The 59,195-nt window shown below is 39.2% G+C and overlaps 1 protein-coding gene across 7 annotated transcripts; it reads right to left on the bottom strand.

The window, feature by feature from the left end:
- Nucleotides 1–372: 372 nt before the first annotated feature.
- acap2 (ArfGAP with coiled-coil, ankyrin repeat and PH domains 2) lies at nt 373–58,612 on the bottom strand. Of its 7 annotated transcripts, none has more exons than XM_023954215.1 (26): nt 58,216–58,612; nt 44,682–44,739; nt 41,830–41,949; nt 41,495–41,548; nt 39,097–39,155; nt 36,244–36,427; nt 33,390–33,434; nt 33,200–33,295; nt 20,868–20,942; nt 19,736–19,747; nt 17,854–17,916; nt 14,210–14,322; nt 13,080–13,131; nt 12,344–12,444; nt 11,752–11,857; nt 11,332–11,540; nt 10,255–10,324; nt 9,939–10,033; nt 9,590–9,792; nt 9,022–9,123; nt 7,933–8,025; nt 6,537–6,760; nt 6,285–6,394; nt 6,099–6,209; nt 5,431–5,492; nt 373–2,572 (listed from the first exon to the last, which is right to left on the bottom strand). In XM_023954215.1, the coding sequence occupies exons 1-26, from the start codon at nt 58,266–58,268 to the stop codon at nt 2,472–2,474; spliced, it is 2,571 nt and encodes an 856-aa protein (XP_023809983.1). In that variant the 5' UTR covers nt 58,269–58,612; the 3' UTR covers nt 373–2,471. The 7 variants fall into 7 exon arrangements, with proteins under 7 accessions (XP_023809983.1, XP_023809982.1, XP_023809984.1 ...); XM_023954214.1 differs by having other exon boundaries at nt 6,537–6,763; nt 58,216–58,611; XM_023954216.1 differs by having other exon boundaries at nt 6,537–6,763; nt 11,332–11,537; nt 58,216–58,611.
- Nucleotides 58,613–59,195: the final 583 nt, after the last annotated feature.

Genomic DNA, 59,195 nt, shown 5'->3' with positions numbered 1-59,195 from the left:
CCACAGTAACGGCTGCTGGAGCTGCTGGAGCCGTTACTGTGGGACGAAGGCGGGGCGCACCGTGAGCAGGGCCGCACAATCACCTTAGGGCATTTTAAAGACACCAAATAACTTAGGAAGCATGTTTTTGGACTGTGGGAGGAAGCCGGCGTGCCGGGAGAAAACCCACAAATGCATGAAGAGAACATGCAAACTCCACCCAGCCAGGATTTGAACCAGGGCCTTCTCGCTGTGAAGAAAGTGTGCTAACCGCTGTGAGACATTGGTTTGATGGCAGGTGAGGGGGTTCATTGTGCTCCCTCCAGCTCACTTTGAGTGAATTAACTCTATATTTTTGTTCTGCCGCTTCACAAAAAGCAAATAAAAAACCAGTAAAAGGCAAAATGCTTGTATTGAAATCTTTGACGTAATACAGGTGTATTATACAGTACATTGGCATTAAGGCAGGCAGTATAAAATGAGTTGTCGCATTGGAAGCATACAAAGAACAGCATATAAAAAAGCTTATTTAATGATTCAAGTACCACTAACTTCAGTTCTTTAAGACTTTTCTACAAAATGTACAAGAACTGGATCCCATTGGCTGAATAAAAAGGTTGCCTCCAAACCTACATGTGAAGAATGTTAGGAGGATTCAACACCAAAAAGTTCCTGTCAGTGAATTTGCTTTTACAGACGGAAATGTTTTACACACCTCACCCCCAAAGCATTAAAACCCACAAACAACTGAAACTAACAAACCAGTTTGATTAGGTGCAGCTTTTACTGTCTAAAAGTTCATTTATATATATATATAAATAAAAAGGTGCAAGGCAGAAACAAAGCACTGTGGGTAATAAGCTGTTTAATGCTGCAAACCTACCTCCAGGTGAGGAATAGTGTTGCCTCCCAAACAAACGTTTAAAGCCTCTTTCTACAGCATGATGTTGATGCACGATGATGAAGATGAGCCTGCAGTGGTTTTTTGTTGTCTTGGGGGCTTTTTCACCCAAAAAGATGCTTTAAGAATCTTAAACATATTCTGGATTCAATTTCGGATCAACAGCTGACATCATACTTTTTATAAGCGACGATTATTCTACTAAAAATGCGACTGAAGCAGAGGAGGGTTTACTATTCTCACGTCTGATGGGCTGCCACAAGGCCATCAGGAGTTTAACTGTTATAAAGTCTTTTAGACTCAAGTCTGAGTCTTTTCCTTTCTAGTTCCAGGCTAGAGGAGGAAGCATGAGGTTTTTAAGGTTTACCTGCAGCAGCAAATGTTTTCTTCAGTCTCATCACTTCTAGGATTCACAACAAGCCAAGCTCAGGCGGAAAAAGTAGTGACTAAAACTGTTTCACTGTAGCACCAAATATGTTGTGTCCTTTAACATATGAAGGATGTAGTCATCAGCTGGCAGGATGATACACAACTGCTCACAAAACCTCTAAACCACCTCACAAGACTGCAGAGGTTGAACAGAGAAGTCCAGTTCTGATCTGTGGATCCCACAGTCAGCAGGGAGGAGGGGCCTTTCAGATCCTCAGACTGACAGGTAAAGTTTGTTCTGCTAAGCGCTGCAGGCTTTGAGGGTCAAGCCGAAAATTACTTTTAGGTTTATTTCAGTTCACTTCTCTGCATCGATGTAAATACTGAGCTCGTAAACAAAAAGACCAAAATATCCGTCTCCCCGTGTTGCAGCATGACTTTCAGATTAATGAGCTTTAAAATGTTGTCATATCGCTGAATGGCTATTTTTTCCTCAGTTTAAACAGAAATAGAGCGTATTGCAAGCATCGTGCAAGACCAGATTTGTTTTAAATTACAGTCAGACAAACAGTTTCATCCCAGAAATGATTAAAATTCACATAAAGCATTTTTTTTCTAAAAAAGAACCACTAACTGTTCTTTCAGACTGAATTTAAAAGCAAAGAATCACTTTCCCTTAAACAACACAAACTCAAACGTTTAAAACTCAAGTGATTTAGACATTTCTAAAAAAATAAAAAGCACAGAACATTTAAATCAGTATTTTAAAGCCACGGTACAGCTCAACTGTTTGGTTCCGTAACTTCTGTACAAAGAAAATTGATTGGATCTGCAGGAAAATTCTCAAAAGCAGAAAGACATTCAAATCTTTCATGCGATTTTTTTTTTTTTTTCTACAGCAACATTTAAAAAAGTTATCAGGTAAAGAGATTAAATATTTCAACTGCCAAATGGAATGATGATTTTAAGATTCGGGATTTTTTGGCCCTTAAGACTAAATATACTGTACCTTTAACATTTTAAAGAATTAATATACAAAGGTTTTTTTTTTTCCCATTCGCATAAGTTTGACTAAGTGCCTATAATTTTCAACAAAAGCCACAGTGGGGATTGGGATGTTTGATGCAGAGCCTTGGAATCAGTCTTTTGTGAATGAAGCAGGAGGTTCAGTGAACGTCTCTGCTCTTTTTGGAAAAATGCTGCTGGAGGGCGTTTCTGCCCGTCAGGGTCTCTGCGTGTCGTACTGGTAGCGGTTCAGCTTGTCCGGGTCGTTCGATGCCATCTGAGTGAAATCCTGGAAGATGTCCTGGTAGGTTTCATCTCCTTTAAAAAACAAAGGGGGAGAGAACACGGATGAGAAACTAAATAAGCAGCTTTTACAACCTGTTGTATAATATATTTTTCCTGACTCCGTCTGAAGTTTAGATATTTAATATATGAGCTTAAAGTCCATTAAAATTAAAAATGTCTTAAGATTCATAGCAAAGAAAAACAAAGAGAATCCACATTGAAGTGACGACACACAGTATTTCCCACCAAACCACTTTTTTCTTTTTAAATTACTTCTGTCAGGCAGAAATTTGACCTCACAATGGCATTTCAAGCCCCTAAAGTCACTAATAAATGTTCAGATCAAATATAAAGAAATATACGAATAACTGACATGTTGCCACGTTTCGGTGAGACTGTTATGGGAAATTATCACCCGAGTTACTGAAGTAAGAAGAGATGAAAAAGAAAAAGTTGCTCATACCTGTCAGAGAATCTGTGTGGCTACAAACATGACAACACATAGACAAGAAAAAAACAGAAAGAAAAGAGGAAAAAATACAAGAAAACAGAGCAGAGCTCCTTTAACTCAGAACAAAAAGAAAGCCCACAAACAGCAGGTTTGTCAACAACTGTATTGTGTTTAAAGTGCAGAGTTTATGTACAAAAGTACAGTTGTGCTGGCCTCACCGCCCCCAAAGCAAAAGAAAACCAACAAAGGAAAGGCACAAACTCTGGGGAGGAGAGCAATGAAAGCAAAGCGAGAATATTCAGAATGAGGAGAGGATGTGAGCCATGAGGAAGAAGAGAGTTTCAGAGAAGAAAGAGTCTCAACGTGGACCAAAGCAGCCCTTTTGATTAACTGTTAGAAGAACACAGAACTATGGAGTCAAATCCAGTTGTCAATAAAGTTATTTAAGAAATGCCAATAAAAATGGGGAGTAGCTTTGAGGTTAAAACAGCTGCTGCTCTGTCTCTCTCTTTTATTGTGAAGGTAAGAACAGCTGGCAGTCACTTCTCCCTCACATCCTCAACATCTGATCATTCCTCATCAGCTGATAGGTAAATGACAAACACTTTACTCTTTTAAGGAAACAACCCTCTTGTATTTAAAGTAAAGAAATACATGAACATAAATACTGAAAACACATTTTTATCTAGTCTCTTCGTTCATATACTCTTATTTCTAAAAAAAAAAACAAAAAAAAACATTTTCTACACTTTGATAAAGCAACGTTCAGGCTAAAAACAGTCCAGCTTCTTGCAGCAGCATCAACACCCAAAATATTACAATCTCTGACAGTGGGGAGCTCAGACGTCCCTCAACTCGCATAAATGCTAAAAAACCATTCATTAAGAAAATAAAAGCCTCATTTGTGAGTGATTAGATTCTTAAAATGTTCACAAACAGGCTCCATGCTCAAAATAAGACATTTTGTTCAGCAGGGGGCGCTCTTCTCCCTTTAACCACAGCATCAAAGCGCTTTGGAGCACTCTGAGGAGTTTTTGGGATGGGGCCTGCACCATGATGAGAGGAAAAATGAAACTGGGGCACCAAAAATCTGCACTAATTTCACAACCTTCGTTTATGAAAACTCCAGTAAAATTTTTCCCCCCCAGATTCTGATAAATAAAAGCAGGGAGTATCTACTACTGTGTTCTAAATGATTACATGTCCTTCAGAGTTATTGCACCACCTTTACAATTTATACATGATTGGTCTATATTTGAATAGACACCAACATTCCAGTTCATCAATGGATTTGCAGTAAAATGCTGTTCATAATACAATATTTAGGATTTTTCATATTAACAGACATCAAACGATCACTCCTAACTAACAATAAAAATATTTTTCTTAAATAGGAAAAATGTAACAGTCATGTGAACAGAGTCCTTCCTGTGCAGACGCTCCTCTTCTGTCCCATGCAGATCAGTAAACAGATGTACATCATCATTTACAAGACTTACAGTTAGGGTATCTGCATACGGATCAGAAAGTTTTCCCCAATAAAAGAAAAGCTTTATGAAAAATATCTAAATGTGTTCTTTCTGCTCGGGCATGTAAAGGAAAAGACGCACAGTATTTATACAGCAGGTAAACAAACTTTGAAAGCAGGCATAACCTCCAACAGATTTTAAATAAAACGCCATCAGAAATGTTGATTTGATAATCGTAGTTATTGCCGGATGATGGAAATGGCGTTTGCTTTGCAATGTTAGTGTCAAAAAACACTCAATAACAGAATAGAACAAAGATACTAAGACGAGCAGAAATGTTTTAACAACTGCTATGGATCAATGACCTAAACAAATCCCCTAAACAGAGGAAAAATATGTCAAATCTAACCAAAAAAAATAGACCCACAATAAAGTCAAATTAACTTTTAGTTTGCTTATAATCAATTTCTGACATGAGCAACAGTAGAAAAAGAAAAGTTCAATGTTCCACTTTGGAACAAAGCTCTTCAGCATAGTTGGGGGTGCATGGTATTCACCACGCCCCCCCGGACAAAGCTGGACCTATGAGCTGGAAGGAAACCTCCCATTGAATCAAGTTACTTAAAAACAACAACATTATTTTCATTATTAAAGTGTTAAATGTTTTAGTCCTTTTGATTCTATAACGATAGAGAGTTTCACCACATTTTCTCTTTTGTCAATCTAAAATACTTTTGTGTTTTAAATACAGGTATTCACACTTAAAAGCAAACGTTTCAGGTTTGTCATTTCTTTGGAGCTTTATAAAGATAATGCTTTCATTTTTGTTTTTTGTTTCTAACTCAGAATGGGTTCAATGAATCCACTCCAGCTGGAACGTCTCTACTGAGACTCGTCTAACTGCAGGTTAATGAACTCCTCCATGCACTTCCTGTACTGCATTTCGGTGGGGCTGTTGGAGTGATATTGACCTGACTGGCTGTAGGGCCCCTCCGACTCTCGCATCTCCTCGTTCATCTTGGCCAATCGCAACCTGAGGAGTTTCAAAAGAAAAATCCAGTTACAGGTGGTCATAATAAAAGTTAGGGATGCCTCTATTATGGATTTCAAACCGATCGTATGTTACACCATTGAAACAAACCGTGGGGAAAGTGAATCATTGCATCTCTACTGCATACGTTTGCATTACGTTAGAACACGTGTTGGGCTAAATTTAATAGAGTTCATATTGTCTTATTACATGAGACCAGGCTTAGTATAAGCCAACTGAAAGCTTTTCTTCATGGTTAATTGCCTATTGGCAAATAAAAAAAAAAAAGTATTTTTCTGAATTTTTTATTTTTTGCTGTTGTTTTGTAATACACAAATCATTAATAGAACTCCAAAATCGAAGTTTTAACTGAATTGTGGTAAAAGTGATTCTTTGCATTTATACCTAAAAAAGTCAAATAAGTTTAATGACTTCTTTGTGACCTAGATCAGGTCAGAAAATAAACTAACTCAATTCTAAAGCTGAGGGTGCCTCGGCTCATTATTGAAAACTCTATGGGTTAAACCACAAAATCTCTCTTTGAAAATAAATGTTTCAAAGCTGCCAACTATATTGAAAAAAAAAAAGTTAGAAATGGGTAAAACTTACAATGTGACGATATCTGCATTAGCTGCCTCCACTGCAACGGTCAGGGGCGTTTTCTCATCGATGTCTGCTGCGTTTTGATTTGCTCCTCTTTTCAAAAACAAACAAACTTGCCTAAAACAGAAAATGGAAAGTAAATATTCCTGCAGGTTTCTCAGCATCATAGAACATCCAAATCTATTTACAGACCCCGTGTGGCCCAGCATGGTGGCATGGTGCAGCGGCCCTCGGCCCTGAGCGTCCTGCTGGTTCACATTTGCTCCATTTTGAAGTAGAAACTCGCATGTGACTAGAGAGCCCTGAAACCAGCATTTATACAGCTAAATGGAACAATTCAGATGGAAAATGATGAAATACATGTAAGGTGAGATTTTACTGGATCAGAAAACACTTCCATCAGCCGACTTTCTGACAGGAGTGAGTTTTCTTCATCACACTGACCCCTTGCACCGCCATAATGAGTGGCGTCCTCTTTTCCTCCTCCGTGTTGACCCAGTTGACCTCAGCTCCATGTGCCAGAGCTTCTGCCATGTCTCTGAGGCTGCGGGCACACGAAGCCCAGTAGAGCTGCAGACCCGGGCTGTACTCTTTGGGTTCGTAGAAAACCATGTCCTTACATGGCCTTTGAGGAGGAACCGCAGAAGGCATGGGAGGAGACTCAGCTGCTTCTGACAAAAGGGAAAAAGGATGAATTTGCGTTTTATTGATCGAATAAACTTTTGGTTTTATCATTTTGTTCATTGGTCCTGATAAAAAAAATGATCTTCTAGCCTCAGTACTGTTGAAACTGTTCACACGAGGCTTTCAGGAAGTAGAGAATCATTTGAGCTGTGGGATTAAACGCCCTGTGAATTTTTGGTGCTGACAAACAACAAAAAGGTTTGGGCCTAACTAATTTGGGCATGTCCAAAGTCCGGGCCATGGGCCTGCATTCATATTTCTACCGGCCCGCAGGCTCCTGTCATAAATTTAGGAACTGTGTGTACGATTGCTTGATTGTGATTGCCTGAATTACATTGTAAGCCATTGTTAAAACTGACTTACAGTGTTAACCTGTGACAACAGCCTAAGGGTCAAATTGTTTTGTTTCTGAGATTATTTCCTGTATATTATATTTCCTGTGTACATGGTTTAAATTTAGAAGCGTAGAGTGAGCATTTAATGAATAATTGATGAAACATTTCATATGAAGCCAGGTTTAATGTTTACAAAAGGTTTTTTTTTCCCCGGTAAACATTTATTCTATTCTTCAATTATTTATTATTCTCTTTAACTATTTTACTATTTTATTTCTGGTCTTCAAAACAGAAATTCAGTGTTTTTGAAAAAAAAGTATTCCAGTTCATTTGCATTGGTTCTGTGTGAAGAAATGAAAAGTATCTCATTGCAAAAAATTAAACAGTTTATTTGCATTTAATATTATTATCAAGGTTCAAAGAATAGTTTTCACCTCACCAAATCTGGCCCTTTTTGCCAAAAGTTTGGACACCCCTGGCCTAACTGATCAATTATTCAAAACAAATCCATCTTTACTTAGTCAACAAATCCACTTAAAAAAAGTTTAAATACATTTCCTGTTTAAAAAAAAAGATTCTGTTAGTTTGTAAAGTAAAAAAATCTAATAATTTATTGACGAACGAACAGTTTAAATTACCAGCTCTGTGAAAAAGATTTTATAATTAAAATAAATCAATATTTTATCATATCCTGATGTGGAAACAGAATCAACTTGTGAGTTGAACCTTTATGCACGTCCAAACCACATATTACATTTGAGTTGTATTTTTGACAGCTTGGGTTTGTTCATCAGACTCCAGCAGCAGACGAGCCGTCTCACCTGCATCTGCCAGGCTGTTGTTGGAAGGTGTGTTGGCCAGCATCTCCCTGCTCCCATCAGCACTGTTCTGAATGCCACTGTCTGCACTCCTCACTGGAAAACAAACAACATACATCACAACATGCAGAGGAACATCGGGATGTGAGTCACTCATATCAGAGAATAAAAATAAAAGGAACACTTCTGCTGGTTGCTCTGCAGGTCAACAGTCACCAGTGCTTTCTTTTTGTATCTTTAAAGACCCACTCCGATGAAAATTGTGCTTTTGGTGTTTTTAACATGTTCTTATGGCATTCTTACTTAGGATGGAGGAAATATTTTAAGAAAATGTGGTTAATTTCTTTATTTAAATTGTTGCAAATCACAAGAAGACAAAAAAATGCTGTTTGAAAAAGAGCTTATTTGTGATGTAGAAAATATGCTGGGAGGACCACAAGCTCCCTGCTCTGCTTTGCAACAGAGAGGAGAAGGTGGGGGGCTACTCTGTGCCAACAGTCCCGCCCACAACTTAAAGGTGAATTTCTGATGACGACTGCTGCCCTGCAGAAACTATGTCCTAGAAAGTGACTGGTTTATTGGTTTTGGCTATAATCACAATCCAAAAGGCCAATGAGAAACGCTTTGACAATAGATCAAAGATGATTGGAGTGGGTCTTTAACCCGTTTTTTGTCTTAGTAAAAAGCATTTTCATACAACTAAAAGAACCTTTACATGTTTGATTAACCAGAACCAAAGATGCCCCTAATATTTTTCCAACTTAAGGTGAAAAAAGCAACGAAAAACAAAGAGACCAGGATGAAAAATTCCCTCCAGGGTTAGGACTCGGGTCCTTAAGGTCTGAAGAATGATGACACATTAAAGTGCAGGTACCAAAGACCAAACCAAATGTGCCCTTTCCCAAAGAAAACAAAGTAGATGAGGGGCTCTGAAATTCCCCCAAACTGAGAGCATGCTCTTTCAGACGCTCTGGATGGGGAAGCAACAGGAGAGTGGAAGAAAGGTTTTAGTCTGCAGCTCCAAGATGTGAATGGAAATGAACGGGAGGGGGTGGACCGGAAGCAAGCCGACACTCAGCTTTTAGTACTTACTGCTTCTAAGTTTGGAGGAGTTGTCAAAGTAGGAGAAGAGCGAGTCAAGCTCATCGGGACAGAAGAGAGAGTCGCGGCGGGCCTCCACGCCGCCGGCGGCAGCTACGCAGGGGATGGCGGGAGTTCGGGATTTGGAAAGCGGAAGGGGGGCAAAGCAAGTGGTGATGTGGGGACATTAGGGTTGGCATTATGAGCAGAAGTTATTGTGGAGCACAAAACAGCCAGAGGAGGGAATGAAAAGAGTGGAAAACAGGAGGTTGAAAAGGAGGAAGGCAGGGTGAAAGCACAGATAGATACTGACTCAGCTAACACTGGCACAAAGACTACAGAAAGCGCAGCGAAGCTGAGAGGGCTCAGACATATGCTGTTCACAAAGAACATACAGTATGCCAGTGTGAACGAAAAAAAATCCATGATGCACCATTTCCTTCCAGAACACTAACCTTCATTTGTAGGAATATTGAAATAAACATTTTGGAGTTTGATTTTGTAGGTACTACATTATTTTTTTAAAGTTTCACATAAGCAGAGAGGAAAAAAAAAACATTTCTTTTTATGATGTACTGACCGGTCTGGCCTGGAACATTGAGAGCAGGACCAAGTTTTGGCGTGGGTGGAGGGGCTCTGGGTGGCAGATGCTCAGTACTGCTGCTTAGCCTCTTCTCCTGTTTACTGAGAGAAACCACTTTGTTTCGAAGCTCCTCGTCTGATGGTCGACGAACAAACCGCCGATCCACGTACTTGGCTTTAATATAAGCCTCCACCTCATGCCTGTTGACAAACCACGTTTTGCAGATGCATGAAGGGAAATCCCGACAGTTTTAGCAACTTGATCATAACGGTAACAGTGACAGATTCACTAGATGGATGTTGATCTTTTGGTCAGAACATATCTATCCTCTTCTTGGGGTCAATACCTGGGGTCTCCTGGCTGTGGTTTTCGGGCTCCCAGCTCTTCACGACGAGCTTCATAAATCTCGTTGATTGCTTTGTTACCCAGTTCACACATCAACTATGAAATAAAAAAATAAAAAAACACAATCACTGGAACTGCACATTAGAAGTAAGTAGGGGGATTTAATGTTCAAACATGGGCAGAACTTTGGTGTTAAGCCCGTCACACCCGAATTTATTTCCAGCAACAACAACAAAAAAGTCACTTATGTACATGCCAAAATAAGGTAAGTTTGGAGCAGAAGAAGTTTGAATGAATGAATGAATGAATTCAGTCACCTTAAGCAGCTCTGGTTCCCATGAGTCCAAAGTCAACGATCGAACCTTTGAGAAATGAACTCCCAGACTCCTGTTGTTAAAAGATTTCAAAACAATCTCAGCACCATGACATTATTATTATTTTTCTTTAGTTTCTGTATGCTTAAAAAATAGCATAATGTTGAAAAAAATCATTATATTGTACTGGATGACTTACTTGTAAATTCCAAAATTAATCTTAAAATTAATCTTTAAATATTGAACAGAAAGAGCCAAATGTCCTCTTTTAGTTTTTGCCTCTAGTTCCATTCAAATACTGGTCAGGGTTGTATTCTCAAACATTTAACATTTGAAATGTCTCTCTCAACTCGGAAATATATATATTTAGCAAAAACCATTAAATGCCATTTTTTAAATACTTTGTGAAAAATTATTAAAACTTTTAAATACTATGTGTTTAGCCCTAAATTGTAAGATAGTCATTTTTGTCTTCTGTTTGTTCTGTTAAACTTTTATCAGTTTTGACGAAATTAATGATTTATGTTGATTTTTCTGTTCAGTAAAACCTCAGTCATCTCAGGTTTAGGAATCTTTTTTTATCTAAACAAACTACTTGTCCAGGTTTGAATAGAGCCAGTAATGCTTTATTCCAAAACAGGGAATTTGTGGGAACTGAGCCGGTTAATTAGATCTTAATATTTGAATTATGGGCAGGTTTGTAAGCTTACACAACAGTGAGTTAACATTATCCTAAATCTCTGAGGAGCAATGCTCTGTACTGTCCTTTCACACCAAAGTACAGATGGAGATGTTTTTATTTCCATGGAACTTACATAAACAGAGAGAACATTTTAATTATTTCAGGCTTTCACAGATAAAATAAACTCCAAATGAACAGAAAAAATAAAAAATGAAAGCATGCCTTGCTGTACTAAATGTGTATTGTGTACATCCTTGAACAGACAATTTTTTGTATTTGGTGATTTTCCTTGTTAATTGGCAAAATCATTCTAAGCTTCTGAAGGAGATTTGGGTTCATTTAGTTTAAGCTTTTTTAAAGATGAAGTTTGAAGAAGCCAGAAAAAAAGAACAACCTACCTGTGAATGCCAGAGCACTGGATGCACAGAGTGATGCCCAGGTTGATGCTGGCCCAGCGGGGATCGGGTTGGCCGCAGTCACAGCAGCAAGAATTTCCAGGGATGGCTAGAACTTTCTGCAGGGCGCTCTCACCCTTCAGTAACCTCTCCTTTGGCTCACCTCCGGAGTCCAAGCTTCCTGTTGATGTGGATGACTTCCTGTCGAGCTTCTGACCCAAGGAGGACAACAGGAAAGTGTTTTGTCTTAAAGATTTTTAAAATGAGATACAATAAACTGAAAGAATGTTTTTTAATGTATTCGTCAAAACTATGTTGTTATAAATAACATCATGCTAAGTGTTTCAGTAAATTAATGTATGTCCTGCAAAGATGAATTCTCACCTTTTACATTACAAACTAGGAATTTAGCTCTGATTTTACCTCGCCGTCATCTCCCTTGTCGCGGAAAGCTGTGGCGATGCTGTTCTGGACGGCTGTGATCCAAGCCTGTCGCAGCTTTTCTGAGTCAGCCTGCATCATGCAGCTCCTGGGGAGAGAACACACATACCACACAGCTGCTGTCAGCTCCCATAGGGTCTGAACAAATGGCAGAACTCCATCTTCACACTCTTTTCCTTCTTTCATTCATTCATTCGTCTTCTAAACCCGTTTTGTCCCTTTCTGGGTCACTGGGCTGCCAGAGCCTAACCCGGCCACTTGTGGGTGAAGGCTAGTGTGTCACAGGGCCACAAATCACACACCGATGCACACTCACGTTCACACCTAGGAACAATTTAGAGTAACCTATGAAGCATGTTTTTGGATGTTAGGAGGAATCCCTGGGGAAAAGCCACGAATGCACGGAGAGAACATGCAAACTCCACACAGAAAGGTCCCCCATTAATGATCCGTTTCAGGTCCTCCAGCCGGGACTTGAACCTTCTTGCTGTGAGGCAAGAGTGCTAACCACTGCACAGCCCTCCTCCTTCTTTAAATTTTATTTTCACTGTTACTGATGGGAATTCAAACTCACTTGGTGGGTGAAACTACTTCAAAACAGAAGCGCCGCTCGATGTCCTCACAGTGCTTGACTGTACATAATCTCAGGTCTTCCACAACCACTGTTGGGTTGTCCTGGGGAATCAACACAAGGGCAGAACATAATTGCAAAGAAATGTCTCAGAATGTTAAAACAAAGCCAATCTTTTTGCAATCAACTTTTCCTATTCCAGTCACTCCAGAAATGACAAAAATTCCCAATCTAGATGTTGAAAAGTCGTAATCAGACATGTGTGTACCGGTAAGCTGTTTGAGTGTCTTTTTAAAAAAAAAATAGAAATCAAAGAGCGGAAAGGCTCTTCCAGCATGTTAAAATTAGGAAAGCTGTAGGAACCGGTTAACTTCATAAAGCCTAATCAACAATCACAGACTAAAATATTCCATTTTGCACTTATACATGTTGCTAATTCTCAATCAAAACTTTGGTCAATCTGTACTTGAAAATATGGCAACAAATTGGCTTAAACTACACAAACCAAACACTTGTGTACAATGCAATCCAAATGAAGTAATGTAAAGCACTTTTAGAAAAATAAAAACAATAAAATATATTTTCCTAGAGAAACCTCACACAAAGCCATTCTCATGCACAGCTATGGTTTACAAATGTTCTAGCCTTTAAGTACAGGCAGGCTAAAAATACTGTGAGCTGGAAATCATACAGAAGCATTTTTCAGTGTGGTCAGCATGGAGGGAGTCACTTGACATACCTTAAATTTCTTCTGGTAAACTAGCTGATTGTTTTGGATGGAGAACCAACGTCTAAAAAAAAAAAAAAAAGAAATCACAAGATTTTTTAGAAAACAGTCACATGCGATAAACATTTTTTTAAATAAAAATTCCCGCTGGATGTCTTTCTGTTGGGATGGGAGATGAAGAAAATCCATTCATTTAGCTTGTTTACTTAAACCTCAGTCAGACTGAGACAAATTAAGGAGAATAAAAATAAGAATGGTTGTTGGTAAAATCACATGAACTAACAAAGCAAATTAAGTGAAACTTAAAACTGTGAAATTATTCCTTTTTTATGGCCATTTCTGTGGAAAGTGGGGAACATGAAGATAAGATTTCAGGTCAGCAGACAGACTTGGCTTTTTAGGGATTTTTCATGCTATCACAAAGGTCTTGGCTTGCCCTCCTTTCACTTTCGGCTTCTCCCATCAGGGGTTGCCACAGCAAAACAACCCTCCCTGAAGGATGAGTTGCATGGTTAACTTGGTAATGTTTTAAGCCGGATGCCCTTCCTGACGCAACCCTCTCAAACAAACCAGGCTTAGGACCGGCACAGCAGCAGAGAAGGGAATAGGGAGCAGCCCGGATTCAAACCCTGGTTTGACGGACGGAAGGCGCCGCAAACCAGCACGAGCTAAACTGGCCCCTGGCTTGCCCTCCTGTTCTCCTGTTACGTCATTTGCATTAAACTAAAACTAATAGAGCAGAATTAAATCAAATAGTCTCAAGTTAGCCACCATACATTTACTCAAATCATAAATTAAAAGACCAGGGAATTAAATCTAATGGTGTTTAGACCATCTCCAGCCAAACGACCAAACCATTACTATGGTTGTCTCAGGCATATGTTTACTAATTAAGACTTTTTTAATGATGAACAGGAAATGCATTGAATTATCTCTATTATTCAAATGTCAAAACATTGTTTTTGCAAGCTACTTAATAAGACATCAGTAAACATCACCTTAAGATTTTTTGTTGTTTAAGTAGAATTTACAATGAAATATTTGTCGATCTTTTCCTAACGGTCAGTACCTTTTTCTTTAGGTTATAATCTCTATAAACCATAATCAATTTTTAAAAACTAACATTTTTAGCTGTGCCATACCTGTTCCATGTCTTGAATGCATTACTGGCCCTCTTAAAGAGATAACCCTCCATGGCAATGCCATTCTCTGCATCCACATTGTACTCCAGCTTTGTGTCATCGTTCGAGAAGTCCTGAGAAAAACAAAGGACAAGAGGCAAAAGTGGGAAGGAGACAGAAAAAGAAAACAAAAAAGGTTAAAACATCAAAAAACAATAAATCTACTGTTGGAAAATGTAATGACTCGGGTGTCCAGATAAGAGCGGAAAAAATTCAATTAATTATGATATCAGTACAGATTGACTTTTCCTGAATGTAATATGTTTTTCAATTTGCTTACATTTAAATTTCAATAAATTTGTTTTTAAAATAAAACTCTCTACAAACTCAGCAGCTTAGAGAAAAGAAGCAAGATAAAAACAAAATGTGCGATAACAAATGGAACCAAAAATCTGATAGTCCGTATTTGAGGCAAGCATTTATTACAATAACTTTTTAGGTTTTTGTAACTTTAGGTGTATAGCAGCAGAGTAAGCTGCATCCTTTCAGTCAATGACTCTGCAGCTCCAAACTAAAACATGCCTCATCTTGGGTCCATCAGCTTTCTTAGCTTCAGGTGACACTATGTGACACAATCACACACTCATACACACAATATGTGTGTCCTTGTGGTGTCCTGTTACACCAGGCATCAGCGTCTCCCCTTAAAGCTTACATAAAGATCTGTTACATCAAGATTTGTTACTGTCAGACCCTGAATCATATGCCCTGCAGTCCTAAAAAATTCAAATATAGTTTGCTGCAAACTCATGTTGAAAATGAAGAGGCAGTTGAGGTGAAAATAAAAGTTTCAAAAACTGTTTTCTAAAGGTGATTTAATTTACTGAAATCAACTGTCTTGTGATTTGGCCACAGTTATTTTTTCTATGATAAATAAGAAATGTTTTTTTAAACAACTTTAGCAATAAATTACTCATAAAAAAGATAAACCTTCACAGGACTGAGTCACCAAATGTGCCAGAGCCGATAAATTCTGTAAGCAAACAAAATATCCCCTGAAAACCAAATAGCAGTTTTTTCATTTCCTATTCAGCCTCTACAAAACCGAAACAAAATGTCTGATCCACCTTTCCCAAAGGTCCAAAACGTATAAACTTTTCAGACAACCTCACTGCAGTGATACAGAACTATGAGCCTCGTTGTCCACAGGAACTCCTACAGATCAGAAGCTTCATTAGACGCTAAAACACTTTGAGCTCTCATCACCAGGATGGAATCAGATAAGAAAAAAGCTCAACAACCTTCATTATGGCAGTAGTAAGAGTTTTGGTAAACTTTTACACAGGTCTCAGAACCACATTCACTGGTAAGTGAAGTAGTTTGGCTGCACATAAGAAACAAATCCGGTGTGTCAATTTTCTGAAGAGAAATCCGTGCACATATTTACAAAAGAAATTAATTACCGTAATTTCCGGACTACAAGCCGCTACTTTTTTCCTGCGTTTACAGCCTTGCGGCTTATTCAGTGATGCGGCTAATTTATGGATTTAATTAGCGGCCGCCATGTACGTACTTTCGAAGTCAGTGAATAGTTTGAATTCTCTATCTGACACTAAGCACGAGGCATATTTATTCAACACACCTCTTAGCAGCCAAACAGCATGGACTTGACTTCAGGTCTTAGACACTTCAGTCATGGTTCAACAAAACGAAACACGCATGCCCGGCCGCATCCCAGAATCCTTTGGGGCCATTAGACCCAACGTGCACGTGATCGCCGCTACATTATGATGAAGCTTTCAAGTTAAAAGCAATCGTTAAAAGCAGCGTAAAAAAGTCCACCGTCACCAACGGGTTTGGAAAAGCCGGTTTGCTGCGTGACGGAGAGAACAGCGCATGGAGTGAATTTACACTCCATTTACGGTTTCTAAGGAAACCGTAAAAGCGGGATTTTGCTTTGAAAAACTCACAGCCTCCGTGTGAGCTGGAGACATCTTCTCCTGCTGATTGAGCTGCGGGGCCGATGGCAGTCTGATGGCTCCCACACGTAACAACGCATCCGCCCCTCATACACAAAACGTACAGTATTAAGTCCGATTGCTTTGCACAGAAACGATTTGCTCCGTTCACCGGCGCAACGGGGACGAAGGGCTCCTACTTGAAGCCGCCCTGGCCAGAGGTGTCGGAGTAGATAGGAAGGGGAGACAAGGAGCGCGCGGGGCGGGAGCGGAGCGCAGAGGCGTCCGCGGAGTGCAGAGGCTTCTGAATTCTGACGCACGCGCCGCACTGAGGCGCGCGTATCGCGCTGAGGCGCGCGCTTTTCAGTCGCCGCTGCTGTATTTTACCGTTGTGTTTTCTAACCAGTCCTGTTACTCCCATAACGCTGCTGCGACACAAGCGGAAGGAGAGCTTTTCCCGTTCACCCCTCCATGCACTGCTGCTACTTGCTAATTCTTAAACACGTACAACAGAATGGCGAGCCGGGCGTTGGCCCCGCCTTTAGCCCCTAAGACTCATGGGAAATGTGGAATCGCGGATGTAAATTTCCTCATTATAACTGAGGGATGTAATGTTGATTATGTGGTTACTGTTTGTAATTTTATGTTAGATACCTAGATTGTCAATAAGTAAAAAAAAATGAAATAAAAACACCATAACTGAGGGACTTGTGAACAGAATATAAATTCATGCTGTTTGACAGATGTCGATACACTCAAATACGTGACTCAGAGGCAAAACTGGCACCACCCACAATGTGCTAATGAATTGCACTCACTCTGGGATGCTGGGCGTGATCTGTCAGGATGACAATACCGGCTAACACATGTGCGGCTTGTACTTTGACGCGGCTTGTGTATGTATAAAAGCAGTCAAACACGTGAATATGGGTGGGTGCGGCTTGTAATCGGGTGCGCTTTGTAGTCCGGAATTTACGGTACTCTAAAAGTAGTGACATGCAAGGGAAAAACATTGGTGTAGGGAGGATTTTACACTAAAATGACAATTCTTTTTACATGTGTGCATTTCTTTATACAACCATGAAGAGAAAATACAGCATTTTGTGTGGCAAAGAAAACTGAATCGTCTGTTTTTCTTTAAATCACTCAAGAAATTTCTGTCAGAGTGAGCTTGAATAAAAGATTACGATTTTAAATTTGATTCTTGCAGTTATATACTAGGGATAGTTTGAAAACAGATAAATCAGTCAACCTTCAAGGAAATACCTAATAATTTCCCTTTAGAGAATTGTCTTTCAACCAAAAATATATGTTGCAGATGATTTTAAAGTAAGAATTCCTGTTTTTCTACAAGAAAAAAAATTGTTTTGGAATGAAAATATACCGGTAAAAGATATGGATCCAAATGTATTTGAGTCAGCGGTTTAGCAGTATTACTGGTAGATATGAGCTAAATTGTAAGAAGAGTAAAACCATTCCGACATCAATTGCACAGCAAGCACAGCAGTCACTGTCAACACCAACAATGATGCATTAAAAAGTTGCATGCTGAATCAACACGTGTGTGCTGCCTTCAACGATGAGGAAACAGGCAAAGATGAAATTTACTGGACAAACATTTCACTGCAGTCGACAGGAAATGAAAGACTAAGGCATGTGGGGTTACAAAACAGAGGTCAGATGGAAACTGATGCATTGACTACGTACGGAGTTCGACCTCCAGGCACAAAAGATGCGGTAGTCTGGCAAAAAGTCATACTCTGTCACCTCCTAAAACATCACACACCAAGAGAACACAGAGAAGAGTGTCTGCATTTTTTCAAACTAAACATCCATGCCGGACTTGTCGACACACATAAGTGAAAAGACAAGGAAAGCAGAAAGTAAAGCTGCAAGCTGCCATAGGCAGCGATGGAAGCAAACGTTAACGGATATTCTCAGTCTCACTGATGTACTCACCAGATACCAAACATAATGAAAGCGGCTGAATATCTTCATGGTTCACAGATTTATTTGTGATCCACCGTGTAAGGGTTATTTTTCTGTAAGTCCAATCAACGGTCAGAGCCTTGCAGCCTCTCTGTGCAGCATCCGAACGACTAAAGTCTCTCTGAGCAGCATGCTGTGTCTCTTCAGCAGACTCTAACCTGACTGACCGTCGATCACAACGTCCCTTACAGATTCAGCTGTTCCTCCTTTGAGGACTTTAAGCAAAGGTCATCTGTTTTTGTGTGTCTGTGAGAGATGCTGGTGTCACTGCAGGATTAGAATAATTTAGAGCTCTGTGCAGAGTGGCTTGCACATAAAACATTTATACAAACCACTTCAGCAGACATGCACCAAGCTTTTCCCTTTAACTTGCTCAAACAAGCTGAAAATCCATAGCATCTGACCATTTAGTAGAAACTGAAATAGTTTGTTTCCTTCAGGGGACTAAACTTGGACTCAGTTGGAACTATAAATCTTTAAAAACATGGGATTTCCAATTAGTTCTTTAGAGATTTTTAAATCTTTATAGACAGTCAACCGTCCTTTTTTAAGCAACAGTAACTCAAGCGATTCGCTGGCGCCACAAATTCTGCTGAATCAGGAAAACGGGAAGAGATACAGAATACTAAACACAACCTCAGAGTCCCAATAATCTTTAGATAATGTGCAGTTTGAATGACAGAAGGCAACAGAAAAACAACTGGAGCGGCAGAGCAACCTTTATAATACACACTATGGACACTAAAACTCAGGATTTTAGTCCAGTCATCCACCAGGACCATCATTCTTTATCAAATACAGCCAGGAAAGTTTACAGATAAAAGGATCCAATTACTCTGACAAAAAAAGAGGCTCACAAAAAACAATTCACACGCTTATACTGTATAAATAAATTGACAAATTAAAAAATATACCTGTATTACTAAAGAAGATAACATTATATTAAATAAAATTTAGGAACAAAATTGCTAAATTATGCTCACTAGTATGTATTTTACTGTTATTGGTACGTCTAAACTACAACAATTTTGCCCAACAGGAAGCTGTTTTGAACATGCTAAATTAAACGTGACTCAATTCTAATGATGTAGAATATAAACGAACAATAAAGCTCTTTAAATAACATTTTAGAAGTCAATTTTTTAGACTATTTAGCCAATTAAAGAAAAAAAAAAGATGTCTGAGGTGTAAATTTAAAAAATGTAATTAAAAGAGGCTTAAATTAAATGTCAGTAATGCTTAAATTATGTCAAACTACAGACAGATACAACATACACATTTGTCAAGAACTTTCCTTTCCAGCATTAAAATCCTTTTTTTTAAGTTAGTAGGAACATTTAGAGCAGCACCTAAAAGCATAAACAAGCCGTTAAAGCTACAGGAACTCTTAGTTTCTTTAACAAAATAAGGGTTTTATTTACTTGCATTTCTAACCAAAGCCTATATAGCATCATTTTGTGCTTATTTTCCTATTTAAATATGTTCTTTGCTGGGTATGGGCAACAATGATGAATTTGATTTTAGACATGTGTGCAGCACATATCAAGTCGTGCAGAAAACACACAAGAGTGGCGTGAGAAATGATAGAAAAGGAGCTTACCTGCAGAGCAGCCTGAGAGGAGCAGAGAAAGAGAAAAAAGTAACAGTAATGAAAAAGTAGGGTCAAAATAAAGCTACCAATAAGAGCACATGAGTCTGAGGAAGGGTACAGGGGGAGAAGGAGGACCCATAAATCACAATTGGAGACAACAGAGAACAGAGGAAGAAAGGAAAAACACAGGACAACATAAACAACATCCAATAAAATATTATCTGGAATTATTCATATTTTTATGTATCCCATCGTGAAAAGGTTCTGGCAGATGTCTGTAATTACTGATGCCGTATGATGCGGCCTCTAAATTAAGAGCAAGATGAAAATGAACAACTCGCATCCGGCTGCTCCTTAGTTCTGAGGGTTTGTGAAGATCAGGGAGATTTTCTGATCTAAAATGTTTCTATTCAATAAAAGAGACTCTCCAACATGGTGTAGAAATTTGTTTTGGCACAGCCGTTGGAAGGCATAGCCTCACACTGAAACCGAACCTTGTTTGTTTGGAAATGGGTTGGGCCCAACTGTCAATAATGCACGAGTGTGTGGCTGAGATCATCCTCAGTGATCACCTTACACCTGAGGGTGGATTTTACCTCCGAATACTCAAATGACAAATATACAAATCAACCATTGATCCTCACTGATAAAACACTTCATAAAGGAATTTTTATTCTGAATAAAACAGCAGATCAGAGTAAGAGGAATTACTTATTACTTTGACTCTTTTGACATCAAACTTCAAACAATCTGCTAACAGTCACTACTGCTGTCATCTGACATAGCTAATGAGAGACTAAAAGGAATGACAGATTTTGTTTAGCATCATTCTAAGGGAACCTAAAATGCTGTGACTTTATAGGAGAAACCTGTCAAAACAAAAAAAGAAGTTTCTGGAAACAACAGGAGTTAACTGTTATAAAGTAATATTTCAGTCCAACTAAGGCATCAAAATAAATGTTCTGTATCTTTTATTTTCAAGACTTGGAGAAAAAGAACTAATTATTGATGGTTTGTTTTTTTACAAAGATGTGTTTTCAGTTCTCGTGTTTCATGTTATAAATTACATAGTTATAAATGTATAAAGGTGTTTTTGCCTGCGTCTGAACCCTGACACATGAGACATTGAGTTTTAAAGCACCTTTTGTTGGATAGTGGAGTGCTTCTGCTCCATGTCCCTCTTCTCCTTGGCAGCATCAACCACCAGCTGGTCCAACTGCAAGAAATAGAACTGGTGAATCAAGCTGATCGGACCAACTGTTTGTGAGCTTTTAAATTCACTTCAGAGACTCTTGAGGCTAAATGTGGATACTAATATTACAAAGAATCTCATAAAAACATGGAAAAACAGCTAACAAGTGAATGTAGAAGCAGTAATAAAACAGAGTTGTATCCATTTGTCCCCTTTTGACATTAAACTTGAAGGTGAACGTGTGCTCTGAACTATGTACTTCTCTTTCTAATGGACACCGTTAAAAAAATTGTTGTTTTGTAGTTTCTATTGTTGTTTTGTTGTTGTTTTCGTTTTCCCTTCTCTTTTTTTCTTTCCTTTACTCTCCCCCCCCCCTCTCCCCCCTCATTATATGTAAATCACCTGGAAGCAACTCATCCTCGGTAAGTATTTATTTATGCACGGAACGGGCGCGCGCACACACAAGCGCACACAGGGGCGTGCACATGCGATCCCGCACACACACGCCGACATACTGCAATCACCTCACACAGGCTCTCATAGGACGCACGCGACACGCAGCTCACATAGCCAGAAAACGTTCACGCGCACAGCGCTTCTCAAATGCGGGCACGCGCACACGGACTGGCACACAAGCACTACTTAGCTTTACACCTTTTCAGTCAGAGCAGTTATGAACAGTCTTAACATCGTTAGCTGGAATGTGCGTGGACTTGGCTCTGAGCCAAAGAGACTGAAAGTGTTAAATCACCTGGATGGTCTAAAAGCAGATATAGCTCTACTGCAGGAGACCCATTTATCAGATTCTTTGAATCACCTTATGTGCTGCTTACAATTTCCAGTTATATACTCTGCCAGTTACAACTCCAAACAAAGAGGAGTTGCTGTTTTAATTAATAAAAATCTTAATTTTACTCATAAGGATACAGTTACTGACCCAGAAGGCAGATTTGTAATCATTAATATATCCATTCAGAATAAGGACTATTGTATAGTGAGTATTTATGGTCCTAATGTTGACGACTCTTCCTTCTTTCACAGATTCTTCACCTCACTCTCAGTTCACTCTGACTCCACAATCATTATAGGAGGAGACTTCAACCTTGTTTTGGACCCTGAACTTGACAGACTCAGCACAGCAGCAAACCAGCGTACATGGCGGTCTGCAAGTATTCTAAAGCAGTACATGAATGATCTGGGTCTCTGCGACGCGTGGCGCTCATGTCACCCAAGCACTAAAGGGTTCACCTTTTTTTCTCCAGTTCACTATTCACACTCCCGTTTAGACTATTTATTAATCAGTAACTCTCTTTTAAAAAATATTCAAAGCTCCAATATCCATCCAATTATTATCAGTGATCATGCACCAGTCTCTGTAAACATTTCTAGGGAAAAATCCACACCCTCTGGTACAACCTGGAGGTTTAATACGTCTCTGTTAAAGGACCAGGAATTTCTTGAATTCTTTAAAAAAGAGTGGGCAACCTTCTTAGACTTCAACAATACTCCAGACATCCCACCGTGCGTTCTTTGGGAAGCAGCAAAGGCAGTCATGAGAGGGAAAATCATTTCTTATTCAACGCACAAAAAACGCAAAGAGAAAGCAGATTTATTAGAATTAGAAAATAAAATCAAAACCCTGGAGACTGCTTATGCTGCTTCTGCACAGGAACACATTCTGGGAGATCTGAAAAATTTAAAGCTGCAGTTAAATGACATCATTAATAAACAAACACAATTTCAAATACAAAGGCTACGACTTGAAAGATTTGAAAACTCTAATAAATCTGGCAAATTTCTGGCTAATCAGCTTAAAATTAACAGAGAAAAATCATCAATCACCTCTATTATGGACCAAACAGGAAATGTCACCCATGACCCGGTCAAAATTAATAACGAATTTGAAAACTTTTATAAAAACCTGTACACACCGCAGATCAATCCGTCAGAGCAAAGTATTGACTCATTTCTTAATAATGTAAACCTACCCAGGCTAAATGAGGATCAAATCACAAACTTAGATTCTCCGCTCTTGCCGTCTGAACTTCATGAAGCTCTGTTACTTATGCCTAATGGTAAAGCACCAGGGCCTGACGGCTTTCCTGCTGAGTTTTATAAAGAATTCTGGGAACAACTGGCACCAACATTTTATAAAACTGTCACATCTATTAATGAGAGCCAATCAATGCCACCTAACATGAACTCAGCCAACATAATTCTTCTTCTAAAACCAGACAAAGATCCCACTAGTCCTTCAAGCTATCGCCCCATTTCTTTAATCAATGCAGATGTAAAAATTATCTGCAAAGCACTAGCACAGAGAATAGAAAAAATCACTCCTCACATAATTCACTTCGACCAGACTGGATTCATCAAAGGCAGACACTCGGATGATAATGTCCGTAGACTAGTTAATATAATAGACTTTGCCACCATTAAAAAACAGGAAATGACGGTACTATCGCTGGATGCTGAAAAAGCCTTTGACAGAGTTAATTGGAAGTTCCTTATTGCTGCCCTCCATAAGTTTGGTTTTGGAGAAGCATTCATCAATTGGATCAAAATATTATATCACAACCCCAATGCATCAGTTAGAACTAATAAACAGACTTCAAACAGGTTTTTTCTTGGAAGAGGAACCAGACAGGGCTGCCCACTCTCTCCTTCTCTTTTTGCTATATTCATTGAGCCTTTAGCTGCAGCAATAAGACAGAATGAGAGCATTATAGGAATAAAAACCAAACACAGCCATCATAAAATTAGTCTTTATGCGGATGACATATTACTGTTTTTAAGGAATTTACATTCTGTAAATGAAACAGCAATGATCATAAATGAATTCTCCTCCATATCAGACTATTCCATTAATTGGAATAAGTCTGTTTTATTACCACTCAACAGGAATATGGAACAAAGACTCACAATTCCAGTTAAAACAGGAAATATCAAATATCTGGGTATCTACTTTTCCCCCAAACTATCAGAACTGGTGCAGCTAAACCACACCCCATTACTGAAAAGCATACAGGACGATCTAACACGCTGGACCAACCTGCCTCTGTCCCTTATGGGCAAGGTAGCCACGGTTAAAATGAAAATCTTACCCAAGGTTAATTATCTCTTCTCAATGATTCCCACACAACCGCCATTAAAATGGTTCAAAACATTAGACTCATCCATATCAAGCTTTCTATGGAACAACAAACCTGCAAGAATTAGTCTAAAAACTTTAAAATCTGCAAAAAGCTGTGGAGGATTAGAACTACCTAATTTCCACAAATACTTTCTTGCAAATAGATTACAATATATCTTAAAATGGTTAAAAAATAATCCAGAAACCAACTCATGGTTAGACTTGGAACAGGTGTTATGTGGAAAGATCAACCTGTCACAGCTACCATTTATTAGCCAAACAGTTAAAAAACAGGATTGTTTCAAAAGCATTAATATAAATGCCACCTTAACAGCCTGGTGGGAATTTCTCAAAATATCAAAATCATCAATTCAACCGTGCAAAATGACACCCATCTGGAACAACCCGGACATCCTTATTAACAAAAAAATGATTCACTTCCCAGCTTGGCAAGCAGGGGGCATAAAACAACTAGAGCACGTAATTATTGATAGAAGATTCATAACCCCCCAGGAACTTCAAGACAAACATGGAATAAATAACTTCTTGGAATATCAGCAACTTAAATCAAGTATTACTAAAAAGTATAAAATTAAAGACGACGATTTAAAGCTACCAGATGTAGTTACCACTCTGATTAATTTTTCAATGAATAGAACTCTCTCCAAAATATACAAACTTTTATGTAATTTAGATAACAATATTGCCCTTCCAACAAAAAAATGGGATGCAGATTTGAGCATCAGCACAGATGAAAGCTTCTGGTCAGAACTTTGTCTAAACACCTTTAAACTGACAAAAAGTCCAAATCTGCAGCTAATCCATCTCAAAACTCTTCACAGAATTTACTACACTGGACAGAGGATGTTCAAGATGGGTCTCAGTAACTCAGACATTTGCGAGCACTGTGATAATAATCTACCCGACAGCTACATGCACGCACTGTGGTTCTGCACTCCTGTCAGGGCTCTCTGGCAGCAGGTATGTGCCGATTTATCAGTCTGGCTTAAGGTTTCAATCACTGCCTCACCGTCACTTTGTGTGCTTGGTGACATGAGTGCCATCGATATAGAAGAAGGATTAGCATCTATCATTTTCATAACTCTTTGTATTGCCAAAAAAACTATTTTAATAAATTGGAAAAACAAGAAAAATATAAACATAAGTCAACACAGAAATCTGCTGTTTGATCATATCAGCTTGGAAAAAATGTCAGCCCAAAGCTCAAGTAACTTTGAAAGAATTCAGTCTCTCTGGTCTCCTGTGGTTGACTCCATGACTTAGGGGGTGGAGGGCCTGGTCGTCGCTGCTCCTTGCCCTTCTGCCGTGGTTTGGGGTGGGGGTCGGGGCTTCCGGTGCCTGGCGGGGGCGGTGGGGGGCTCCGTTGGTCGGGGGGTCGGGTCCGGTGCCTGGGTGGGGCGGGCTGGGGCGCTGCGTGGTCCTCTGGGCTTGGGTGTGGGGGTGCGTGGTGGGGGGGTGGGGTGGTGGTCTGGCTTGGCTTGGGGGGGTGGTCCCTTTGCCTGTGCTGGGGGGGGTTGGCGGGGGGCCCTGCTCGGGTGGGGGGGGCCCAGCGGCGCCGGAGGGGCTGCCCATCTGCACCTGGGGCTGGGATCGGCCCTTCCCTGGCTCTGGGACGGGACGGGACAACCCTCTCGGGGCCCCCGGTCGCTCTGGGTGTCACCCGCTTCGGCTGCGGGGTCTGGGGTGGGGTGGGGTGGGGGGCTTGTCGGCCCTGTCCTGTGGGGGGGCGTTCTGGGGGGGAGGGGGGGCCCATTATTAGTACGGGTCGGGGGGGCTAGCGGGTCGGGGTCTCCGCTGAGGCAATCAGTGGTTGCCTCGGCCGGTTGGCCTCCTCGGTCCCGTCGAGGCCTGACCAGAGCTCTTCTAGGGCCGGCGTCTGGGGGTGGGGGCCTGGGCTTGCTCCGGGGGGGGGCGACGCTTTCTGGCTCCTCTCTCTCTGTGTGGGGTGGGTGGTGCCGGGCCTGGGGTGTCGGCGCCTCCGGGGGTGGGCCCCTGGGCTGGGTGGCCCTGGCCCCTTTGCTGGGGGTGGGCTGGGGGACGGCTGTTTGACCACCAGGGGACAGTCTACCAGCTGTCCCCAACTTACCCCCTTCCTTATATAACCTCATATTAGGGTGAGGGGGTGGGGGGTTTAGCCTGCGATGCGCCTTGGGGGGGGGCTACTTGGGAGTGGCCCCCCTCCTATGGTTGCCGTATGGAGTGGGCCCCCCCTCTTTCGGTTTTATTTGCACCTTAGACACGTAGGGTCCTTGGTAGGGGGGGTGCTTGGACATCACTGCCAGCAAGCAGCAGATGTCCTCCTGGCACCCTACCCGCCAATTTTAACCGCACCTTAGACATTTAGGGCCCCTTGGTGTGGAGGGTGAGGGGACATCACTGTGAGTAATCAGGAGATGTCCCCTTAGTGCCCTACTCGCCAATTTTAACTGCACCCCCCTTAGTACACACACCCCTCCCCCTTCAATATATACATTCAAACATAAACACACACACATGCACACAAACACCCTCTCAAACACCCATACACGCACACACATTTTACAAGGAAGGTGGGACCTGGGTCCATCTGTCCCCTACCCCGTCCCTGGTGGGGGGTGTGGGCCCCTTGGCGATGGCGGCCGTGTCCCTTGGGTGCCGGCTCCCTGGGCCCGGCGGTGCTCTCTCCGCACGGTGGGGGGGTTCATATTACACCTGAGCCGGGGGTGTTCGTGTCCCTGGGGGGTGGGTCCTGGTCCTTGCCCCTGGGCGCTGGGCCCCGCCAAACTTCCAACATGGCCGAGCCTGGTCGGGCCATATTTATAACATCCCTTATGGGCCGCCCTTTTTTCCCCGGGGTTCCCCCCTCCTGGGCGGGGGCGGCGGGCCCCTGCCTTGCTCCTACCTGGACCAACCGTGGGCCGGGTGGGTGGCTGCCTGGAGTGCGGAGCGGGTCTCCCTTGGGGGGTCCTGGCTCGTACCTGGGGTCGGGGCGGGGGGATGCCCGGAACTCCTGGGTGGTGGTGGGGTGCTCGTCTGGGGCTGTGGGCGTCCCTCTCCGGTGGGGCCCTGCGTTGGGCTCTTCCGGCGCGGCGGGGGGCTGCTTTCCTGGCTGGGCTGGGGCGGCGCTCTCTTTCCCTCTGCGCCTCCCTGCTCTCTGGCTCTGGGGGCCTCGCGGCGGTCCTGCTGGCCCTGGCCTGGGTGGCGGTCTTGGTCGCCCGGGGGGCGGTTGTTCCCTGCCTGTTCCCGTGTGGCGCTGGGGGAATTCCGGCTGCCGCTGCTGCTGCGGCGGGGGTATGGGTGTGGGGGTGGCTGGGCGCTCCTCCTCCTTCTTTTCACATTCCACCATCCATTTTAGAAGAACATAAACACTCACCTGAGCACAGGTGTTAGCTCACCTTTGCACTAATAGTTTGCATGATTGAATGAATGAAAGATTTCACACTAGTTGGTTTAAAGGCATAAGTATGCGTTCGTGAACACTATCTGTTTTGTGTGCATGTTGACATGTGGACATTTCTGCGGCTAGCAGGTGTGTTGATAATATTTGAGTGTGTGTGAACAGGCCCCGCCCTTTTTGTACTACATTTGAACCGTACCGTAACGATAAACAACCAGTAAACCTGCCTGCTCTATGCTGCTTCATGGTCTTACCCCCCTTCCCCTCCTATTATCACCCTCCTACCCCCCCCTCTCTCTAACGTCCCTCTCTCTTGTTCCCCTCTTTCCTTTTCCGTCCGGTCCAACACCAAAGATTTTCAAACATGATTGAAATTAATAAAGTTTGGCCTCAATTACAAAAGGGGTTTATTCAGACATACCTTTGGTTTGTCTGAAGATGAATAACCCCTCTTGTTAGAATAAAATATGTCCAACACAAGAGGCCCTCAGCTCTCATCTGTTTGCCTAGCTGTTGGACAGGACAAGTTAAAAAAAAAAAAAAAAAAAAAAAAAAAAAAAAAAAAAAAAAAAATAAAAAAAAAAAATAAAAATCTATCAAGCAGATGAATGTTTCCCTCTGGCCAGATCTAGACGGAGCGAACGGTCCCCTTGAAATAAAATGGGCTGCGCTACTGAAGCTTCATCATGTGTGAAATTGAATGGGAGATGATTGATTCTCCTCATTCCCACAAGTAACAAGTCCATACAGAGGGAGAGACAAAGGCTCTTTTTAAGGAGAGAAGTAAACAACAACAACAAAAAAGCCTTTAATAGAAGGCTGGATGCTGAAAACCAGCCAGTTTGCCTCTGAGCAGCTAAATTCCTTGCTGGGTCTTTTGATAGCCTGTTGATGCAGGGTGACCTAGATCAGCAAGTCTCAGTCTTCAAAGCGAATTAACATCGGATTGGAAGCATTTCATTAAATGTGATGACAAAGTTCAACATTTTTTAAATAAGCTCCACACCAAAGCAATCAAATTCTTTGAGTTAAAATATTGTGATTTACATTTGTTTTTTTACATAAATATAAAAAGGAAAAGCTACAAAACCACGAGTCAATCACATGCTCACACTCACTCAAATGTACAATTTTTAATCATCATAGCCTAACATGGATGAGTTTATACTGGGAAAATATTTCACTTTCACACAAACTGATCCCAGGTTCTCTTAACCGACCAGTTTCTAACACAAATTTTACATTTTTTTAATCTATGGAAAGTTACTCTCAATCAAAGCATATAAAGAAAGTACAAATCACAATGTTTCGAAAGGAATCAATGGCTGGTTTAAAAAAAAGGTTCCATCTTTAATGGGGCGGCTGTAGGGCAGCGGTAGAGCTGTCGACCCATAATCGTAAGATCGCAAGTTCGATTCCCGCCTTGCACGCACATGAGTCAAATTGTCCTTGGGCAAGACACTGAACCCCACCTTGCCTCTGGTGGGAGGTTGGTGCCAGTGTTCGGCAGTGTGTGAATGTGTGTGTGACTGGGTGAATGGGTCTGTGACTGTAAAGTGCTTTGGGCCTTGAAGAATGTAGAAAAGCGCTATACAAGTATACGCCATTTATCATTTATAAAGCAAAACAGCTGAATGAAATGACAATATTTTTTTAGATGTAAAAGTTTTAAACTGAAGCTTTCATGTCTTCCTTCACAACCCACTCATGCTCCTCTGACAACTTCAGAGAAGAAAATAATTGAGAGGCCCTTTGTTTTGTTTGGAACGGAAATGGGTGGATGAGAGTAAAGCAGCCTGATATCATCAGATGGGAAATGTTTTTTCCCCTTCTCCTGCCAATATATCGTAATCCAAACTGTAGTTTGTTTGGGATTTTTTTAAATATATCTTCTGTCACAGCTTACATGTAATGAGCATTCCCCCTCTCTCTTAGGACAGTTTCCTGATAATATCGACAAAATATTGGCTGCCTTGTTTTGTTCTGCATATTTTACCACGGTGAAGCTCCTTGTTCTGGGAAATAAAGTTTACTTACATGTTTGTCTATTAAAGGTAAATCTTTGTTAAGTTCACTTCTGACAATTATTATTAGAAGATTAGCATCGGCTTAGATTAGAAGATTATTAGAAGATGCAGAACATTCGTCTGATGTAGATTTGTTGCAGAATGAGATTAAACTAATTTTGTTTCCTCTGGAGCAGGGGTCGGGAACCTTTTTGGCCGAGAGAGCCATAAACGCCACATATTTTGAAATGTAATTTCGAAAGAGCCATACAACAATGTAGTGTCCCTTTCCCACACTGAGGCACGGAAACCCTACCCTTTTTTAAGGTTCTTTATTCTGGTTACTGCAGACCGCAACAAACGCCGTACAATTAATTCAGCAACTCCTGAATCTCTCCCGCTGAGACGAGAGCGCTTCTCCCAACTTTATTCCCCTGCTCCCGCTCCAGCCCTCCCATTTTCCTTATTCGGCCCATAGCTGAACCCCATTGGTCCAAATTACCTAACAACAGGCTGAGCGACAGAACTGAGAGCCAATCAGATCTCTGCTTGATGCGTTCATTGAACTCCAGAACTTTTAACGCGGCCCAACAGCCAAGTTAAACTCAGTCCGCGACAATATGTTTAAAACTAATTATACAAGTGAATGTGTGCTTTGATGTAATTTCAACATTTTTAAAGTACAATACGTCTGTGGATTCTTTTTTATAACATTGTTATGCTGTTGCTAATAAATGATGAGTATTTCTCGTGGTGGTTTTGCTGATGGTTTAGTCCGGTTGATACGTGGTGAGTTTCTGCTTCACGCAGGCGTTGAGACTTTAAACGTGATCGTAGGTCTGAATGTTCTGTAAATGTGAGACATTCTTATCACATGCAGACGCGGAGCCAAACACACACTCACACGCTGCAGTGAGTGACGGGAAGCGGGTTTTACGTTTTTACAATCCCTGCGCGATTCACCTGCTGCCTGTCCCCACAACCCCCCACCATCTGCTTTCTTCCTCAGACGTCCCGTCCCCGCAACTGCGCGCTCTTTCTCAGAGACGGGAGCGCGCAGTTTTAGGCATGGCAATTCACAGGTTTCCGGCTGTTACAAACTCTGTGAAATAATAGATAATAGTAAACTGAAAGTGCTGGCGCAGATTTTTCTCTCTAAGCACCGCTACTACTGCGCGCCTCTAGCATCGCATCGCGCCCGAGAAGGACTGGTCTAATGAAATAAAAGTATAACTAAAGATTTGTCTGCGAGCCACATGTGACCATCAAAAGAGCCATATATGGCTCGCGAGCCATAGGTTCCCGACCCCTGCTCTGGAGGATGTGGATAAAGATAAAAATTCAGGTTTTTCAAGTTTTGGTACCTCAACCTTGGATGAAGCTTTCAGGCTTCACTCATCACTGTAATTTTATTGTCAGATACTGAACTATTGTTTACATATTAGCCAAGCAATTCATCGTCAAGATATCTGAGCTAACAGTTTTAAAAAGTGTTGGATTTTCTCCTAATCCATCCTCTAACTGTAAGTGTCTGGAAGTTGTTTTGTTTCACTTTTCTTTTCTTTTATAGTTAAGAAAACAGTCACACTTTTAATAACACAGATTTCATTTCAGGGATCAGGCAAATATAAAAACATAGCATTCCACAATTTTGTGAATGGCAACCCTAAGTCCATTTCATATTGCTTACAGGCATCAAGTTATAAAATTACCAGACCTGTTGACAGCTCCTCCACACCTCCCTGCACAGCCTTTCAACCTTCTTCAGCTTCATGGCGGAGACAGGAACGGATCTAAAACACAATCCCTCTTGCTGCTGTTTCCCACAGCTCGGCCTCTGATCTTCCTTTTTCGCTTTGGTCTGCTCCAAATTCAGCGTGACAAGTTTCTAATCCACAGCAGTTATACTCCTCTTGTTCTTCAGCTTGAATCTGACCCTCTTTCTCCTTTCTCCCTCCCTCTTCAAGGTTTAGGTTTTGAAAATGTCCTTTCCTCTCCTTGTGCTTCCAGACCTTTGAATCTTACAGCCTCCGGCTTACAATCCATGCTTTTCGCAGTTGATTTTTGTTTAAAGGAGATCGCTTTCTGCCTTTTCTAACTTTGAAGATGCAGCTTTTTTCCGTCCTCTTGCTTTTCTTTCTCTTTTCTTTCGCTAAGTCACTCTTCACTTTGGTCCAATAAAGAGGATGGCTGCTTCAGCTTTTTGATCTGGCTTTTGGCGAACAAAATAAACACAACAACTTCTTCTGGTTTATCCATTCCTTAAAAAAAACAAGTCCACTTTTCCCTCATCAGCAAACGCAAACTCCACGCTTGAAAGAGGTCTCATCTAGTCGTCGTCTTAAGCTTAGAAAACCGACCGTTTCCTTTTCTCAAGCTCGACCACCTTTGGGTTTCTCTGCTGTGTTCGCTCAGCTGACAGTCAAACATTGGGAGTTTCCCTTTCACAGACCTTTCAAACAGCTTTCTTCCTCATTCTTGCCACAAGCAGCTCTGCTGTGATAATCATCTGTGAGCTATGCTGCTCTATCTCAGGGGGAAGGCTGTGTTTATTAGGGAAGAGCCACAAACGCACAGCCCCACTGATACTTTGTCTGACACACATGAGATGAGAATGAGAAAGACAAATAAGCTAAATGTACGAGTTGACTTAAAGTAAAAATTTCACAGCTACAAAGAATTGACTAGCCTGCAGTACTTTGTTCTGAGGATCATAAAACCAGGAAAAAGATTCGAAGTTAGACAAAAACTACTTTGAAAACAAGGACTTTGTTACCACCAAAGTCAACCGTGACCTCCTATCCTATACCACGGAAAGCTCAAAACTCATAACAATATTCTTAATTTGCGGCGGCCAACTTTCTATTACCAAAGACAGACAAATAAAAACTAACATAAAAATCTGCTTCTGTTCACAAAAGCAGAAAACACTCCAAACACCACGTCATTCAAGACAATGCCAACAGAAAATATTTTGCCCACGTCTAGTCCATAAATGCAGCACATCCGGTTGCCTAGCAACTCTTGCCCAGAATCCAGTGCAGTGCTTAGTTTTTACCTGTTTTAACAAATGTCGGTATTAGCTCAGCAAAAAAAAAACAAGTAAACTATGCAGACAAGAACCAACAACGTAATACTGAGCCATGTTGGTAAATATAATGCATTAACCTATAATTTATGTTTAGTTATTAACATTCAAAGGTATCTTGTTTGTCTTGTCTGTAAACATATTTATTTCCTGAGACTTTAAAGTAAATATCTTTTCCAAAGAATAAAATGTAATGAATCTACTTTGATCTTAAGTCTTGTTTTTAAACCACTTCCTCCTCTTTACAATTATTAACTTTGCTTTTTCAGCTTGAAAAACCCAGAAATCTTTCTGGCAGCATCAAATGATCATAAAAGTACATGCAGATACGAATTCAAGGAACAGCATCATTTTGAAATGGTGCCATTACCTGCATCTGTCGCTTTGAGCTACTGACACTTTTTGCAAACACAGCACTTCTCCATAAATAAAAGCGTATTTTTGTTTCACAGATTTTTAGCAAAAAGATTACAACGCTTTTATTACCCCTATTTTATAAACCGGTGCGAAAATTTGGCCCCGGAAAAAAATCTGGTTAAGGAATCTGGCCCAATTCAAGTAGATCAAAGAAACAAACATTTTTGTGAAGAGTGGAATCAAAAATATAAATACCATTTACTGGAAAAACAATTCAATAGCAAATTATAAATAGTGTACCTGTCCACCCAGCTGTTTCATAAGAGGCTGCAGTTCACTGAAGAGATCGTAGCCTTGATGGAAGAACGTCAAGTGGGCATACATGAAAGACAGCATCTTCAAGAAAAAAAAAGCAGGAACGTGTTTTTAGTATGATGTGAAAGGCAGACATACAGTAGTTATAATTTATTATAAAGAAAAACAAATGTACTGATTTCAGGATTTCCGATCTTCTTTTGGACTGCAGAACATTAATCTGGGAAATAAAAAAATAAAAAACATTTTAGAAGGAATAAACTATCTGCAACACATTTTTTTTAAAAAAACACCAAAATGATTAGTTAGGATAGCAAAATGAAGCTATATTGGAGAAAACACTAGTCGGAGAAAATGGAGAAAGAAATATGCAAAGCATAAAACTAAAGTAGACTTTAAGCTGGCAAGTACATGACATAAATAACTGCATCTCAAGAGCACCAGGGGGAGCTCAAAGTTCTAGGTTTACCCCAAAGTTTAACCCACTTACAACATTTTTTCTTTTAAAACAGGCCTAAAGTACTCCAGCCTAATGTGTTTGTTTTCATGGGAGTCGAGCCATGGTTTTTATGGACTGCTTAACTCATTAAGAGAGAAATTGTTTTAGGGTGAAAGTTACAGCAGAAGAATGCACACATGATTTTTACTATGGAGGCTAACACTTGCCAGCCCCATCTGGCCAACAGTAAAGACTGGGTGTGGTGATGCATTTAGCAACAAGGAAGCAAGGCAGAGCGTTATCCGATGCTTATGAACTGACCTGAACCCAAAGGTTTGGTTGTGGTCACCACACTTCACTACATCAGAGAGCAAAAGTTAAAACCCTTTTTGTGGCCGACAATAATTTCATGGCTGAAACTCCGCTCTAACTGCGCTTGAATTTATCCAGAGGTGGTAACTCCTATCATGAAAGGGAAGCTTTTTCCTTTTTATTTTTTTTCACTAAACCACAATAGTTGATGTATTGCAACTTTTACAAGCTCTCTTCTTCTCTTTAATTATAGGCATTTAGTCGTTTTGACTGGAGTTGGACCGAATATAATGTCAATTTAGTTAGTACAATGCAATGAAAACAGCCGCAAGGAAAAGTTATGAGCAATTGGTTGCTGACTGGTTGTAAAGCTGTGGTAATTCTGCCTAACACTTTTGTTTCTTTACTAAATATAAAATTACAGTTAAACAAGTTTCACAGATGTTATAGCTTTATAACTTAAAGTAAGAGGCTGGTGGCTGAAAACAATTTTTGAAAATGTTATTAATAAAAATTAAACTTCTCATGGAAGTTTTGCAGACTAAAATGCCTGACTTACTGGCATGTCCAGTAAAATTTCCCACAGTTTTTGCTTTTTTGTGTTTTAAGTAGGCTTCAGTTTTAGGAAATGGTTTCTATGTTAAAGGTTTTGTTGGTCAGGATAAGTTAGACAACTACGCAAGCTACCTGGGATATTTCACATCTCCATTCAATGACACCATGTTGGTTTTTGTTACATCAAATGTGTTTATATTAAAAACAAATTATAAAACTTTCAGACTTTTACTTTATTCTTGTTGAGCAAATATACATTTTCCAAAGTGTAAAAAAATGTTTCCTGCATTCTGAAAAAGCTCCAAACTAAAACAATAAAAGATCCTAAATGTTTGGTGCTAGCACAGCTGAAGCAGTAATCTGCAATCTTTTAAGGGCTGACTGACCACACTACATGTAAAACTTTAAAGGAGGCGCGTTTATATATATATTTCAAACCAAAGCCTAATCTAATGAGTTTTTCTGCTAAGGCAGAATGTTACACTCGTGTTAAAAGGTGCTTTTGGGTTTCCCGTCACCGCCTGATCATGGGGTAAATTATACCAACATGTCTTAGCTATTGGTTCCTTTACAATGCTCCAATAAAAGGGCTAACAGCTGTTCTATCACAAATCAGCAAGTATTCATTGGAGCTGCCATGGTTCAGCAGATTTCTAAGCCCAGCTGATGATTTCTATGACACAAGCAGCTCTCACCACATGCGGTGACCACATAAAACATTTTCCAAAAAATAAAATTAAGGCACAGAGAGAGTCTTTCAGAGACTCTCCAAGTACGGTGAAATTCACCATCTGCTGTCAGAGTTGTGTCTGAAAGACAGCCGCTTTCAGCGGTCCTTCTGTGTCTCTGTAGCCTATCTTGATGACTTGCTGTCTTCTGCTGTCAGTAGCAAATACTGATACACACATAGTGCCCTGTAGCAGTTGTCAGTTGAAAAAAATAAACATTTGAGCCTTTTTTTTAAACTGGCATTTAAGCTGTACCTGAGAATAGGTTGCACCCCCAGCCAAAAAAAACACAACTTAAACTATGAAAAATATGGTAGTTACAGTTTATAAGCGCACCTTAATCTCTGTATAGTTTCTGCTCAACTCAAAATGTACTGAAATTAGCTGTTTGTTTCCATTGACCTTAAACAAAAATTAAAAACTGCACACAACCAAGCAAACAAGAAGAGAAGTTCCTCTTAATATTCATGAGAGCAGATGCTAAAAATATTTCCACACTAAGAATAAACAGGAGAAGAGAGCATCCCTTTGTGAATACACGTTAAGCATGTTGGGCACAAACATCAAACATGGTAACTGACAAACAAGCCCCTCTAGAGCAGTTAGATATGTCTGTAAATATGCTATAAATTATTTTAATTAATAAAAACATTTTTCTGTCTGAAAAACCCTAACCCTGTTTTTTGCTCCAGATGTACTTAGGGGCTAAAATACTATGTTTTTTTTTTAACACCCAATCAATTGTAATGTAAAGGAATGATAGTAATATCAGAACATTGAAGATTGTAAAAGCAAATGCAGCTTCACTGTATCAGGAATTCTAATGTGATGCTGTGCCTTAACTTCCACTTCAATGTTGCATGTGACCGTCAACAATGAGTTCAGTTTTTTAAGCTTCTCTGCAATTGTTAGCTTCCTTTTTTTCCAAAAGAAGAGCATTTGTCTCATGATGCTGTGACGCTTCTGCATTCAGATGTAGAAAAGGCGTGTTGCACCTGTAACACGTAGTCGAGGACGATGTGCCGGAAGCACTTGCGTGTGGCAGTGAGGATGTTGGTGGCCTCCTCCACTTCATGCTGTTTATTGCGAGGAGCTTGGGCATTTTTGATTAGGGCCGTCTCCTTTTCCTCACTCACTTTATCAAACTGTTTTTTGGCTTCTTTGAACTTTCTCAGGTCACTGCAAAGAAGGGGAGAAAAAAAAGTTGAACTACCAATATCAAATATAGGTACATTTAGTCTAGTTTATAACAGGAAAAAAAGGAAATATTGTCAGTTCTTCATAAATACAGAATTAAATGTCTAATTTTGGAAGGCATATAGCAGCTGATGAAAATTTGCTGTCTGTAGCATAATGAGAACCACAAGCACAGAGCTTTGATTTCCCATTTCTGGGGTACAGCGAGGGCAGCATGATTTGAAGCTGAAGTTGTGGTAGAGACCAAACATGACATCTGTGAGAAAGCTGAATAATTCTTCACCAAGCAAACAGCCTTTCTGTCATGGAAATATGCCTGCTGACTGCTCGCCTAGCTTTGTATCCGAGTACACACAAGGACCAGGGGCCTCATTTATAAACGTTGCGTACGCACAAAAGAAGGCGTACGCCACTCTCTACGCAATAGTTGAGATTTATAAAAAGCAAACTTGACGGGAAAATGTGCGGTCCTCCACGCAAGCTCTGACCCAGGCGTACGCACAAAAACGGGTGAAATGAGAAACGGCGACAACGTCGGCAGTTGGAAGAAACACGTGAAAGTGAAAATGACAATACTGCCTCTCAGAAATAACATGAAGACTTCACAAAGCAAGTCTTACAATTAACAGCCTACACGAACACGTTTGATCGATCAGCAGTGAAACAAACAAACAAAAACAACAAACGAAAATTACAACAGAAATTCAAATGAACACATATTTGCAAAAAGAAAAGTGAAACATGTTCTGCAATATTGGCATGTTGTGCAATTCATCCTCATAAATAATATAAATAATATAGTTAACAGAACGAAATAATGTACACAACTGATATTCCCGTCAATGTGTCCGTCTGGCGGAGCAGATATAGGTGCAATCAGACAGACAGATGGATAGATAGAGACAGATGCATTAATTCCCCACTGGGGAAAGTTGTTTTCATAGTAAAATATTTCTTCATAAGCTACAGAATTATGGTATTCATGCATATGCATTTAGTTTGTTTTATTTTTCATAAAACAATGTATGGCGTATGTCTCACCATTCATAAAGCAACAAGAAATTACATTTGCGCTGATCAATTTCCCATTTCCACGTCGATTATTACCGACATCTGTAGCTTGTCAGATGTAATTTAAATGGATGGAAATAAAATGCCCCATCACAATGCGTAATGACGCACAATGGCTGATCTTGCGCTCTTAGAAGATATGGCAAATGGAAGAATTCGGAGTGAACGTATCTTTAGACAGCAAGGAGACTTGTTGGCAAACGAGGACGAGTGGCTTATGAGCCGGTTCCGACTTCCTCTGCGGGCTTTTGGGGGTGTGTCACCCCGTGCATCTGGCGCGTCGGTGTCCCCCTCCGCCTCAGTCACCACTCCACTTAAAAGGGATTCCCCAATTATTGCCGCCAGTCTCTTATCAGGAGGGGTCAGCTCCGGTGTCCCCCCCCCCCCCCCACCCACACACACCCGTGGCAGACACGGGTGTGTGTGTGTGTGGGGGGGGGGGGGTACAGCGCTAGACGTTTTTTTGCTTTGACTTTGATGTCCGACCTTTTCTTTTTTATTTCGGCCACGGTCCGAGGTTGTGAGGCTACAGCATTGACGGCGTCTGCCACTCACGTGCCTTTTTGGCATTAGTAATGCCCACACTGTGCCCTCCAAACAACACTTTTCTCCTCTTTTCCACCTCGCCAACGATAACTTCTACTTCACATTGAGTGAAGTTACGTTTTTTTGATTTTCTCTCCGTGTTTGGCATGGTTTCGCAATCAATGAATATTCATTTGTGGGCGTTTCACGGACTATTTATGGGCAACTATGGGCGTGTGATGAGGCCGCAAAAGCTGCGCAGCATTTAGAATTGGTTGTGATTTATTAAGGGAAAGATGCGTAGGATGTGCATGCGCACGGTTTTATAACTCTGAATATTTCTGTGCGTACGCACGTCCTACGTTTCATCCGTACGCCACTTCTGACGCAAATCCTACGCAAAGTTTTATAAATGAGGCCCCAGGCTGTGAAAAAAAGTTTTTCTTCTTTCTGAGTTTAAGGTGAACAATAACTATATCAGGACAACTGAAATTTTTTTTAGGTCACATTTTTTTTAAGTATTATTATAGCTAATTATAAAAACGTTAAACACAATCGATGTTTCGGGACTCGATGTTTACACCTGTGACCCCGCAAGGTTTTTTTGACAGTTTGTTAACGGGGAAATTTCGTATTCAAGACAAGCAAGAGTCAAATTCAAAACAAAGAAAAATCGTGTTCAAAACAGACAAGCTAAACGTAAAACTAAATTTGTATTTATATTTTTTTTGCAAAGTTGTGCAAAGATTATTAATTTGTGCACAACTTTGTCTTTATGAAAATTTTTCTTATTGACAGATCCCCATACTTTTTTTATTACAAAACATGGAATATACAACATTAGGCAAATAGTGATTATAAAAGTCGAATAATAAAAAAAATCATCAGGCACCACTATTTACCATACAAACAATCTTATCTTTTAAGGTAAGAATAACAAGCAATAAATTGATATTTTGATACAAATTTCTCCAAGATGTGAGCATACAGAACAGACATTTTGTAGATCAAAAACTTTTTTTCCCCCAGTTTTTAATTATTAAATTGATACTCACTCTTTAACAAATGTTTGCAGCTGATTTTTTATGGATCTCTGGGCCTGATCAAACAATATCTGTAAAGAAAAGAGTTTGACTTTTTAGAAACTCGATGGAAAATTGAGGCACAAACAGGATAACACAGTCTGAAACTCAGGAAAAAAGCTGATAAATACATTCCTTTTCAAGGCCACTTTAGCATTCAGCATTTCTGTCTAAAGAGGCTTTGTTAACAACAGCGGGTGCAATTAAGCTGTTAAATTTACACAAACAAGCTGACTCAGTAAAATCCCCTCATAAAAGACATAAACAGAAGACATGATGTGGTGGGTCGTTTTCTGTATTTGACTTATACTCTCATTAACTCACGTTTCCTTAAAAATGAGTTTCACCGAAACACACTAGTTTTGTTTGTTTTCCTAATAAGGACTTTTAATTGATCTTTTGCTCCAAGAAAAGCCAACATGAGCTGCGTGGCAGGGAAAAACCAATATGCACCAGAAGATCGCTGAGTGGCAAAAAGCTATCAGACAGTCAGCTGATGTGGTCAGAGTCTCCTGTGATGAGTAAGAGTTGCAGGCCTGCACTGCGGCTCCTGGAGACTTCCTGGTAGAGGAGACTGGAAGGTTAGGAGGAGGACGTGGTGAAAACTCAGTCACTAAGTCACTGTGGTCTTCCTCCCACATTGCTTTTCTTTGTGTAAAAAACATCAAAGACATCTTTTTTATTTAAGAACTCATTTGCCACAGAAATAAGGTTGTAAAAAGCGAATGTGAATGTATTTTTACAGAAAATATTAGTAAAACAATAATAATAATAGAATTTAAAGTGGTCAGTAGTTTTGTATGGTATTTCTTTAAACATTTTTTAAAGAATTCCTGAAAAATTGTAAATAAATTATACTTAGGGACATGTCATATTAGGTTGTCATGGGAATGAAAAGGTCAATATAGTAGAACGCTATCAGCATACTTTTCAATATAATATAAAGTTATCAGTAGTCCTAGTAAGATAAAACATAAATGTACAATTAATCTTGGTTAAACAAATTTAGAAAGGTCAAACATGACAGGGATGTTTCTTTACATCTTGGTGGTCATAAAATTGAACCACTGGGATTATATTAACTTTTTAAATGTAGACATGCTTATTGTTAATCTAACAGGAGTTAACATAATCTGGGTTATCAGTGCACCTCTCAATTAACCATTTCTAAAGAGTTTTTATAAAATTGTGTCTAATTACAGTTATTGGCATTATATTTGTTGAATAAGCAACATTTCAGTCGAAATGTTGACACTTTATTTTTGTGTGAAGTTAAACAGAATTAAAATTGCGGCTTTTTTTCATCAATGTCTTTGTATAAAAACAGATTTCAAAGATTCTTTTGGCAGTTCACAAATTCTCCAACAAATCTTTGGCAAATATCTCTTCTCAGTTCTGATTTCTGTCATTTTTTGAAGGCCTATCTACCTTTTAATGACAAAACCCCTGAATATTTCAGTTTTCATTTCTTTTTCTTTCCTTTGCTTTCAGTAATAAACTGAAACCAAACCCCCCCCCCTCCCGGGCTGCTTGAGTCCCGATGCCGGGGCGCTCCTGGCCTGGGGGTCTCTCCTCCCCTCTCCCGTTCTGGCTGGCTGGTTCCCCTTATGCACACACGGTTCACGTCGGCAGCATGCATGTATCTCCACCCCCACGTGCACGTGCACACTGCCACACTGCTCCCTGTCTGCTTCATCCCTCCTCCTAACCCACAGTGTATTGATGGACAGACATTTTCCGCTCATCTTCGTGTCAGAATTTCACCTTTGATGTAATATTTGTCTTTCCAGCAGATCTGGTATAATTGTTACAGCTTAAAATAATGACTTATTCAAATCAGTACTTGTATCCCCCACTTTCTCAGCTCTCTTCCTTTTACTCTCTTCCACCCCCCCTCTCACATTCTTCCCCTCTCCCTCCCCCCACACACTAAATGTAACTAATAAATAAAAATAATACAACAAAAAGGGGTTTATACAAATCTACACTCTAGTTTCTTGAAGTTCTATAACCTGTTTTTGTGATGGTAAAACCTGTCCAACACAAATGGCTTTCAGCTCTAATCTGCTTGCTTAGCTGTTGGACAGAACAGTCAAAAAAAGTAATAAACTGGCCATTGTTTAAAATAAAAGACCAGGAAAGGCCCATTTTTTTCCTTGCAGAGCCTGCTTCAGAGTGAAGTTAGACGACAGCCACTTTGCTCACTTTAAACCACAAAGTATATATCTAAAAGAAAACATGTTTAATCCTTTTTCTTCAAAGAGTTTGGGCCGCAACTACGCTTTCCTCTGCAGCTCTTTTCCACAAATAAATTTCAACAGAAGCTGTAACAGTACATAAACCCATCCTCTTTAAATAAGTGATGACGTACCGTGTGATAATTGATCATCTCCTGCAGGCTCTCTGCAAACTTTGTGAGACTAGACTGTGGAAAAAAGGGAGAAGACAGTAATTCAGGTACATTGAGGACATGCCTGTGGCAACCCCATCTATGAAGAACAAATAAAATAAAAAATGATTTACAATAAAGTAAAAAAAAAAAAAAAAAAAAAAAAAAAAAAAAAAATCGCATTCATGTTTTTATACTGAACAACTAACAGCCAACAGCTGCAGGTTTAACTTTAAGAAAATCTTGGCTGCTTTTAAATCCCGCCTATAGCTGTTTAACGGTAGTTGCTCCAGATTAAACGAGATTATCGTTGTTACCTCAATGACCTCATCTTTGGTGGACTGGTGGGCAAGCTCCCGGATCCCACTGACAAACTGTTTGTTGGCAGCGGTGTAGGCTTTGCCAGCATCAATCATCCCGATACACAATTTCACCAACTAGTCAACAAAACAGAAGAAAACCACAGGTGAACATTAGAGAGAGACAATCCAGAGTGTATTAAAACAGACCAGACAACTCAGTTCTTTTCTACGTTTTCTCTAATTGTAACAGCTGTGATTCACAGATAAAAGCAGACTAAGAATAAAACCTGGACAAACAGATTAAAGGATTTACACTTGAAAACAAGATGCCAAGAGCCTGCATAATCTCTTGGATAATTGACAACAGACACTTTTCCCACTTGTGACACATTGGGAGCAAAGATAATTCCAGGTTACGTAATCTGGTCATTCAATCTGGCTGTTTCGAATTTATCTACTCCCACATGTGAGATGACAGTCTGAAAGTGTATGTGATGCCAAAACCACTAAACATAGTTTAAAATTAATCTTATTTATAAAAATTAATTCGATTTGAAAACTAAGTAGAACAAATTCTGAGATTGTAATTAATCAAACCTTTTTTTGTAAAAGTGCTTTGTGTAAACACGTATTTATAAAGCAAACTGCTTTACAGATATAGACAAATGTAAACTTGCTGATGCAATTGAAGCCACAAACAGAGAAAAAAAACGGTGAAACAGACCTTTTTTATTTGAACTAAAATATTTTTGGTCTTTTCTAGGAGATTCATAAGATCGCCACATTTCCAAAAGTAAAGACAGAAAATAAAGGATAATAATGAAAATAATTTGCCACATTTTAGAGAAAATGCATGGCTTTTCTCTCATTTCTACGAAAGTTTCAGGTATTTCCAGAGGATGACTGGGCTTCTGATGACAAACACATAATCAAAGACATTTGTGAAAATAGGGCAATAATTTTTGAGCAACTGAAAACACCTTTAATAAGGTGACAAATTCAAAAAGAGTAATTTATTTTTCTTTAAAGTACTTTGCATGTTCGACTAGAAGATCTAATATTCATAGTTTATAATCTATTACATACTAACATTTCTTAATGTCGTTTATAAGCTTTTTAGGAAGACACGTCCTTTTTAAAAATGAAAAAAATAAATAAAGCTATCAGAATGTTAGCTTTAGTGTCAGGATACAATATTTAGTATGTATTAGGACACCTAGGAGGTACTGCTACATTCCACATGAATATCAAATATTTGTGTTTTTTAACATGTAATTTAACACGTCATTTTTACTATTGCATTTCTGTGTATATTTTCATTCAAAACTTAGTAAACCAAGAGCAGCTAAAACTTCTATAGAAAAAGGTTGTAAGTGGGACGTAGAAGCTACAAGCTCCCTGCTCTGCTCTATTCTGGAGCATCCTATTTTAGACGACGTTTTCTTCGTCTGAGCTGGCATCTGCCTCAAAACTGTACAGCTGGATAGTTCCCATATTGCTCGCCATTTTCGTTACAAAGGTAATGTTAGGTTGGGGGAGTGAGGAGTCTGTAAACTACTGGGACAGTGTGTAAACAGATGGATGTCGGTAAGTAGGGGCAGGCTTACTCCACACTAATGGTCCACAACACAGAGGTGATTTTCTAATGAACCACTGCCGCTCGACAGACACTACGTCCTAGAAAATGACAGTTTTTATGATTTTTGCTAAAAACGGCATAATCATATTTAAAGACCACTGGAAACGCTTTCGCAAATTTTTAAAAACTGATCGGAATGGGATTTTAGCCAGCCCTTTTTCAGCAAATCACTTATTGTTTGACTTTTGCGTTCTGGTCAGAAAAAAGCAAGCTTGGTAAAAAAAAAGAAAATTGGAAAAATGTTGAACTTCTGCCTCTTAAAGTCGTCTCCACCCAAGTCATGGGTAACATTAACACTATCACAGCCATACTTATGCAGGCAAACACACCCACTCTCTGCTGATCCTTCCACTAAACAGTAAAAGGGGAAGTGAGGCTGCGGCTGACTCACAGAGGTGGGGGGTGGAGGAGGGCGGGAGCCTAAGTCGAAGTCCAGGAACAAAGAAAAGAGCTTTTCAATCTTAAGGTTCACGCTCAGCTTGTGAGCATAGCTGAACTCTCCAGGGTCTGCTGTCAAAGCATTGAACAAATGCTGATCAACTCTCCTTTGTTTGAATAGGTTATTCATTTATTTGAAAAGGTTTAACCCTTGTGCTATCTTAGATGACCCCACCCTTACACTGACGTGTTCTCCCTACCATGACAAAGGTGGATAAAAGTGGAAAGATTTCATGTCATCCATGGACACCAGTGAGGATCAGAAATCATTGAAGAAAAAAGGTTCAGAGCACTGTCTAGTGGGTCTAGATGACCCAACTCCCAATGTTAAAGTGCCTAAAATAGCACAAGGGTTACACAGTTAAAGTGTAAGTGCAGACCTCAGCAACAAAACGTTAGAGATGCAGATTTCATATGAGCAAAACTTAACTGAAAACAGTCTGATGAACTACAGCCATTCTCCAGAAACTGTCCAAGAAAACGGCACAGGTTTCTGGGTTTTGGCTAAAAACATCATTCTCATAATTAAAAGACCACTGGGAACGCTATTAAAATAGATCTAAAGATGATGGAGAGGGTCCCTAAAGTGTAGTGAGCTTCAGTTGTATGTTCAATGGAAATTTCAATGAAAACATGAAAACTCATTGTGACTTTTTGCTGTGAATATCCGATTCTTTTTCTAGTCATCCATTACCTAAACACAAGGCAAACATGCACCTTTCTTTAGCTGGTGCTACACACAGCAGAACAAATGAACTACTAAACAATGTTTTTCTTGGGTGGTACTCACTTTGTCCAGTTTGGATTCCAACTCGCACACATCCCCCTCCACTTCCTCGATGGTGGCTCTGTGGAAAGTGAAAACACAAAGGTTTGAAATCTGAAAACTGCACTTCCTGCACATATTCCAGCTGTTACGAACGGGGAATGAGTGAAGCCCCCAGGCGCAGAGAGCTGGAGGAGGCAGACGGTTTTCAGGGAAACAGGGGCTTGCTTTAATAACAAAACAAAAACTACAAACCAAAACCAGTGCATCAGGCAGGCAAACTCTAAACTCGAAATCTTATACACACTTAAAACAGGGGAACATTAACCTATGGAGCAGCACAGGAGGAAGGGAAAGACAGGACTCAAATACATGCAGACAAACGAGACACAGGTGGAAACACTCAGGACAGATGGGGACCAAAAGCAAAACTCGAAACAGGAAGCCCTTCAAAATAAAACAGGAAACTGAACTCAAAACATGATAGAAACAAAAGACATCTGGAACACAACCACAAAGAACTACAACCGTGACACCAGCTTTACAGAGATCAGACGCATCCATGAACTAACTCATTAACCATTAAATGCAGCCAAACACAAAGCTGTCATTCTGGGTCAGGCCTAATGGTTGGAATCAAGTCTGGCACTTGGTCTTCTAAAATGTGACAAGACAGATTGGTTCTCCACTGGATCAAGAGTCTTTGAGCTTCAGAATACAAAAACAGGAAGAAAAGACTCAATCAACTGATTTCAGCTCAGACTCTGCTTTTATTTGTACAGTAGACCTATGGGTTTCCTCAATGTCAGACACATCAATGAGACGAATGGAAACTAAATCAATGTTAAATTAAAAAAAAACAATTTAAAACACTTAACATCTTAAGACTGGAGCCAATATTTAGGCAAACCCTCTAGATTTTTAGTCACAGGGCCCCAGTTAAGCAGATTTAACTGCTGTGGTAATATAACCCAAAATGTAATTTCCACGCATGTGGACGCCAGGTCTTAAGAGGTTAAAAAACTAAAACAAGTTTCCAAAATTTTTGGGAGAAAGGAAAATTCATGAAGTGCCATGTTTCTATAAACAGCAAACAATTAAATGGATGGAGTCCACTCCAAACGGTCCATTTGCTTGGGATTCCCTGCAAACCCATCTGTTAAATTCTCCAGTTTATGTTTAGAAAAGCTGTTGAGAGAAACCAAACATTCTTTGTAACAGCAGCCAGCATTTTCCTATCCTCATTGGTACTTTTGCCTTTTTCTGCACAATATTAAAGCATAAAAGCTTTCTCAGGAAAGGCCATAGAATACTTAACAGAATTTTTTTTATAGAAAAATAGCTTTTCGATGTTTTAATGACATCCTGAAAGTGTAGATGGTCTAGTTATTTAAGTGATTTAATAGATGATTTTTGAACATGAAACTCACAAATTTAGCTGCTGTGGCTCATTTTAACGTTATACTGAAATAGCAATTTTCTCTCCGGAGCAATTCCATAACTGCAAATTTGTGTTTCTGAAATATCTTAGGCCCCTAGCTAATATCTTAATGCATTAGAAAAATGACATTTTATTATTAATTCTGCTATAAATAAGGTCATTTTTTGTTTTGACATGTCTCCTTTTCAGTTCTTTACCTTTTTCCCCTAATTTCCTACTTTCTTCTTTTACTTTGCATGAGACAGTAACATAAAATGCTGAGGATTAAAATGACTAAAATCAATTTTAGATGGTCCATGTGATTGAAATATTTTGGCTCCACACATCAGGATTAGAAATTCTACTGTGAGGTTTTTGAAAATATTTGAACTATGTTTTTATGTTTGTACAAAGATAAATCCAGCTAAATGAGTGAAAATGTATTTTTATTTAAACCGTTATCAGTTAGTTTAATTATTTTTGAAACTGTGAGACCGCATACTATGATAAATAATGTAGATCTCGGTTATTTTCCTGCATGGGGCATTATGGATTCTTCAACTTTTAAAGTTTTATCGTCGTCATTATTTATATATGGATTTAAAACCATGTCAAAGGCAAAAAAGACTCTATTTGGGAATGGCATACTACTCTTATCCATGAGATTTTAATAAAAGCCCAATCAAAGCAAAGTAAAATCAGTCCTCACGTAAACAAGTAGGGCATGGACCGGGTCAAAAGCAATAAATCATTTTCTACTCTCCCAAGTATTAACTTGAGTCATAGCTGAGGAAAATATTCTAAGCCCTGCTCTTCTGTGTCGATTGCTAACGGCAAAGTCATCGTCTTTGAAGACTCATTGTGTCCAACTTCAAGAAAATTCTACTTACGCTTATATTTTTCTACATTTATTCACAAGTGACCTTGAAGTCTGAGAGAATAAGTGAGGATAAAAAGGGAAAAAAGCTCTAGAAAATTAATGACTTATTTGTACTACAAGTGCGATGTGAAGAGGAGGTAGTGCTTTTTCGAGAAAGTCTGACTGTAGTCTTCAAAGTAGAGATTTAAACACATACTAAATCAAAAACACTTTGTTGGTTTTAGCAACGTTAAAAAAAAAAAAGTAGCTGAAGAATGACTGTTAACACCACACAGAGGGGGAGAATTTACAAAGTTTGCCATCTCTGTTCTCTTGATTATTTATGATGGATGTGTAATATATAGATAATGTACTCATCCGCATATATTGAATCGTATACAAGATGGTTGAAGATAAAGCCCAGGTTATTCCAAAAAGATGCCATTTCATTTTCTCATTTCACTGGAAAAAAAAGGAAAGCATTCCATTCTCCTCAAAAAGCTGTGCTTCAGCTCTATTTTTAATCTCACGTTTCAACAGTACATTTTTCTCTTTATATTGTGTTCCTTTTTTGTCTCATTTTAATGACTTGTGTTTTATACAAAGACCTTTGCTGTGTCTTTCTTTTCAAAGAACTATGCAAATGTTTGCTTTACACAGATAAACACACAGCAGCTGCATCACGAAGCAGGAACCCGCCAAAACACAATAAAAGGTGGTTTCTCCATGTGTGTGCTGGTCTCATTTTATACCAATGGGTCTCATCACTTGAATCTGTATGGTTGATTTTAAACAATAAAGAAAACATTCTGTTTTTACTCTGAAAGCAATCTTTTTATTCCAACCTGGAGACAATATAATCAAACTTCTATATCATGAAAGTGAGGAAAATAAAAGAAAATAACCAGATATAAATGAGTTATGCACTTTTTAAATGTTAGAATATTTAAGGCCCTTTTTAAAGATCCAGCCCTTTCAACATACAGTTATTCATCATATTTCTCCTTATTGTTAAACATATCTAGTTCCTAAATAAATAGAGCACTGAGGAAGTTTTTTATTGTATAGAACCATTTGTGTTTTAAAAAAGCAGTACAATTCAACAATGGTGGGAATAGACAGCCACACAATGACTATCAGATAATTACAAAATTGACATTAGAATAGAGTTATGACTGTGTGGGATTTTTGATCACCGCGGTGATGAACCAGCAGGGGGCGCGGTGTCGCGGTTAAAAAAGACTTTCTATTGGAGAAGGCTATGGAAAAAGACTGAGGAAAAAAATCAGCCTCGGAACCCATTCCATGTAAAAAGTGACCAATTCAGCATTCATGAACAGAATAATTACATTTTTAGAATGTCTTCAATTACGTCAATCATCCAATCATCTTTTGATCCATTGTAAAAGCATTCCCAGTGGTATTTTAATTATGAGTATGCCATTTTTTGGCCAAATGAAAAAAAAAAGTCATTTTATAGGACATAGTTTCTGCAGAGCAGCAGGAGTTCATTAGAAATTCACCTCTGAGGTGTCGGTGGGACGGTCGGTGCAGAGATAGCCTGCCCTGGGTCCCCATCATTCCTTTGTTTAGACACTCTCCTTGCTAGCTTACAGCCCCTCACAAATCCAAGCTAACATCAGTGGTGCAACAAAAGTGGCAAAAATATTGGAGCTATCCAGCAGTACGGTTTTAAGCCAGATGCCAGTGCAGATAAAGAATACAAGGACATAGGAGGATATTGTTGTTTACATGTAGAAGCATCGGAATGGAGTGGAGCAGAAAGCTTGTGGCTGTAGCACCTACATCAGATCTACAGGCTTTTTCAAATGGCACTTTTTCATTTGCTCTTGATTCACAACAATTTCAATAAAGAAATACCCTGAAATACAATTTATTGCTCAATTTTTTATATACGTCCTCTGTCGTTACAAAAATACCAGAAAAACATGTTATAAACACCAAGAACACTGGAGTGGGTCTTTCAATTATTTCTGTTTTCACACCTTACCGTAAAATCAATTTTCAATTGTAACTACGCAAACATTACTAAAAGACTGATGTGTGTAAAATAGCAGCTGTGAAATAAATTGGTCTAAGAAATGACAAATGCAGGACTTGATGAGTTACTCAGCAACCATGCTTCAAAAGAAAATGTGACTCCTGTGGAGCTGTGGGGTTGTTGGTGTGCAGCCAGCAGTTTGCCGGTGAGAAGTGCATGCAGGACTGAAACGGTTAAACTGGTTTTGGGTTTTGGTTTTGGTTTTACAAAGGAGTCTTGATGAGCCTGTGACACAGTTCTCACCACTTTTCTTTACATATTTGGAAACATAACCCATAAAATCCTTTTCATGTTAGCCGGTGTAAAGGAAGGTTATTTTCTGTGGCTGTGTTTAAAAATAATGACCAACAAGTCTTTCCTAAGAAAATACAATTCATCCATGAATCCACTTTCCTTTAAATCTGTTTGTTGTCGCTTTGGCAGACATGATGCTTTCACCTACTTGGTGTTTTTTTTCCTATAAAAAGTTCTACATTTCTTTATCTAGATCAATAATTAAGCAATAACTGTTTTTCATAACCCAAAAAAAATATTTTGATTGGATTTTTAAAATTGTAAAATCCAATTTCTTTATCTAGATCAATAATTAAGCAATAACTGTTTTTCATAACCGAAAAAAAAAAATATTTTGATTGAATTTTTAAAATTGTAAAATCCAATTTAGAACTTGGGGTTTGAAATCGTTAATTCAGTATTTTGGGCGGTGGTACTAAGCTTTAGCATTTTCAAAAACTAACAGAATGTAGCCAGTACTGTATAGGTTTAAATCTTTATTTAGTAAATTAATATACCCAAGTGTAGCAAAACAACAATTCAGTAAAACTGTTTAGCGTGTTTACACAATATATTTAGAGAAAAATCTGTACAGCTAAACATTTTTTTTCCCATTTGTACTTTTATATGAGTCAGTATTAAATATTGGTTGAAATAAACTATACATCCTGATCGATGACACTTTCCAACAATCCAAATGAATCTTCATCTTAATCTTCAAATCTACATTTGAGCATGTTTATACCAAAATTATCTCTAAATCAGACTATGATGTTTATCCTTTCATCCACATACAAACAACATGAATATTTGGGATTTTTTTTACTTCACGTTTTTTTTTTTTTAAAACACCCAACTTTGCTGTAAGAAATACAGTTACAATTTCAGAAAGCTGACCTATCATGAAATCTTGAAGTGTAGCTGGGTTGCTTTGGTCATTTTGTCCTTTCCTCTGCATTCATCAGTGTTTCTTAGTAGACTGTGCATAGTGTTCACATTTGTAGTTTTTTTTTTCCAAGTATACCATGTCTTTACCAAAAAAAGCTGATGAAAAGACATAAAAGTGGTTTATTTGATGTGACTGAAATAACAGTGGTAAAAGAGAGAAACAATTCAAAAGCTGCTACTGGGGATGGAAATGTGAAGAACGGCGTGACGTGGATCCTGTAATTGTTACAATACAGACAAGTACTGACGTGCAAGGGGGTCTTGTGAGATAAAAGCCACCACAGAAAACACACACTAAAAATATCAACAACATGAGATCATTTTTTGTTTAAAAAAATGCTTATAGTCTTTGGGAAATTCTAACCACGGTTGTAATGACTAAACACAAAGTCAATGTTGGGTTAGGTGTGCGTCCTTTAGTGTTTCTCCGTCATTTCCTTATGACAGGAAGGAAACACTAAGAAGGTGAAAACTACAGCCATTTCAGACCAGAAAACACTGAAGAATGACTAAAAAGCTACTGCGGGATTTACCAACAGAGAGCATTTTTGTTTAAAAAGTCTCACGTCTTATAAAAAAATATCTAACTTTCACAATAAACATGATATCAAAGATTGCCAAATCACTGATAAAGCTATAAAAACAAAACAATTATTCTGAAGATACTTTTTTAACTACGCAAAATTGAGCTAATTGCTCAGTTAAATAAGGTTTAAGAAACAACAGCTTAGCTAAATCAAATGGGAACAGAAAAAAACAAGCCTGTATATTCCATGCTTTGAGGATCTATGTACATAGATATGCAGATATATCTGTTGGTCATGCTGCCTCAGCAGCCTCTGTCAATGACTCAGAGGAAATTGCAACAGAAACAAGTGCTGACTTCATAGGATGGCAGCTTGCCAATCAGCAATGTGAAACCCAAAGTCAACTGTTATTTATCCTGATGTAGATAAAGGTTAAATTCAGTTGATTCATGAAACACTGTTTCTTACCTGCACTCTAGATATTATCCTTCTCAGATATTTTAAAGGATGAATTGATCAGAATATGTTGCTATGACCTTCGGGTCTGCATCCATATGTCTGAAATACTTTTTTCTTTTTAAACTGTGACTGAAAGAGCCAGGAAAGCACAGAAGCTTAAGATTTACAACATTTATTCTCAAAGGAAATTCACAAATATTTTATTCACAAATACTGAAACTAACATATTTTTCCTTTAAGTTTCAAGCACAGTGTTTAGTTGAGGACGGTTTTGAAAATAAAATAAAGATGAGAGATGAAAATATAAACAACAAAGTACATAAAACACATGGGTCTGCCAAATTACTACTTTTAAAAATCAGCCCTCAATGTTTACATTTTGGGGGCTCCATATTCTTTGGGACCAAGTTGAAGGCAAACACCAAAATGGAAACAGATGTCGAGCAAGCAAGAGCTGGTGTGAATTCCATATTTTCTCCATTTTGCACACTCCTCTTCTTCAGCCAAATTCATCAAGAGGGAGTTAAAAGAATGAGAGTACAACAGTAGTGTTTAGGAGGGGAAGAAATCCAGCAAAAGCAGCTGAATTGCACAGTTTGAAACAGGAAATTGCAACAGATGGCTTCCCAAAAGAGCAGAGGTTACTGCAAATATAGACAAAGATGGGGCCATATGCATAGCTACACTTCATGAGAAGTTGCTGCAATCTCATAAATACAATTAAAAACAGATTTGAAAAGTCTTTGCAATGTTGAATCATGATCCAACATAAGAATGTGACAGTAAAATAATTCCTCTAGCAAATCTATGATTGTATTAGGGAATAGTAACTTAACTTGAAAGTTTTCTTTCCTATAGCAATATATTTTAACTTTAGAAAAAAACTAACATTCATTTTTGTGCCTTATACAAAACACTGGCATTATAAAACAAGCATATATTGATTAGATTTCAAACACAATCTTGTTACAAGTAGATGTTTAAGCTAAAAATGTTAAAATGTTCTGTATTTTACTTATGACTAGGAATAGTTACTCCTATTGTAGAGAATTGTTTAAAGTGCAAATACTACAATATCAGCATGACTGATGAATAATAAAGCCAAATATGATGAGATATGTTTAGTTTTAAACTTTGAAGAGTCCCTTCTTTGAGATTTGCATCTTTTGAGATCTTTTAAATAAGTTCCCTGTGTTTTTTTTAATTATGATTATTCCGTTTTTAGCCCAAATCAAAAAAGCTGTTTCTGCAGAGCAGCAGCAGTTCATTAGAAATTGGCCTCTGAGTTGCTGTTGCTGAGAGCTCTCTGCTAACACTATCTCGCTAGCTTACAGCCTTTTACAGCCCCAACCTCACATGAGATGGGCCGTGGTGCAGCGGTAGGGCAGTCTGATCGGAAGATTGCAGGTTGCCTCCCCATATGTTGAAGTGTCCTTGGATGCACCCCACCTAGCCTCTGGTGGAAGGTCGGCGCCAGTGTTCGGCAGCAGAGCTGCGATCAGTGTGTGAATGTGTGTGAATGGGTAAATGGGACTGTCACTGTAAAGCGCTTTGGGTTTTCCAGGAAGGTACAAACATATATGGCATTTACCAGCGCACCAAAAATGGTGAGCAATGTTGGAGCTATTCAGCCATTCAGTTGGACTAGGATTGGACTAGGAAAACCAAGACCTACATGGACATGTTTGTCTGCAAGTGGTTGCATCAGAATGGCGCAGAGAAGGGAACCTGTGACCCGCCCAGCGTATTTTCTAAGCAACAAAAAAGCTATTTTCAATACAAACTTTTTTTTCTGCTCCTGATCCCATCAGTTTGAAAAAAAAAATACTAAAAAACACAGTCTTACTCCCAAATGTTTTTTTTTATGCATGTCCTCTATAATTACAAAAAGGCCACAGGAACATGTTAAAAACAAAAACACTTTATCAGTTGTGGTTCTTTTACATATGTTGTCACCTCCATATATTACCAAAAGTATTCGCTCACCTGCCTGGACTCACATATAATCCATAGAGTTCAATATGATGTTGGTCCACCTTTTTCAGCTATTACATCTTTAACTCTTCTGGGAAGGCTGTCCACAAAGTTCAGGAGTGTTCATTGGAATTTTAACCAAAAGCGCATTGGTGAGGTCACACACTGATGTTGGTGGAGAGGGCTTGGCTCTAAGTCTCTGCTTTTAATTCATCCCAAAGGTGTTCTATCAGGTTGAGGTCAGGACTCTATGCAGGCCAGTCAAATTCATCCACATCAGACTCTGTCATCCATGTCCTATTGACCTTTCTTGTGCACTGGTAAACCACTGCATCCGACACTTGGCATTCCACTCGGTCATGTGTGTCTTGGATGCAGCTGCTCGACCATGGAAACCCATTCTATAAAGCTCTCTGTGTACTGCACTCTGGCTAATCTGAAGGTCACAGGAAGTTTGGAGCTCTGTAGCAATTAACTGTGCAGAATGTCAGCGACCTCTTCAGCATCCGCTAAACTCTCTCCATCAGTTTACATGGTCTACCACTTTGTGCCTGAGTTGCTGTTGTTCCCAAACTTTTTTTATGATAGAGCTGACAAGAATATTTAGGAAATTTCACCACTGGATTTGTTGCACAGGTGGCATCCAGTAACAGTTCCAGGCTGGAATTCACTACGCTCCTGGGAGCGGCCCATTCTTTCATAAATGTTTATAAAAATAACAGCCTGCATGCCTGAGTACTTGATTTTATACATCTGTACCCAGGCCAAATGGTAAGAACACCTGATTCTGATTATTTGGATGGGCGAGTAAATACTGTACTTTTGGTAATACAGTGTATATTTAAAAAATAAAAAATAAATGATCATAGCTTTGAGGTGATTTCTTGCTTCTAAGGGGCTGCTTCAGAGGACTGGTGGTTACATTTAATTGAAATAAATTAGTTGTTAAATTCAGCAACTGTGTGAAACAAAGTGTTGCAGTGTTGCACATCGTACATTTTGTCTAACCGATTTAATTTAATCAATAGTTTTATTTAAGTGTTACTGTGCTTGTTTTGTTTTTGTCCAAATTAAGCCACTGATCAGGTAAAACATAGAATCTTGAAACATATCGTGAATCTTTCATTTCTCCATTCAAACAAGTAGAGGAAAGTAACAGTGAATCAGAGGACATTTCTTAAATTCTGAATACCAATCTTAAGCTTATTTTCCTTGCTCAAGTCTGCTCTTTTTCAGGTATTTTTCTCCTTTTGTCCTATACAATTCATATCAGATAAAAAAAATAAAAAATAAAAAAAGAGTTACATCATTGGATGCAGGTATGCAAGGCAGGTTTTACAAATGAGAGAACAACGTAACAAAACTTGACAATCAATAAATAACCATAACTGTTAATGTGAAACGGAGTCACGGTTGAACTCTGCATTGGAAATTTTTTTAACACAACAACATAAAGTTGAAGCATTAACATAAGCATAAATTACTTGACTAGTCAATGTTTTTTTTGGACATTTTAGAACTGACCCTATAGCCAAAAGATTATAAATACTGTTCAGAGAGTATTTCCTCAATTATAGCCTTGAATAACCTTATAAATTTTATTATTATTTTCCTTTCGGCTTTTTCCTTCAGGGTTATGCAGCAGCGAATCAGCTTCCTCAATCTAACCCTGTCTTCTCCATCCTCTCCTCTAACACCAGCTACCTGCATGTCTTCTTTCATTGCATCCATAAACCTCTTTGGTCTTCCTTCCAGACCTCTTTCTTGGCAGCTGTGGAACCAGCATCCACCTACCAATATATTCACCGTCTCTCCTCTGGACATGTCTGACCATCTCAGTCTGGCCTCTCTGACTTTGTCTCCAAAACCTCCAACATGTGCTGTCACATCCTGGTCACTCCCAAAGAGAACCTCAGCATCTTCATCTCTGCTGCCTCCAGCTCTGCTTCCTGTCTTTTCATCGGTGCCACTGTCTCTAGGCCCGACAACATGGCTGCTCTCACCACAGTTTAGTGCACCTTTCCTTTCATTTGAGCTGAAACTCTTGCATCACACCTGACACTTTTCTCCACCCATTACAACCTGCATGCACTCACTTCACTTGTTTTCCACACTCTCTATTACTCTGGACTGTTGACCCTCAATACTTCAAATCCTTGAATTAGTTAGCCTTGAATAACCAACTGTTAATAAATATTGAAGATCATGCCAAGTAGAGTCAATTCTTTGTTTCAAAATACACTAAACAATAGTGTGAGCAAAAAGGCATGGCAGTTCATCAGACCTTTCACGGTTTTGGTATATATATTGAAGTTTCTCTAGATTTTGTTCTTTAAAACCTTAACATCTGTTCTGTTAAATCAAATTTGACCAACCTGCACATTGATCTTTTTTCCATGAGCTCAGTACATTTTTTAAAAAGTATAAAACACTGGCAACACTTGGCAGTGTCATAGTAATAAAGAAGAAATAATTCAATTTATGTAAACAATACTATATGCCTTTATATCTTATCTATAAAAAAGAATTGGTGCACCTTTGATGAAAAGCAAACGACTATAAAAACATTTAAATAATATATGAACTATTAAATCTCGAAGTATAGAAAATGAATTACATAATAAATTAAATATATAAATGAAAAAAGAACATCTATAAAAAAGAAAACAAGTTTGCTAGAGAATTGCCGTCTGAATTATCTTCATACAACAATCACCTCACAACTCATTTATGTTTTATTTCAAGGAAGACATAATTGTTTAAAATTGAACGTGTTATAGGAGAACTATAGAGTTTAAAGACATAAGAGGTTATAAAGAAGAAGAAAATCCATGTTTAAAAGATCCTGTGAGCAGCCCTAGCCCCCTGCTAATCTTGTTTCCTGTCTTTGTTTAAAAAGCTCCGTTGATGATACAGTCATGTTTCAAACTGTGCCGCAATGACTCAGTCCTGCTATCCACAACCAAACATACACTCACACATTATAGTAACAGAAAAAAAACAACTTTAGAAGCAAAGGACCAGTTTGTGCCAACACCTTGCATACCGATCATCTGACACAGGCCAGGGAAGACTGTGGCGTGCACGTCAACAGACTGGGAAGGGGCCTTTTCTTCAACCCACTGAATATGATCCTAAAGGAAATGCCTTCATAAAAAGAGGACTCCATTTTTCTACGGCTTTTGAACATCTGTTCCTCGTTTGTTGGGAAAAGATGTTGTAGCAGCGCAGTGTGGGGGCAAGGAGAAGGGGGGGAAAAAAGAGAGATGCTTTTTTCAAAACACCAGGGAATACAAAGTGACTGATGGGAGTGAAGCACAAACATCTCACTTTACACCTCTTATGGGCTTGCAGAAGTGAAAGAAAAAAGCTGTTATGGGTGTTGAAATGACCAGAAAAGCTGAGCTGTCATGAATTTATTACATTAACTGCAACCACTGGATCTTATTGTTAAAAGTCCTGAAAATTATATTGAAAACATGTTTTCTACATAAATCCATGATGGGGTTATTAGGGCTGAAGAAAATGTGAAAGAACCACTCAAATGAACATTTTAACATGTTCCTGTGGCATTTTTTCTAATGATGGAGAACAATACATGAAAGAAAATTAAGCTTGAAATTGCATTTCAGAGTATTTCTTCATTTAAATTGTTGTAAATCAAGAGCAGACGTAGAGATGTTGTTTGAGTGGCAGGCTTACTCTGCGCCAACAGGTTCAGCTACAACTCAGAGGTGAGGCAGTGGACACTTCACCCTCTCTGCCTCCACTGCAGCTCCACTGGTGTTTGAATGGTGATGGTCAAAGGGGCCGCAGGCACGCACCGGCAGCCACGCCTCTGTCAGTCTGCCCCGGGGCAGCTGAGGCTACATCAGTCACTTACCATCACCAAGTATGAATGAGAAGTGAATGAATAATGGATACACATTGTAAGCGCTTTAAGCATCTGGAATAGCACAAAAAGGAAACCCAATCCATTATTCGAATGAACTCCTGGCGCTCTGCAGAAACTATGTCCAAGAAATAATATGTTTTGGGTTTAAAAAAAGGCATAATCATATTTAAAAGACCACTGGGGTTGCTTTTACAATAGATCAAAAGATGATCAGAGTGGGACTTCAAAAACTTGTGTTTTGCAAAGAAAACTTACATTTGTCACATATAAGCCTTAATGCAAATATCATAAGCCATTAAATAGTTACTTTTGATTGCAAGGATAACACTTATGAACTTTAGCACTAATAATGTAGTTATTGAGTATTTGAGTAAAGCTTTTCAACTACTTCTGTTTTATGTCAAAATAATTATGCATATAGTATGAGAATTCTAAATATTACATTTTCTTAAGCATAATTCTAAATAAATTAAGACTATTGTGTTGATTTGTACACAAGTTAATCTTTTAACAACCAAAAAATAAACAAAATAGTTTCTTTCAGCCTAATTTTTATTTAAAAAATTCAATGGTATTTTTTTTTATTAGCTATTTAACCTATTTTTTTCATTAAAAATGGGGGTGAATCAAAGGACTGCAGTGTATAGCAGACATTTACATTGTTGAAAAGCAAAAATTACTTTAAAAAGAAATGAAGCAATCTGACATTTTAGTCTGATCCAACCCTACAGACTGTTGGAGGGATGAATGAGCCATCCAAAAAAAAGGAGAGGACAAAAGTATCATGTTCTGTCAGGCAAGAGAATGGCTGCTGTAATTTCCAGCATTCATTTTTAATGTATTTTCCTATCTTTACATAATTTATACATTAAAAAAACAGCAGTGGGACCTTTTTCCGGTCATCAAACTCTTGTGAGTTTGTGTTTGGATTCCAGCAGCAGGCTCCTTAGACAGATCCAGCTTCTTTGTTCTTAAGAGACTAAAATAGAAAAATTTGCTGCCAACGAACGAATGGTCTCTGGTTTGTTGATTTTAAGGCGTGCAAGAAGAAGAACTGGAGCCTCACGGACACTTCCCCCCCCCAGGAATAGAAAAGTGTAGCCCACAAAAGAGGAGGGAAAGTCCAGTTGTAAACACTCACCTGAACCGTGGAGAGTCTTTGAGACATTCCTCAAAATCCACCGTTATCTTCATAGTTACCGCAGTGACAGAAGCCGCAGAGCTGCGCTTCCCTTGATCATACAACACAGTAATCCAGGCTCAGTCTTTCTGGCTAATTAGCCCGTATGCTAGCACCCGTTCCCCCGTCCGACCAGCTGGCTTCACTCTACGGAAAGCCAGCTAGCCTCAGAGGCCAGCACCGACCACTAAAAAAGCTCGGGGTTCATAAACTACGCTGCTCTTAACGTCCGAAAGCCTCCCAAAAAAACCGAAACTGCCTCACGCACATATGTGGAAACAGAAAGTATGGTCCAGTCGCTCGGTCATTGCAGCCAGCGGGAGAGGAGCTTTTCTCCAACAGCTCCACACAAAGATCGTCTACTGTAAGAGGAAGACAATGCTCACGAACCGACAGGCACGTGCCAAATGTAATCGATTCAGTCTTTACATACCACAGCAAACGTCTGGAAAGGGTCAATTTCTATTAAAAATCGATTTACAAAAAAGACCATCAAATTTGTTTTACATTTTTAAATAAACCACATTGCCTCTCAGTTGTACTATAGTCAAATTTATCCGGTGCTCAAATTTATATGTCCAAGACTTATCATATTGTCAATATTGTATTTCATTCAACATTTTGTTGGCTCGATTTATTTTATAGTATAAAAAACTGTAGTTTTCTGATGCAGAAAAAAAGTTAAAAATATACCCAAAAAACAACTTTTAAATTAAATTGGTTAACTGCTGGTTTTTTTCTTTTTAAACAGAAGGTGCATATTTGGTTTGTCTACTTGGTAAAGCTAAAGTGGATCTTGAAGTATAAGATGTTTGTATTCGATAAGTAAAACTTTACAACCATTATCCAGTATCTTTAAATCGGTTGTGCTTAAAAGTTTAACCACGCAAACATCTGTCTTTCAGTAGACGATCTTTGTGTCACTTGAAAGGAGCGTCTTG

This window comes from Oryzias latipes, chromosome 4 (genome assembly GCF_002234675.1).
Source record: "Oryzias latipes chromosome 4, ASM223467v1".
NCBI classification, from domain to species: Eukaryota; Metazoa; Chordata; class Actinopteri; order Beloniformes; family Adrianichthyidae; genus Oryzias; species Oryzias latipes.
The sequence above is the reverse complement of the archived record's forward strand: the minus strand, read 5'-3'. Positions and strand labels throughout refer to the sequence as shown.

Coding starts and splice junctions, on each gene's coding strand:
- acap2 (XM_023954214.1), bottom strand. CDS start 58,268: ATGAAGATAACGGTGGATTTTGAGGAATGTCTCAAAGACTCTCCACGG. Junction 8,026..9,021: donor CTCCTCCAAACTTAGAAGCA/GTAAGTACTAAA, acceptor TTTGTTTTCCAG/TGAGGAGTGCAGACAGTGGC. Junction 6,395..6,536: donor TCATTATGGCGGTGCAAGGG/GTCAGTGTGATG, acceptor TGCTGGTTTCAG/GGCTCTCTAGTCACATGCGA.